The 71,745-nt window shown below is 32.4% G+C and overlaps 7 protein-coding genes across 9 annotated transcripts in view; 1 reads left to right on the top strand and 6 right to left on the bottom strand.

Annotated features, from left to right (window-relative positions):
* Positions 1-12,665: 12,665 nt before the first annotated feature.
* LOC124834380 (potassium transporter 3-like) lies at positions 12,666-23,887 on the bottom strand. The gene is made up of 9 exons (XM_088103216.1): positions 23,748-23,887; positions 22,804-23,047; positions 22,459-22,707; positions 22,283-22,333; positions 21,901-22,161; positions 21,768-21,820; positions 21,035-21,149; positions 19,688-19,942; positions 12,666-14,293 (listed from the first exon to the last, which is right to left on the bottom strand). The coding sequence occupies exons 1-9, from the start codon at positions 23,787-23,789 to the stop codon at positions 13,191-13,193; spliced, it is 2,373 nt and encodes a 790-aa protein (XP_087959342.1). The 5' UTR covers positions 23,790-23,887; the 3' UTR covers positions 12,666-13,190.
* Positions 23,888-26,389: 2,502 nt separating this feature from the next.
* Positions 26,390-27,290, bottom strand: LOC124834386 (dirigent protein-like). The gene has a single exon (XM_047309059.2). It carries the CDS (start codon positions 27,215-27,217, stop codon positions 26,648-26,650), a length of 570 nt encoding a protein of 189 aa, XP_047165015.1. The 5' UTR covers positions 27,218-27,290; the 3' UTR covers positions 26,390-26,647.
* Positions 27,291-36,534: 9,244 nt separating this feature from the next.
* On the bottom strand, positions 36,535-37,285 carry LOC124834390 (disease resistance response protein 206-like). The gene has a single exon (XM_047309062.2). It carries the CDS (start codon positions 37,198-37,200, stop codon positions 36,649-36,651), a length of 552 nt encoding a protein of 183 aa, XP_047165018.1. The 5' UTR covers positions 37,201-37,285; the 3' UTR covers positions 36,535-36,648.
* Positions 37,286-41,477: 4,192 nt separating this feature from the next.
* Positions 41,478-43,918, bottom strand: LOC124834394 (uncharacterized). 3 transcript variants are annotated; one of them, XM_088110864.1, is made up of 7 exons: positions 43,585-43,918; positions 43,301-43,473; positions 43,099-43,201; positions 42,652-42,768; positions 42,235-42,405; positions 41,920-42,043; positions 41,478-41,798 (listed from the first exon to the last, which is right to left on the bottom strand). In XM_088110864.1, the coding sequence occupies exons 1-7, from the start codon at positions 43,873-43,875 to the stop codon at positions 41,782-41,784; spliced, it is 996 nt and encodes a 331-aa protein (XP_087966990.1). In that variant the 5' UTR covers positions 43,876-43,918; the 3' UTR covers positions 41,478-41,781. The 3 variants fall into 3 exon arrangements, with proteins under 3 accessions (XP_087966990.1, XP_047165023.1, XP_047165024.1); XM_047309067.2 differs by having other exon boundaries at positions 41,478-41,848; positions 43,585-43,913; XM_047309068.2 differs by having other exon boundaries at positions 41,478-41,848; positions 43,301-43,470; positions 43,585-43,911.
* Positions 43,919-59,214: 15,296 nt separating this feature from the next.
* Positions 59,215-60,886, top strand: LOC124834382 (uncharacterized). Its single transcript, XM_047309054.2, has one exon. It carries the CDS (start codon positions 59,761-59,763, stop codon positions 60,646-60,648), a length of 888 nt encoding a protein of 295 aa, XP_047165010.1. The 5' UTR covers positions 59,215-59,760; the 3' UTR covers positions 60,649-60,886.
* A 1,066-nt stretch (positions 60,887-61,952) lies between these two features.
* LOC124834388 (6-phosphogluconate dehydrogenase, decarboxylating 3, chloroplastic) lies at positions 61,953-63,718 on the bottom strand. The gene has a single exon (XM_047309060.2). The coding sequence runs from the start codon at positions 63,598-63,600 to the stop codon at positions 62,113-62,115; it is 1,488 nt and encodes a 495-aa protein (XP_047165016.2). The 5' UTR covers positions 63,601-63,718; the 3' UTR covers positions 61,953-62,112.
* A 4,822-nt stretch (positions 63,719-68,540) lies between these two features.
* Positions 68,541-71,745, bottom strand: part of LOC124834384 (V-type proton ATPase subunit E-like) — a 5,760-nt gene continuing 2,555 nt past the window's right edge. Inside the window, exons 4-6 of the mRNA XM_047309055.2 lie at positions 70,988-71,184; positions 70,633-70,732; positions 68,541-68,900 (exon numbers count right to left, since the gene is read on the bottom strand). Coding sequence (XP_047165011.1) covers positions 68,865-68,900; positions 70,633-70,732; positions 70,988-71,184 — 333 coding nt within the window. The 3' untranslated portion in view covers positions 68,541-68,864. The remainder of the gene's footprint in view (positions 68,901-70,632; positions 70,733-70,987; positions 71,185-71,745) is intronic.

Genomic DNA, 71,745 nt, shown 5'->3' with positions numbered 1-71,745 from the left:
GTAGGTTTTGTTCTGTGTTTCGTTGCTTTCGTTGTGGTCCCCCCAGAAGTTTTGATTTATTTTATGGTTTGTCTGTGTTGTGTGCCCCATTGTCAGTGCATTTGCTTTGTTTCTGTTGCGACGTTATCGTTGTGGTCCCCCTTCACAGTGTGTGGTACTGTGTTGTGGCATTTGCTTTATTTAATGTCATAAATGTGGTTTTGTTTTGTTTGAGTTGTTTATGGTCTGTACAGTAGTATGTTTATGCTTTGTTTTTTGCTTAGATATCATTTGGGTTAGGGTTAAGCATAGATTAACTAACTGTGACCAATTTTATATTAGATAATATGGCCAACTCACACATTGAAGTCGTGTTTCACCATGGGGGGAAATTTGAGAATAATGGGACATTTGGATATCACTATGGTGAAACCACAACTATAAAAATAGACCCTGATCGATGGAGTTATTTTGAAATATTAAGCATTGTAAAGGAGATGGGTTATAGGAATGTAAAGGACTTATGGTATTCATTGGGTCGTGGTCCTGTATTAGAAGATTGTTTGGAACCTTTATTAGATGACAAGGGTGCTTGTCATCTGATCAATATTGCTATGTTGAATGGTGAAGCTCACCTCTATGTTATACATAGGGTGTGTGAACCTGAGTATCTTCTGCAGTTGGAATGCATATTTGAACCCCAAATTGATAGACATAGTGATGAAGGAGAACCTGAGGCAGTGGGTGAAGCAGAGGTTCAGAAAATAGCACCTGAGGTAGAGGATGTTGGTGTGGAGGATGCAGTGGAGGATGTTGGTGTGGAGGCACAGGTTGAGGTAGAGGATGTTGGTGTGGAGGCAGAGGTTGAAGTAGAGGGAAATGGTGTGAATGTAGACGTCCAGTCTGATGTGGAGGGGCAGGCAGAAGTAGAGGGTGAGGTAGAGGGTGAGGTAGAGGGTAATGGAGTAGAAACTGATGAGTATGATGTTAGCAGTTGGAATGGGTCCGAAGAGGATGTATTTGAAGGTACTAATGAAGTTCAATTTGGTGGACCTAGGGGTTTATCTGACAGTGATTGGGAATCCGACAGTTTGAAGAGTGTTGTGGAAAGTGATAACACAGATGATGACAGGGATGACCATGGGGATTTTGGTGTTTTTTCAATGCCCAAAACTATGGAACAATATAAATGGGAAGTGGGCACGTACTTCAGTGACAAAAAAGAATTTACAGAAGCTATAAGAACCTATGGAGTAGAGAATGGTAGAAAATTAAAGGTTTATAAAAATGACAAAAGAAGAGTGCGTGTCAGATGTTGTGGGACAAAAGGGAAATGTCCTTGGAATGCATATTGTGCATATAAGGCAGCTGAAAATACATGGCAGCTAAGGAAAATAGTAGACAACCACACTTGCAGTAGAGAATTTAACATCCGTCTAATGACTTCAAAATGGTTGAGTGGGAGGTTAGAGAAGACTATGAAAGACAATCCAAATATTAATCTGTATAACCTCCATAACAAAGTTTCTAAGAAGTGGAACATTGGTGTTTCACGGTCCACAACCTGTAGGGCAAAATCAATGGCATCCAAACAAATAGAAGGTGATTTTAAAGAACAATATAGAAGAGTGTATGACTATGCCAATGAGTTGCTTCGGTCAAATCCTGGTTCAACTGTGAAAGTTCATGTTGAGGTCAGTGAGGACACTCGAATTTTCAAGAGACTATATGTGTGTTTGAAGGCCTGTAAGGACAACTTCGTGTCATGTAGGAAGATTATAGGTTTGGATGGTTGTTTCTTAAAAGGAAAATTTGGAGGTGAGTTGTTAACTGCAGTAGCAAGAGATGGGAATGACCAAATGTGTCCTTTGGCATATGCTGTTGTGGAAGTGGAGAATAAGGACACTTGGAGTTGGTTTCTACATTTTCTCATTGATGATCTTGGTGGTGTGGAGATTTCTTCAACCATCACATTTATGTCAGATCAACAAAAAGTTAGTAACTTATTACCATTGCCATCTTTTTTTATGTTTTAAACCTTCATGTGTTTTATATTAACTTGTATAGCTTCATGTGAATAGGGACTTTTACCAGCCTTACAAGAACTTCTCCCTGGTGTGGAGCAAAGGTTTTGTGTGAGGCACATCTATGCTAATTTCAGGAAGAGGTTTCCTGGCCAGATTCTAAAACGTCTACTATGGAAGGCAGCAGCATCAACACACCCTCAAACATGGGAAGCAGTGATGAGAGAAATTAAAGGGGTGAATCCAGACGCCTTTAAATACTTATTAGCCATCCCACCAAGGTATGCCAATCCACATGACTTTAAAATTCATTGCTCCTATTAATTGTTGTTTGTTTTCATAGCTGATATTTTGCACTTGTTATTTGTGTAAGTATATTTTGGTCACGGTCAAGGTTTACAAGTAATGCTGTTTGTGACACCTTAGTGAATAACATGTCTGAAGCATTTAATAGTGTAATTTTACATGCAAGAGGTAAGCCCATCATCACAATGATGGAAGACATTCGTCTGTACCTCATGAAGAGATGGGCAACAAATAGAAACAAAATATCCACATATGAAGGTAGTATTTGTCCAAAGATTAAAAAAGATTTGACAAGGAACTGCACCTGACAAAATACTGGATACCTAGGTATGTTGATTTCACTGATTTCTCTGATTTCTCTTTTAAACACTGATGTCATTGATTTCACTGCACATTACCATTTCACTGATTTCTCTTTTAAACACTGATTTCTCTTTTAAAAATTTGCAGTTGGTCTGGAGAGAAAATTTTTGAGGTCAGACACATTTCAATGATGAGTGACAAGTATGTCGTTGACATTGATAAACTGGAATGCAGTTGCAGAAAGTGGACTTTAACAGCTATCCCATGCTGTCATGCACTAGCTGCCATGACATTTATCAACATCAATGGAGAAGACTATGTGCCACATTGGTTTACAAAGTCAACCTACCAAGACACATACATTCCAATCATCTACCCTGTCAATGGTCCTCAGCTATGGGAAACAACTTCTCAGCCTGATGTGTTGCCTCCAACTAAAAGAGTCTTGCCTGGTAGACCAAAGAAGAAGAGAAGGCTAGAGGCTTGGGAGCTAAAGAAGGATGACACACAACTGAAGCAAAATGGAACTCGTAAGAGATGTTCCATATGTAGACAGGTTGGTCATAAAAGAAATACTTGTCCACAAGCTCCTCCAGCAAACCAAACTGAATATCAATCAAGTGAGAAACCTGCAACCCAAGCTCAACAAAGTCAGCCAATTACTGGACCAAGTCAACTTACTCAGGCATCTACAACACAAGTTTAAAACTGATTTAGGAATTTTGTAATCACAGACATGTATGTTTAAAACTGACAGTATGTTTAGCTTAAGTGATGGGTATTTTGTAATCACAGACATGTATTTTGTAATGACAGACATCTACTTGGTTTCATTATGATGTAATTATGACAGCTTTTGTTTTCATTATGATGTAATTATGCATGCTGTTTGGACCTTTGCTGTTACGACCTGGCGAGTGTATGAGAGAAGAAGATATAGGAGGGATAGGGAAGGGAACCGTACGGTGGAGGACGAGCGTCCTGAGCGAGAAGGGAACCATACGGTAGCGGACGACCGTTCTGACCAAGTACAGATAAGGAGGAGCGAGGACGAACGTCCTAAGCAAGTGGGAGCCGAGCGAGCGGGGCAACGAGGGGCGAGGACGAGCGTCATCAGCGAGCGGAGCGAGGACGAGCGTCCCCAGCGAGCGGGGCAACGATGGGAAAGGACGAGCGTCATGAGCGAGCGGAGCATGGACGAGCGTCCTGAGCAAGTGGAGGCAACAAGGGGCGAGGACGACCGTCCTGAGCGAGTAGGAGCAGCAGGACCGAACGAGCGGAGCGAGGACGACCGTCCTCAACAAATGGAAGCGACAACGATCACAGCTTTTTGGATTCAATTTATATTTATATTTTGTTCACAGATTTTGGCATATCAATTTCTTCTTCAATTATATTACAAACACTAAAAGTGTGTTGTACCTGTTACATAACTCTTTTTTTGGATTACAGAAGTACTATTACAAACACTGAAAGTGTACTTCTTCTTGTCTAAAAACGAACTTTTTATACACATTTATCTTTTTGGATTACAGAAGCCACTTCCTCATTTTATTGTAAATTCAAACTATCTAACAGAACCTTCAATTCAAACCATAATTTCAGAACCTTGAATTCAAATTTCACCTTAATTTGATAACATCATATTACAATTTGTCCAAAGTGCTCTTACATAAACTATCTAACAGAACACATCATGGACTTTTAAACAAAATACATACAACAATGATATTAATCAATCCCAGAAAACATATCATTGTTATTAACATCTTCTCCCTTTTTTGACATTCCCTAACACATTTCTCTAGACTATTAATCTTCCTCCTTTGCCTTGCAATAGTACCAACAGTATCATCTACGCAATCTTCACTAAGCCATTTAAAGAAATTGCATCCTTGAAGTTCTTCATTTCTTGTCCGCTTGTAGTTAGGGCAGCCCCAGAATTGTTTCCCCTCGTTCTTAATTGTTTTTGCCACTCTCAACACAGCAGCCTCCCCACAGTGGCATATTTGGCTTCCAACCAATCCTCTGGATGAACCACCGCGACAGCTCCCCATGAGCAAGACGAACAACCGTGATTCGAAGACATTGCGAACCCCAAACAGCGAACCCGAAAGAACGAACCCCAAACAGAGACAACCACTGACAACGAAGAAGAAGTCGCCAACCGCGAACCACCACTGCTCCGGAAGCGACAACGATCACTGCCTGCCTCTGTCTTCTTTCTCGGACATGCCCTAGTCTCGAACAAATGAGCCCCAAATCCTTTATCCCCAATTTTTAATAGGCATAATACCCAATTTGAAAATGGGGAACCCTAACACCACGTAAGCACTATGTCAATTGCGTATTGACACCTCACTAAAGACAACTGCCACATCATCAGTCCACTAACTCCGTTTCCTTCTATTTAACGGAAGGGACTCATTAGAGTCAATTAATTACAAGTAAGGATCCATTAAACTCACTTTTCTATAAAGGGACTAACTTGAGATTTCCGAACCAAAGTAGGGACAAAATTGGGTATTATGCCATATATATATATATATATATATATATATATATATATATATATATATATATAATAATCATAAAACACGCTACTATTTATTTTTATCCTCTTAAAGACAAGATAGTAAGATATAAGTTTTTTCTAAATAAACTATTTTAAAACATTGATTTAAGTAGTTTATTAAAACAGGCTAAAAAACTATCTTACTAAATAAATGAAATAATTTCATGAAAAATAATCTGTAATTTAAATAAAATATTTAAAAAATAGTTAAAGTGTAAGACACGCATCCTAAATTTCAATTTCAAACCCACAGTTGGATACTATCAATAATGCAGTTATGGTGCAGAGGATCAAATTTGAACGATCAATTATTTGTTTGTGTATGTAATGGATTCAATTCATTTATTCTTAAATTAAAGTTACTTTAGTACTACTGTACGTGAGTGGGCGCTGATAAATAAAAAAATATTTTCAAAATAATCTGATTTACATTTTGACTTTTTTTATTCAAAGAAAATAGCAATAAAATTTAGCTTTGATTTATTATTATTAAAGGTACCGAAATTATTTTAATTCAAAATTAATTTAAAACATATAATTTTTTTTCATGTAAAAACCAACATATAAATTTCTAGCTAAAATTACAATAGTTATCTTTTTAAAATGATTTGTGGTACACCAGCAATCAATTATTAAGTCATTACATAAAAATTCAATATATTATTATAAAGAAAATAATCAAATAATAATCAATTTTAAAAATTAAAATAATTAATTATTTGATTAAGTCAGATATTATTTTATAGACAAAAAGTTATTAATATCTAAAATAGTGTGTATTATGATTAAAAAATATATTTAATTTATAAATTTAAATTTAAATTGATTTCTAATATTATTTATCAAGATCTTAGCAATGGGTTACTATTGATTCTAAATTAGTGTATATTTTTAAATTAAGGACTAATTTAAACACTAAATTATTCATAGTTAAAATTTTTCTAATTAGCATTAGAGACTCTACTTTATAAATCACAAATCAATTATAACCTTTTTCATAATAAAAATATATCAATATTTTAATTTATAAATTAGAATCTAATTAATATATATAGAAACTAATCATTTTTAGTCTCTAAAATACGTTATTATTTAATGATTTAGTGTATATTTCATGTAAAAGTGTAAATGTAATTCAAAATAATATAAATTGATCTTTTTGTTTTCTATGAAAAATATAAAGAAACTACTTAATCATTCTTTACTATTGTTTTTTCCTTCTTATTATTTTAATACATAATCAAAGACAAATAGATCTGATCTAATATAAAATATTTATAATTTAACTGATTTTTTTTATAAACTAACACTAATTGATTGTTGATATTATCTTAAACGGTCTAATTTGAATATGGAATATATATAATATTTTTAACGAAAGGGATATGTGGGTATGGGATGAACTCGAAAGCACTTAATTCGTATTTGGAGTGTTGAATGATAACGAGATGAGATATTTTTACAGAGCTAAATCTGATTGGGAGAGCTTCTATTTCTGGAAATACGTGTTTGAGTAGCTGCCTTCTATTCTAAACACAATTAATTGATATTTTCTCTAGACGTGATATTAATTTAGGATAATGATAATTTAATAATATTTTTTTTATAACATTTTAATAATATTTATGTGTCGTTTTTTATTGATTCATGTTGATGTTTATGATTATTATATTGATTCTGAAGTAATTTTGGATCAATCACAGAATCACACATACTTCATATACCAACATGGTTTAATTGCTTCCTTTGTCCCCAGTTTGGTTGAATTGTGTCAAATTCATCCTCATTTTTAAAAAAGTTTCATTGTCGTCCTCACGTGGTATAAAAGTGTCAATTGAATCCAAACATAGAAAAAATTTGTGTCAAAGTAGTCATTTTTCCTATATCTCTGTGTCTTCCTTTCATATGTCACTTCTCTGGAGCTATGAAAAGCCTTAAATTGGATAAGGTAAAATGAATATCTGTACTTGATTGTATGAAAGGAAGACATAGATATATAGGAAAAATGACTACTTTGACACAAATTTTTTCTATGTTTGGATTCAATTGACACTTTTACACCGCGTGAGGACGACAATGAAACTTTTACACCACGTGAGGATGACAATGAAACTTTTTTAAAAATGAGGATGAATTTGACACAATTCAACCAAATTGGGGACAAAGGAAGCAATTAAACCTACCAACATCAATCTATCATCTCCGTCATTTCCATCCACGCCGAAGGAAGAAAAACATCACTTTCTTCTTTGGAGAGAAAATTGTTCCGAAAAATACAAATAAAGATATGAAATTAACACCACTTTCTACTTTATATTAAAATTAATAAATTAATACATATGATATTATATATTTTCATCATTATTCAATATAAAAATTTAGAAACTAAATTTAAAATTAATTTATTTTATAAAATTATATTTTAAGAAAAAAATGTATTTTTAATTTATATTATATTTATTTTATTTGGAGGTGCAGTATAATCTTTTAATGATTTTCAATAAAAAAATATTTTTATTCTTTTAACGGAGAAGTATTTCTATTTTTATTACGTTAAATAATTTTATATGATTTAAAAAAGTGAGGTTGAAGTTTAAGAAAACTTCAATAATTTTTCTATTTAATTTTTTTTAAAGATAGAATGGTCATGAAATTTGACATTTCAAAGTATATAATATCTGAAAAGTCATAAATAAAAAAGATGAAATGATTTTTGAAAAGGTTTTTTAAAATAAGCAGAGAGATGAAAATTTAAAAAAGAAAAGAACAGAGACTGTATATTGTCTAGATGCAGATATGGTTGATGTGAGTTGGGTGGACGAAGAAGAGCGAAGAGTGTGAAAGAAAGGAAGGGTTAAGGTTGGCGAGGCGCGGCGTGGCGAAACGTGATTGTGGAGAAACCTGCATAAGTCAACTCGACGTTATGTTTCTCGGTCTTTTTAGGTAAAACGGTAGCGGCTCGTCTCGTCACTGCTCCTCCCGTGGACCCCACACCAAATCTATATTAATTATCAAACTTGTCTTTTCTTAATAACCTTACTTAATTCCACTCCATTTTTTAATAATACTTTTCTTTCTAATATTATTACTTTCTTTTTTTAAAAACAATTCTGCCATTTTAGCCAAGTATGATGTTTTTCCTTCACCATAGAAACGTTCGTGTTTTTCTTTATTCAAACTTCAAAATTCGTTTGAGAAATAAATTTTAATAAATACTATTTCTACAGCTTTTACGATCGGATAAGGATCAGAATAATAAATGCATAAATAAGAATATAAATGCGAACAGCTATTTTTTTTTTGTTTTTTAATTTAAAACGCGAAATCGAGGAATTGTTATTTTTTTAAAGAAGGTAGTAGCCACGAGCAAGCAGAAGAAGACAACGCAAAATGGATCTGAAATGCCCTTACGAATCCAAACGGGATCACTTCGCAGTGCGCCTCTTCGTCATTCATAAAAATTAGTTATTCCCCTTTAATAATAATAAATAGTTTTAAGAAAAAAATGTTTTCCAATATATATTTTTTGCGTGTGAGAAGAAACAATACTTTTATCCATTTTCTTGAATTTATTTATTCATTCTGTTACCGTAAATAATTTAATAGAATAAATGAACGTCACTTGGTTTTTGACTTGTATTAGGTACAGCGTTGAGTCGATGAAACGGAACACTTTTTGGAGAAAACGGGGAGAGGTGAAGCGCACGCTCTGGAGTGGAAGGTGCGAGTGACGCGCAGGAGCAAGACAGGAATTTGCATCGTAAAATATGTGGGTGTGGTGTGGATTTCTAAACCCCGTTTGTTGTATTTAGGAGAATAGGCACGGAAAGAGGAAAAGAGCAATGGTTGTGGATAGCTTTTAGCTTTGCGTGAGTGCGTCCTTTTTATTCTCTTGTCCTCTGCTGCGTGCGTTCACTACAAAATTATACAAATATTTTATTATTTTTTAAACCAAATTAAATTAAAAAATATATTAAAATAAGGGAATTAAATTTCGTGAAAAATATATTCATACTTAAAATGTCCATATGTTTTAATCCAAATACGATTAAACTTAATTTCTGGATAAAAAATGTTTAGTAAAAGTAATAGATTAATTTGCTAAAATTTTTGGAGACCACTTTATAGTTGGGTTTATGCAATCTTGTAGATCATCCATAAAACAATAACCATAAAAACAAAAAAAGTTAAGAGGAATCTATTCCCTTATCTTGTACATCTCCCAGCCGTTGGGTCTTCACACGTAATCCCATGACGATGGATTTGGACCGTTGGATGGGATCTGTACTGTAACACGGCCCCACCCGCACTCATCGCATCCACCGCCCACCCTTTTGGCCAAAACCGGCGAAAGCCGATTCTGGTTTGCTAACTAACTATCACACTGGGTGCCCGCATTGCAAGAGGAAAGTTTTGCACCGTTGGATCTGCACAATGGAGATTACGTTTTGACAATCAACGGTTCGCGATTCTAAGCGCGAAATTAAGAAGGGAAAGTCAATTTGGTTTCATTCAGACACAGTACTAAATGCAAAAAAAAATATTCTTATTTAATTATTAAAAAAAATTGTTTACGAACATCAATGAAAAAGATGAGATTGTTTTTTTTTTTAGGTTTTGAAAGAATATACCTTTTAATATTCGGATCCCAGAATGCACGTGCGATGTTTGAGGGTGAGTCATGGATGGGGTGACTGATCTCTCGCACACGCACACGCACACACCAAGTCATGAGTCACCAACACAAAACAGCATTTTCCGAAGATGATAATATTAATATAATGTGTCGTTCTTGTTTTTCAAGAAAAAATAGCGAAATAGGAAAAAGAAAAAGGAGCATGTGGATCTGGACTCTGGACTTTGAAGCATGTGTGCTTCTTTGTCCCACCAGATCTTCCTTCTATATCTTATTCTCACTACTTCCACTTGCACACTATCAACTTTTTCAAAAGACAAAAAAATTAAATAAATTTGTACAATTAGTACCTTAAAATTCATCTTAGAGGTGAAATTATCTGAAAATGTTTATTATTTTGATGGATGAGTTTGAGAAAATGAATAGAAGTTGGAGAGTGAGAGTGACGTCTGTCCATCCCCAATTCTCCACAAACTTTATGATTCTTCTTCTTCTTCCAATTCAAAGACCTTAGCAATGGTTAAGGTAACGCCACGTCTCACATCTTTTTCATAACACTAAAATCTTTCCTCCAACCAAAGCATATTCTACCTTCATTCTTTCTTACCATTTTCCTCAAATACCACTGCTCCGCATATACACTCAAATTGTTCGTACTTTTTTACTAGAACAATTACTATACACGTTGAGCTACATTACAATAGTTGAAATTTAGTAAAATCATACAACTATCTGAATTTGATTTTTGTTACTTTAAATAAGGTTAAGAATAGAGAGGAGGAATAAAAGAGAGTGTGTGTAGTTGGCGATGGGTGCATAAGGCATATTCGTAAAGATGTATTGAAATGTAGTTTCTCCATGCTTCACCCATAGTGCACTATCTACGGAATATAAAAAACTGTGGTGAGAAGAGCATCGACATATAACATATTCTTATGCTTGTAATAATGTTACCGTCCCAACAATCTACTCTTCACTCATCTCTGCTATTGTCTGGTTGGAAGAACAGAACATGTTCTTTTCCAATAATGGTTCCTTTAAAGGAACCTCCACCATGTCGCTGCTGTTTATAGCAATCATTCACATTTTATACTACATTTCTTCTTTTCTGCGCCTTCCAAAAATTCCTGCCCAGTTTCTCACTGGGCCTTCTGTGGGCCAATCTTCAAGATATTTTGCCCAATTTCTTTTGGTCCAGGAGTTGGCACACTGCTTGCAAAACTTCACTCAAATGAGTTTCCAATTTCTGATTTCGATTATTTAATCCAAAAATTTTAGACGCCAAATTATTGGTTTGAATAGAAGAATTCAGTTTAACTGTATTTAGAATTTATTTTTTAAATATGTATTTTAAAAAATAAAGTTTAAATTTTATAACAATAAACATTGGTCAATTTTTAAATGTTTATAATTTAAAAATATAAATATTGACACTTTTCTTTATCTATATACAATAACAGTGGTACGAAGACTTTTTTTAATTTGTACTTCTTTTATAAAGTTTGAAATGCTATAATTTTAGTTAATGAAAATTCTTATAGAGTATTGAAATTTTAAGTATCCTCCTAGTTTTTTTATCCAACAATTGTATTTCTCCCTAAAAAATAGTTAACTCTCTAAAAGAAATTAATTAACTTCTTATAATTTCTCGTTTAATGAACTCAATTTATCTCATTTAAACACGTTAGTAAAACTTGTAAACTCAATTTCTTAAAAAGACTTATAATATGAGACCAGCTTTCCCATCTTCTCTGCATGTGTTGTTTCTAAAGGGTTTGTGTGTTCGTTTTAAGAGAAAAACACAGCTCAATCTATGAAATTTACTATTACAGACTAAATAAATATGTAAAGTAAATCGTTAAAAAATAATAGGGACAATTCAATTGTTTACAAAATCTTATTGAAACAATTAAAATGTTTGGCACAATTAAGCAACATTGAAATGTGAATCCAGTGCAGAATATTAACTAACACCCAGAGAATGTAAGCCATTAAAAATATTATGTTTAAAACCCAAATGTTTTTAACAAAGTTTCCGCGAGGTCAAACCTTATTAAGAAATTTTAATTATAACAAATTGTCAAGAAATAAATTCTAAATATTATATAAACTTATATAGTAATAAGTTCTAAAAATCGTTTGAAGACAAATATTATCATGACAGATATCAAGTTCAAGGGACTAATTACGAAGTACCAGCTTCCGGATTTTTTTTTTGTTAAAATAAATATTTTGAAAGCGTTGAGTTCAAATTAACAGAAAATATAATTTATGTTATAGGAAATTGAAAGGCGGAGACTTTAATAACGAGGACTCCTAGAGTTTTTATTCTCCTAATCCTAATTTTATAGGAGCCATAATTCAACGCTCAATTACCCTTATTTTCTTTTTGGATTTTCTTTCAATGATTTTTCAAGAAAAAAACCTAAAATTAGTTCTCATTTGATCATGTAAATGTATTAACTCAGCAGAGGATGCTTAGCTAAATTGACTAACCTAATTGAAAACTCGAAACTAAAGGAAGATCATACAATACAATAATCCGAGACCCAATTATTCTATGATTCTACCGAGTAATTACGGTACAATCGTCATTAATTGATTGATTAAAAACATGTCGAGAAATATGAATTCCAAAAACAAGAAAATAGGATGCGTTAAAAGGCTACAAAATAATTCTAGATAAGGATATAGTTACCCACGACAAGAGAAAACTAAAGCAGTATAGAAATACATTAAGAAATTAGGTAAATGAAATTTATTTTTTCAAAAATTCTAGAGGAAATAAGATATAATTGATCAGTCAAAGTAAAAAGCAGCAAAGCAAAACCAACCAGAAAGATGAGCTCAGTAGCAAAATTTGATAAATAAATCAAAGAACCAAAATCAAGCTCGTCATTGGACGACATGCTGGGGCAAGTGACATGTTATCAGTTAAGGTATGGCTCCGTTCTAAATACAATTCATTTCCCTGTTTTCCCTAAGAAGATCGAAAAAAAAAAAACAGAACAAACTTTTGTACAAGTACAAAAGGGCGGCAGCAGTAGAAGTTACATGCGAAGTTATGTTCCAGAAATCTACAGCGAAACTCACAAGACAGACGTGATTCCAAAGGGCAATTTGGCTATAAGACAACAAACAGGTATAGGACCCTGCACAAAACTTCTTTGTCAACCAATTCAATACTTTAGATACCTCACCAGGCCCATACAAAATCAAAAGATGTTGGCAATTTGATGCCGGTATTTCTTCAAACACACAAAGAGGAAATTCTTGAGTGAAACCCATTCAAGTGGAATCTCCCAAAGTAGTGTATTCTTGCTTGCATAAATTACATCCCCAGTCAAAACATTGTCACCGATTCATGCTACACATGGTAATTCATTCCAACCTTAATCAGAGAAATCTGAGGAATGTTTAGACCCACTGCAGGAGACCGACAATTTTTCCGCAGAAAAGAGTAGAGGTTGATAGCAAACTTCTTTATAAATGATGAGTTCCACTTGGCCTTTACGTGAGAATGACCTATTACATACGCTGCTCCAATGCGCTTGGCTTCTACAAGTTCCATGAGTTCTTCCTTGACACGTGGGTCTTTATATATTACATTTTGCAACTCAAATCGAATTCGCCGTCCAGTGTTGAGTTCAGGTGACTCCTGCTCGTACATTGCCTGCAGCCTCTTCAATGTCGGGGATTTACTGCTAGTGACAGTCAAAGCTCCAGGAAGATTAATATTGTTGCGTTCCTCAAAAGCAGGAGATTCGGACATAAGCAATCGTGTCCCAAATTTCCCTGATGTCCTAACCACTGCCATCCGTCCATCCACTGAACCCTCTGCATTTCCAGAGGCACCTTCTGCTTCCAATTGAATGAATTCAGCTATGCTCATCACTAGGTCATTTTCAAAATCATTTTCGTGGCTATACACATCTTTATAGCCATTTCGAACAATACAACGGTACATTCGGAAAGATTTGGGACCAATTCGGCCAATGAGGTAACGTTCTTCATGCGGCACACAAGGCACCGGTACAGTCTTCACACAAACAAAAACAACCACTTGGTAGAATGCTGGCAGATTTGTCAAGAAATGAGAAAAACTGGCAGGGACTCCAGTAGCCAATTCAGTGTAAATAAGGCCCATTCCAGGAACTCTAACAATCCCAAGACTAGGACCTAATCCAAGGATGGACCTCATCGAAATTTTGTCATGCATGTCAAGTAGATACTTTTTCCTAGAACCATAATGCCACACGTACATAACAAACATGAAGACCGCCGAAAGCACAAGTGGAATCCAGCCACCTCTGGGGATTTTCGTGCAATAGGATGACAGGAAAATAATCTCTATCGAACCAAAGAACAGAGCAAATGCCAGAGCAATTATAGGACTTTGATGCCATACAAGGATGATGACTAGTGATGTCAAACATGTGGTCACAAACACCAGAATTAGATATGCAATTCCTGTAAGCAAAAATTATGTTATTAAGAATCATGAGTTGAAAAACAGCGGTGAATGACAAAATTACACAGGACACCAACGTGTTTTCATTCACGATGATTGAACCATCTATAACACGTAATAAGTAATGTAAAACAAGTTTATTCACGGGTAGCACCAGCATAACTTTAACTCTAGGATCGAATATTGTGTTGCGAGATCATCAACAAAGCCTAACCTATTGGGAAGCTCTTATTTTAGCCAACTCTTTTAATCATACATAAAATTATTGAATGCAAATAAATGAAAGTAAAATTTCTGTACCAAGACTATAATTTTTTTTTCTTATTGTACTAAAAACAAAATATGTCAATACTTATTGTATTGAACCAACTATTTACCCAATACTTTGTTACTTTTATTGAGAATATCCATGATGTACTTGGGTATACTTAATGAAAGGTAGTTCAGAGTTTTGCTCACTTCTGTGGCTTTCTTTAATGACATCAAGAATCAGTTTGGGAAAACTATTAAATATTTTAGAAGTGATAAAGCCAAAAGAAAATTCATTAAACTACCATCCTTATCTTCACATAGCATTCTACATCAATCCCAAAGTCCTCACACACCTCAACAATATCAAATACCTAAAAGAAAATGTAGACACTTGGTGGAAACTACATGCATCCTAATTTTTAATGCTAATGTTCTTGTACACCATTGGAGTGATGTGATTCTCACTACATGATTTCTGATAAGTAGAATGTCCTCTTCTTCTCTTGTCAATCAAATCCCACACTCCCCTTTTCCAAATGAGAGCGGCTATTCCATATTCCCCCTTGGTTCTTTGGGTGTATATGTTCTATTCATTATGCTTCCCCAAACATGGATATGTTGATTGCTAGAGCAACTAACTGTGTTTTCTTAGGATATTCTTGTCTTAAAAAGGCTATAAATTCTATCTCGAAAGTCAAGAAAGTATTCCATGTTCATTGATGTTACCTTTTTTGAAGATACTCATTTCTTCTCTCCCTCGACAAAAGAACTTGTCTCCCTACAACAAGTGTTAATTGTCCCTTATTTTCAATTTGTTATATACTCCAAAAGAAAATCAGCCTCATTCACCAACAAATTGTCCTCCTGCAGTTGTTCCGTCCCCTCTTAGTATACCTAACAACAAATACAAATAATTTATACTACATCGTTTGCAGAGTGACCTGATTCATGTCCTTCACCAATAGACAACCCTACCACAAAGCCTACTAATGATGATGTTGGTTGGCCTATTGCCTTCATGAAAGGTATTTAGTTATCTGGAAACTCTCATCCTACTTATAATTTTTTCTTTTATCATCATCTATATGCTTCCTATGTCTCCTTTGTTTCACTTGAGAATTAAACTGTAAAATAATTCTAGAGGGCTTGATTGATCCCTCTCACAATCTTCTATTTATAAGAATAAATTGATACAAAAGTACATGATAAATAGGGTAACCCTAGACACAATATAATCATGATAAACAAGGTAATCTTAGACACAATATAATCATGATAAATAGGGTAACCCTTAAAACAATATAATGATGATAAAATAGGATAAATATCCTAACACTCCCCCTCAATCTGGAGCATATAAATTGTATGTACCAAGCTTGGAACAAATAAACTCAATCCGAGGACCCCTTAATGACTTGGTCAATACATCTGCGAGTTGATCGTTTGGCCCAATAAACTCAGTACATATTTCATTAGTCAACAACTTTTCACGAACAAAATGACAATCAATTTCTATATGTTTAGTCCTCTCGTGAAACACTGGATTTGATGCAATGTGGAGAGCAGCTTGATTGTCGCAATACATCTTCATAGTATGGATGTCACAAAATTTAACCTCTTGAAGGAATTGTTTCACCCATATAAGTTCACATGTTAGTAATGCCATTGCCCTATACTCGGCTTCCGCGGTTGATCTAGCTACTACATTCTGTTTCTTACTTTTCCATGAAATAATGTTTCCTCCAGAAAAACACAATATCCTGTAGTATACCGTCTATCAATAGGTGAACCTGCCCAATCTGCATCACAATACCCAGAGACCTGAATGCTTCCTTTATCTTCATATAACAATCCTTGCCCGGGAGCCTTCTTTACATACCTTAGAATGCAAATGAGAGCATTCCAATGGTCAACACATGGAGCCTGCATGAACTGACTAACCACTCCAACTGCAAAGGATAGATCTGGCCACACGAGGAAGAGGAGGAGGACGAGGAGGTCGGGGACGTCCTCAATGCACATACTGTAAAAGGATGGGTCATACTCAAGAGAATTGCTACTCCTTATATGGTTTTCCTTCCAAAACCGCCAATATTTCGAAGACTGAAACTTCCACTTCGAAGACGGAAACTTCCACTTCTATGTTTTTTGAGGATGAATATCAAGAGTATTTAAGGTTAAAGTCTAACAGCTTGGCACAACAATCTCAATCTCCCAGTACATCAACAACCTGCGTTTCTCAATCTATGGAAGGTCAAAATTCATGGGTAATTGACTCAGGTGCTTCTGATCACATTTCTGGTAATACCTCTTTGTTCTCATCTATTTCCTTTCGAGAAAAACCTCATTTCATAACCCTTGCAAATGGATCTAAAACTTCCTCCAAAGGAGTCGGCCATGTTTCTTTGTCTCCCTCCCTCAATCTCAACTAAGTCCTTTTTGTCCCTAATTGTCCTTTTAATTTAATTTCCCTAAGCCAGTTGAGCAAAATGTTAAATTGTTCAATAACCTTTGATCATAAATCTTTTGTTATACAGGAGCGTGGTTCGGGGGGACAGATTGGAGAAGGATATGAAGCTGGCGGATTATACCATTTTGGATCTCGTCCAAGGGTGTCCTGTGTTGCTGCTCCTAATCCTAAAGTGCTACAAGATCGACTTGGCCATCCTCATTTGTCCAAATTAAAAAAGATGTGTCCTGAACTTAGTGGTCTCCAAACCTTAGAATGTGAGTCATGTCAATTAGGAAAACATGTTAGATCTTCCTTTCCTAAAAGGTCTCAATCAATTTGTAATTCTAGTTTTTCCATCATCCATTCTGATATATGGGAACCTAGTCGTATCTCCTAATTTGGTTTTAGATATTTTGTTACCTTTATTGATGAATATTCAAGATGTATTTGGGTTTATCTTATGAAAAATCGTTCTGAATTGTTAGCTATCTTTACATCTTTTTTGAATGAAATCAAGAATCAATTTGGTCAAGTAATCAAAATATTAAGAAGTGATAATGCAAAAGAGTATTTCTCATCCTCCTTTTTTGCCATCTTGAGTTCCCATGGTATCTTACATCAGTCTACTTGTCCTCATACACTGCAGCAAAATGGTATAGCAGAACGCAAAAATAGACACTCGGTTGAAACTGCTCGTACCCTTTTGCTTGGTGCCCATATTCCTGTCCATCATTGGGGGATGCCATCTTAACTACATGTTATCTTATTAATAGGATGCCCTCCTCCTCTCTTGATAATAAAGTCTCTTTCTCCATTTTGTTTCCTAATGTTCCTCTCTTTCATACATCTCCCCGAGTGTTTGGCTGTGTATGTTTTGTTCATGACATGTCTCCAGGTCTAGACAAACTCTCCGCTCGCGCTCTCAAATGTGTCTTCTTAGGCTATTCTCGACTTCAAAAAGAATATCGGTGTTACTCTCCTGAAACTCAGAAGTATTACATGTCGGCCAATGTCACATTCTTTGAACAAACTCCTTACTTCTCTCCATCTGTTCAGGATGTTTCTATCCTCCAGCAGGTCCTTCCTATTCCAATGGCTGAGTCAAATAACTCCACTGTCTCTGTCATTCCAAGTCTTGATCACAATCCTTCTACACCCGTTTCTCCACATACTGAGATCATCCCACACAGGGTCCCAATGGATAGTTCACCTTCCCAAGACAATGGTGAATCTCCTACTTCAGATTCTTCTCCCTCGTCACCTCCTCCCACGCCTCCTGGTGAAAATGATTCAGCATGGCCTATTGCCCTCAAAAGGTACTCGTTCCACTCAAAACCCTCATCCCATTTATAATTTTCTAAGCTATCATCGATTGTCGCCCTCCTATTTTTCTCTTTTATCCTCAGTGTCCTCTATTGTTATACCCAAAATGTGAAAGAAGCACTTGATCATCCTGGATGGCGACAAGCTATGATTGCAGAAATGCAGGCTCTTGACCACAGTAATACTTGGGAGCTGGTGCCTCTTCCCCCAGGCAAAAAGGCGGTTGGTTGTCGATGGGTGTATGCAGTTAAAGTCGGCCCTGATGGTGAAATTGATCGGCTCAAAGCTCGGCTTGGAGCAAGAAACAAAACGTTTTGCAGAAGTAGAATATCGAGCTATGCCTTTAGCAACATTTGAACTTGAATGGACAAACATTTTCAAGAGTTCAAATTTTGTGAAAATCCAACAAATGAAGTTATATTGTGATAATCATGCAATTGTGCACATTGCATCTAATCTTGTGTTTCGGTAGATACTACGATGTTGATTAGATAGTTCACCCTACAGACAGTTTCTCTATAATTGCATATGGTGTATCCATTATTGAAAATCTTATTTCTTGAAGCAAGAAACAAAATGTTGCTTGTAGAAGTAGAATACCAAGCTATGCCTTTAGCAACGTTTGAACTTGGATGGACCAAACAACTTCAAGAGTTATAATCCAACAAATGAAGTTAAATTGTCATAATCATGCAACTGTGCACATTGCATCTAATCTTGTGTTTCAGGAAAGAACTAAATATATCGAGATTGAGTGTTACTTTATCAATTCCAATGATCAACTTTCAAATATTTTGAATAAATCATTTGAGAGGACCTCTAATTCAGCTTACTTGCTCTAAACTTGATGCATATAATTTATATGCTATAAAGAGAGGGGAGTGTTGAGTAATGATGGTCTTTTATTGTACCTAGTATGTTTACATGCCTCTCTTTATCTTTGATTTCTTAAGAGTTGTATTTTCAATTACTCAGATTTACATATATAAATACACATTTTTCAGATACACACACACACATCAGTGGAATGTCATGATACACACTGATTTTCAAGTCTAAAATCTTCAACTAACATCAAATAGTATTGACATAAATAGCATATTAGATAAAAGAAATATATAGGAACTAACAAACTATTATTAACTAGATCATACATACTATAAATAACATTATTTTTAGACAAGCTATGATGGGAATTGAGGGTTAGTGGCAGTTGTGTTAGAATGTTAAATAGAAGCTTTCATGTTGACAACTTAGGACAGAAGGTTAGAACACATTATTAAATCTGCGTAATAGGGGAATCGTTTGTTCCATTATCTAATAGTGATTTAATCTAACAATACAATTCTCCAATCCACCAACTTACCATAAGCATATCCTATACGGTTCTTGTCTTCTAAACCAAATGTCACAGCCAAGCTGATTATCATAAGAATCCAGTTTATCTCTGGTATATATGTCTGGCCAGGGATCCACCTTCTGGAATGTACTGCCTTAACCCGAGGGAAACATTCAAATGCATGACATTGTTGGACTACAGAGAATGTTGAAGCAATGACAGCCTGACTTGCAACTATTACTGCCAAAGCAGACACCACAAATACTGGCCAAAAGAGAACATCTACAAAAATGAAAAAAAATATATGAAATACACGTTAGAGATTTGAAAACATGTACAGCAGTCTCATAAAAATCACATGGCAAGGCATTATTACCAACTCGACTATTTTGCTTTATTTACCATTAATGTAAGCTTCCTGCATAAATGATCCCATTTTGTTCTCTTTTTTCTTTATTTTCTCAAGTAACAAAAAAACTTAGGCTTCAATGAGAACAAGCTACATTAAAAAACACAGAAAAACATCCACCCCAAATAGAATTCTCTAAAGTTAAAGTCATTATTAGAGATATCACATTTACTTCAAATATGACTAAATTTTAATATATATAAATAGATGCAAATTTCACCTTACAAGATAGAGTTACACCTAAATCCACTTTCTAAAATAGCATCAAAGCCAACAATAGTAAGGCTTATTAGGTTTATCACTTCACCTAATGAACCAACACAAATATCTAGTCTCACGTTCAAGATGTTAAGTCTTCAACGAGAGGAAGGTATGTGGGAAATCTTATGTCAATTAAATACAGTCAAATTATAGCATATAAGTAGATATAAATCCTAATGCAAGTTGCTTTTGTAGGGTTAAGCTAAAGTCTAAATCTACTTTGTGAGAGTTATCACTCAAATTATATTGCAAGTTGATACATTACAGTCAAATTATAGCATATAAGTAGATACAAATCTTATATTCCAAGTTGATTTTGTAGGGTTAAGCTAAAGTCTAAATCTACTTTGTGAGAGTTATCACTCAGATATTCCACGTAAATCGGCCAAGAACCAGGTCAAATGGTAGTGCTGTTATAAGTTCATATGGACAACTAATGACAGGGAACAAAAAGATAATACTTCAAATTTCACATATTACAAAGAAAGAAATTAGAACATACTTGATCATTCTAAGAACCCCAGTTTATCACCAGTTCAATGTACTACTGCTAGGAACGTTCAGAAACATTTGAAACAATGTAAGTGGCCAAGTCACTCATTTTTCAGTTGTCTAAAGGCAAATAACTTCAATCCACAATCTTCTAGAATTCCAAGAGAAGGCCGATTTGGGATATTCTATTCTTAGTATTTACATTAACTGACCTGGAATAGAAGCATAAAAGCTTATAGGTACTGCAGATAGATTCTTGGAAAGGAAGGCCGCCTGCCCCATGTATTGAAGAACTAGACATGGGTAAATGATACAACAAAATGTAACCTGCACAGTAACAATGATACAATAAGAGTTACAAAAGTCATTTTCAAAGAAGTTGCCATTCTGTTTTAAATGAGGAATCAATAGACTACAGATGAAGGAAAATTATGTGAATTGCATTCCCCAACAGATAAATCAACTCAAATTTTGATTTCACACATCCCACTTTAGTCAAACTTGTTAACAAATCAAGAATCACTTTCTAGATGTCATGGACCTACAGTTCAACAAAACCAGTACTCCTTCACTTGTTATGCATGTCCATCATTTTAAACAAAGGTTTGCCTTTTACGATACTAATTCATACATGCAATACACATTACATTGTATTATTCCTTCTTTGTAGTAGCTTTCTAGCTGATATATAGTTCTTCCATAGCAAAATATCATCAACTGTCTCATAGAACAGGCACAAACACCAAGTTAAAGTCTAAAAAGTATATTACACCTTATTACACATGCTATTACTGACTAAAGGAAATCATCACCACCCTTGCAAAACATTTAGTAAAGTAACATTAATCATTCTTAGGTATCTATTCGAGGGGTCAGTTATGAAGAAAACATTGCAAAATAACCATGAAGTCAAAAGCCAACATAGTACTTAATGGCCACACATACCCTTACAGGTGTTTGTCTGTAGTAACCAAGGTCTGCAAACATAGCTTCAGTCCCTGTAGATGACAAGAAATACGTAACGAATTTGGCAAGAATAAGGCTTAAGCAGAACTTTAATTTTGAAAGAGATGCAGACCTGTAACGCATAGAAATACTCCTCCAAGGTTAGTCCAACCATCTTTTCCTGTAAGCATAAAGAACTTGTATACATAATATGGAGAAAGAGCCTGATATACTCTTGGGTTCCACTTGATGATATTGTAAATGCCAATCATGAAAATAGTTACTAGCCATAGGATGATTACAGGAGGAAACACGAATGCAACCTTGTAGGAGCCCCGATGTTGCATGACAAAGAGTCCAATCAGTAGAACACAAGAAATACAAGACACCATACCTGTGAAATGATAAATACATAAGTTTAGATTGAAAATTTGCATAATATTTTTTAATGAAGGAATACGGGACCAGTGTCATATAACAAGCATGTCAATTGAGATTAGATCTTTTCCACTTACTTTTATTTGTAATCTTTGCTTCAATTTTCAAGCCTTCAACGGATGAAAGAACTACAAAAGAATTCTTATCAGCAGAGGTACAAATAGAGCTAATACAACAATAAAACATCAATCAGCTAAGGTTTCTCACCAGACACAATCACATATTTGTGAGAGAGAAAAAATTGTATCCTTACCAGAAATGGCAGGCATGAGTGCACCAACACAAATTGCCATGCAAGCACCTAGTAAAACAAAAATAAGCAAAGCCATCTTTGTATTCTTGTGTTTCTCAATGAATCTTTTCAAAGGCGAGGATGGTGTACTTCCATTTGAGGAGCCAGGCTTCCGATACGTAGAAAGCTCCTCATCGGATGCTTGATGATTAGGAAGCAAACATAATTTTGCACTTCTGCAAAGCTGTGAATACAAAGCAACAACTCCACCTGTTAAAGTTGAATGTATTAGTATTACCACAATAATTATAGTAATGAGTTAAAAAGGAGATAGTCTGACAGAATAATAAAATCAATAGCTCTTACCTTCGCCATTATCATCTGCACTTAACATAATAAGTGCATACTTCAACAAAGAAATAATCGAAAGAGTCCAAAAGATGAGAGAAAATGCGCCAAATATTGCATCCTCATTCAGGACATGTTTCAGTCTTCCGGAAAATATACTTTGATAGACATATAGAGGGGATAAGCTCAAGTCACCAAACAAAAAGCCTAAACTTTGGTATGCCAAAAATAAAAGTTGTCTATATTGAAATTTCCGTTCTACCTGTTCGCAGAGAAAAAAAAAACATGTCATACACATATACAAGGTCTTTAAGTTCAATAGATCATATAAATGTGCAATGCTTTTTTCCCTATTTCATCTTGTTCTACACTATCATGCAACTAGTGCAATTTGCTCATTTTCCATTAGATAATAAAAGACAAAAGAGGTGCAAAAGAACACAAGTATTGAATAAAAAGCATCTAGTTATAGCGGTTTATGTTCTGAAACAGTTTCATTTTCGTTTTCTAAGCTTCGACCAACTTAGCAAATAATGACCACACTCTCCACACAACAACTTGCATTTCCTTCTCGATTTCTGATGCTGCAAAATATATTAAATGATGCAGGTGATTGCCACGATGCCTTCTAAATTCCAAAACTACACAACAAAACCCTGTCTCATTTCCAGGCTTGTGATCCACAATTACATTGACGATCGAGTTTGAAATAACGGATCTCACTTTCACTTCGCATTCTCCTTTTACAGTTAAAAATTGGACAAAACCAATGCTTATTCAAAAATTGCTACATCACACATTCATACGTTAGGATTGAATCGATACTAAGGAAATCGAATCAGAAAAGTCGGAAAGAAGAGCAGAAAGTTCCAGAAGTATTACAAAGTATATTTATAGTTTATAGATATACTTTTACGGTTAACTTAGGGTTTGAACTGAGTGAAGAAAAAGGGAAAACGTACCACGGCAGATGCACCTCGTTCTCTAATCGAATCTGAACTCATAGTAAAGGCAGAAGAAAACAGAGCAAGAGTTTTTTTGGTTTTGTGAGAGAGGGTTGTCTTGTCGTTGAAATTCTACTTTAACTGTATATTGGGTTAGGACCGCGAAATTGCCTCGCATGGAGACCATGTTTCATTATTTTATTATTTCCAAGGTAAACTCATTTTCCCATTGCAAAAAGGCGTGGTAATCGTAAAAGTGTCTGGTAATATTTCAAATCAATCAAACTTTCCACTTTCTCTTATTCTATTTCTTCCAAAATAATTTTTTTTTTAAAGAAATTTTAACGTCAATAATTATATTTTGACAATTTTTTAATATCATTTATATATATCATAATTGGTTCAAAATTATTCTACAATCAATAATAATAATTATAAATATTAACATAGATCAATCATATAATGACACATAGATAATGTTAAAATATTATTAAAAAAATATTATCAAAGTATCATTATCTTTTTATTTAGATGTTATAATGATTTACATGGTAATAAGGAGAATTACTAACAAAACATCAAAACTTACTAAACATTAATATTTTTTCCATTTGTTTCCTAATCTTTTAATATTTTGTTCTTTTATAAAAAGTAATATGAAGCTTTAATAATTATGATTGAAAAAAAAAATTTAACGACTTTAATCTTTGTCATACAAAAATTATAAGTTATTATTGCACATGTTAATTTACGTATTGGTTTAAAAAAGACAAATATCTAATATTTTTTAACAAATAAATTCTTCAAAAATTAAGTTAGTTATGTTTATTTTTAATTTGACACTGTCTATTATGTTTCAATTTTATATTCATTTATCAATCTCATATTGTCCTAAATATATATAATATAAAAAAAAACTAAAAGCAATGTGGTATCATAAATATATATTGTTCATTAATATGGTAGACTTCCACTTAATTGAAAATGATAAATGATGATGCAAGTTAAATATAATCTTAAGGGTAACAATGAGTTTTAGTTGTCCACCAAAATAGCTAATCACATATAATTGTAGACTTACGAGGCTACCTATACATCTAAAAATATGAAAAAAAGTTAGTCTGGAGCCTCCTAATGGTCATACTTTAATCTTGTTCAAAGACCGAAGAAGTTATTCATCACATCAGCCAAGAAGTTGAGTGTTTTAGACACAGATCGAATAAGGTTATAGCTTGGTTTGTTTTTATTTTTCATTAAAAAGTCACGACAACCAAACATACAAATCAAATGTGGTTTGCTTTAGTTCTATGTTAATTTATATATATATATAACTCCATAACGTTATTTTTAACTTCATTTTTTCTCAATCTTTTTGTCACTTTTATTCCACCTTGAATTTGATTTTTATTAACTCTTGCATTAATTTTGTAAATTTTGAGCATACGAGGAGGAAGGCTAATTTTCAAAGTCGTATTGAAATCAAAATAAGCAAGTTGTTTCTAAAAATTTATAATATATAGCAATACTTACTTAGGATCATAAAAAGCACATTTATTATATTTTTTGTCACTATTCTTCCCATAAAAATGAACTTGGTGAGATTTTAGTAATGAAACAAAATTAAAACCATAACAAAAAGAAAATAAATTTAAGGAAAATAAAAAGATAAATTTATAGAATTAAGATTTATACAATCTTTGTCATAGTTGTTTAAATATTTATATATTTAAGCTTCCAATGCTTAATAAATTTAATTAATCAAGTCAATTGCTCAAACTATATTAACAAGAAAAGTACAAACTATATTAACAAGAAAAGTACGAACCAAATCAAAATACTATTGAAGATAATTTTTATGTAATTATCAAATTAAGATTCAATCAATTTTAATTTGATTTGAAAATTATAAACGCAAATTAATTAATGTCATAAAATGTAAATTCAAAATTAGGGAAAACAAAGAATCATTTCTAAAACTGAAAAAACTAAACAAACAATAAATTATTCTAGTTTGTTTGATTAGAGGTGCCTCTAATAAAATGTCAACATAAATCTAAATATGAACTCTATAATAAGATCCATAAGCTTAAAAAATAAATTATGAAAAATCAAATTTGTACAACTTTCTATATTAATTTCAATAAATTTGTCTCAATTTTCAAAAGTTGTAAAAAATAATACAAGACTTTAAATCCTGTAAAACATATATTCCTTTTTTAAGTCACGAAAATGATTTAATCTAACTAAAGACAACCAAAAATAATATACACAGTATAACTAATACAATAAGCAAAAATCAAATTGAATAAAAATATATAGAGGGAATCTAATTTATTGCAATTAAAGGAAAATATTTAAAAAAATGAAAATAAAACACATAATAATTTTTTTTTCAATATATAATTAAAATAGGTATAAATGTGTGTATAAAATAGTGTAACGTTGTAAATTTTAAGAATATGTAGAGGAAGATCTTATCATCATCCATCACAAAAATGTGAAGGCAATTTAAGTTCACATCAACAACTAAATGAGTCTTTTTTTATTTAAACGTTATTAGAGTACTAGCTAGAGTTTATTTTTCAAGTACAAAATTACAATTATTAGATAGTTTTAGGTGTTAATATATATCATGATTCTAATAAGTACTCCTGTAACGATCAAATTTTTACAAATAAATGCAAGAAAAATCAATAGAAATGATCTTCCATGAAAAATGTTGATGTTTTACATTATTTAATTAGTTGTGATAAGTAGGAAAAATGACGACGTCGACCTTAAGCCGTGGAGGCAGAACTCCCACGTCGTATCGTATCCCTCCAACACATCATCAAGAAAGGGAAAATGTTACACAAAATGACACAAAAACAAGAAACCATGAAAAGACATTCTCCACTAGGTTGTTCCAATCAGCTTAATCACCAACATTCGAACAAGTTGATATCCGCACGAAGCCTGAAATAAACTTCCCCTTCAAATGCATCCGTAGAGAGAGTGGCCACACCCCTAGTCATGAAGAAATCACCAGTTCCTCCGATCACCGAAATGTCTCTCGTCTTATTCATCAAAGGGTCTGCACCTGCGAAGTTGATGCTACCCTTATGCTGCGTGGAGTTGAACACAAAGGAGAAGCCAAGCCAAGCCGTGAAAATCTCCTTCTTATCGTAAATGTAGAACCCTTGGGCACGTCCTACGGGTGCTGAGTGCAGATTGTTGTCCAAGGTGATAGGGTCATCGAACACAACCACGTCGCCAAAATGGTTCTGCCCTGCAAGTATGGTCCTGTTTCCCCATGCGGGTGTTCCCACAATGGCTGAAGTTGCATTCTTGGAGTTATGACCATTGTAAATTATGTCGTGGAAATAGAACACCAACTTCTTGCACGGCTCGCGAACCCTTTTTCTTCTCCAATGGTTCGGAGAACCCGAGGATCCCACCGTCATCATTACCAAGAACAAGAGAGAAAAAACGAACCTCGTTATTTCCATTGTTATCGAGGCCTCGATTATGGAAATATTGGCTCACCAGCTTGAAATTTATAAGCACCGCTTACACTTTACCCATAAAGCAAAGTTACGTTTAATTAAATATATGTGTTAAGACTTTCAACTTTAACTTTGGACAACCTAGTTATTTGAAGCAATGCTGTAGAAGGTTAGCAACTTCTTATTATTATAATGCCTTTTATGTTTAGGTGAAACTTTTAAGCTGATTGAATAACTCTGTTTATACTATTTTGGTGTGAGATTTCTCTGAAGACTGATCTTCATGACCTATTTTTTGTCTATCTAGCTTAGGGTTGGCTTTGAAGGAATCGTTATTACGAGGCAAGAAGAAAATAACACTGAATATAAGTGCTTAGTTTTTGGTTGCTTTGTGCCTACGGCATGCGATATCATTAGATGCACAAAAAGGGGTCAAGAGTGACTAATAAAAGTACTAAACGTGTTTTTGGTGCAACAAGAACTGGACCAGCTTCTGGTTGGTGCCGCGTCTAGCCACCAAGCAAACATCTCATCTCCAACTCCAAAACTCAGATTAATTTTTTAGTTTTAATAAATGAAATGGGTTGTTCTACTGTCTTGTGAATTATCAAATGTTTAAGGATTTGTGGTGCCAGGCATTCTAAGTCTTGGAAAATAAAGCTTTCTTTTACATCCAAGACACAAGAATTTATCTTGACGTTGGAGTTTAAATATAACTATGAAGTGTGACATTATGTAAGTTAATAAACGTATAAAGTATTATGCAAGTTTAATTTGCTGATTAAAATATACCAACTAATATTTAATGCTCTAAAAGTTCAAATTAGAAAGAAGAGATTAAGTGGATGTTAGGACTTTCTAAGTCGGAGTGGTTACTCCTACTTCCTGTATATATAATTATAAATTTTAAGTGGACATAGATCGGTGTTAGAATCATTACATGTGGAGTTGTTGTGCCATATTTGCTCCATCACAGTGATAGGCTATTATTAAAAGATTGAAGATAAATTATTTTCTGCTCACTCCACCAATACAAAGAAGACTTTTTAAATATATTACTTTAAGTTTTTTACGTTTGTTATCACTAAGACATAACTATGGAAAATGTAAATATACGTCTATTAAAATCTGACATAAATTTTTAAATTTATGTTTGTTTGCCTAATAGCACACGGAAATTTATGTACGTTAAAAATGTAATAAACATAAATTTATGTTCATTGTTAGGTTAATATACATAAATTTTACTTTTTTTTCTCAAGTCACTGGTGCAAAATATATTTTTTATAGTGATTTTTTATATATTTTAAAATTCATTAAATATAAAAGGTGATACGGTGATAATATTGTAAATAAAATAAATTTTTTATACCTATTTTATAAAAAATAAGTTTAAAAAATAAGAAATAAAATTTTTATACCATTTATACTCAAAATAAGTATAAAAAAAAACTTTTATGCCGATTAAACTTATAATAGGTATAAAAGTAAAGGTACGAATATAATGCTGAAAAACTTTTTCTACACCGGTTAGACAATATAACCGGTGTAAAAAATTTCATATTCTACCTAAATCATTTTCTCTTCTGCATCTTTCTCTCTAGGATCCCTTTCTCTCTACTGTAGCAAGTGTGGCGATGCTCATTATTTGAGATGCATCAAGTTGTGTTCGTGTTTGCTGCTCGAGTGGGTTGTGGTGGCTCTCACAGTGGAAATGGAAGTAGTTCTAGGAAGGTGTAGCAGACGCCGTGAAGAGGTTTACATAGTCGATCTCCTTCGACAAGCAGCTCTACAAGCAAGACATAAAAAGGAAGCATAGTGCATGCGTCGATGCTACCTCACTAGGTCAGTCACGAAATCTTTCACTCTTCTAATTCAACGTTCAGCGAAACACTCACTGTTCTTTGTTTAGGGTTTGATAAGCGCGAGCGACAAAGACTCTATTATCGAAGGTTTTGGAGGAAATAGAGAGGCGCATTAAGAATGGAGAGTTCAATTGGAGAGCTGACAGAGAGGACTTGCACATGAACATCGGTGAGCCTGCGAAGAAGCTCCACACCGCTCGGAGTAGGAACGATGAGGTTTTTACTGACTTTCGCCTTTGGTGCCACGATGCCATCGACGGGATCTTCGTGAGCATGAAGCAGCTTCAGGATATGTAATTGAAGGTTTCTTTGTAAGTAATTGAAATACTGCAATTAAATAAACATGAGTGTAATAGTAACTTCTGTTATTCATAAGCAGATATGATGACCTTTTGCAGTAGTTTTAAACATTTTTTAGTCGACATTTTTCTAGCATCTGTAGCACTTGGCACTTCGAAAACCACAACACTATGAAATTGCAATTTCAAGCATGTCATTGACGTTGTGTTCGGATGAAAGAAATTTCCTGTTTACACGAATTAGGGAAGATGGATTTACGAAAAGATCGTGTTCGCTTGTGCTGATATGCAACGATAGAAAAGCAATGGTTTGCACAAATTTCACTCTTCAGACCATCTCTCCATTTCGAAAGGATTTGCACTGATTTATGAGTAAATGTGCAGTCCTGCATAATATAAAAAAGATAATATTAACGTTTGAAAGTGTATTAGATTCTTAAGTGCAGTGTTGGATTCCACTGAAGCGCTTTTTGTGTCAAATATAAGGCATAACTACTTATTTTAAAATTATATTAAGAAAAAATGACTTTATTTAATTAAATAAACTATATTATTTTAAAGTATAGGTTTTCTATTTAAACTTTTATCATAAAAATAAAAGTATATTTTAATTTTTTAATCTTAAAATTATAGTAAGCTAAAATATGGTATTGTTTAAATAATTATTAATTTTTTTACATTTTAAAAATTAATTTTATTAATTATTTTTAATTTTTTACTTTTTATAAAAAAAATTTACAATTAAATATAACATTAACAAATATCATTTAATATTACTTTAATAACTAGGGACATTTTGTTAATCTTTAATTTTTCTATCAATTAAACAAATTTTTTAAATTTGTCCTATCAATCAAATCCTACACTAATTCTCACAAACTTTACTCTCAAATCTACTCTTAATTACCCACAAATCCACTCAAAAAAAAAACAACAAAAATATTATCCTCAAATCTATTCAAATACATTCAAATCATCTCTTCCAAATCACCTCAAAACAACAAAGCCTGAATGAAATATAATAGGTGTAGCTTCAATGTAGTTATTGACACGAAGCATGTTAATTACTTTTGAATGCTAGTTCTCTTTTTTATGGTTAAGCTGATCTTCCCATGGGTCAAAATTTTAGGATGAGGTTAAATAAACCAAAAGTTATTATTTAAACTAGAATGATGAAATTGATGTGTGTATACATTTTTGACAGCTAATTGTACCTCCTGTATTAAATTCCTTTGTCGATCAAGATAGCAGAGTTCGTTATTATGCTTGTGAAGCATTATACAACATAGCAAAGGTGGGGATCAATTTTGTTTACCTATATAAACCGTCAATACTCTAATGTACAATTCTCCAATGTCATCACGTTTTGATGCTAGATTGTGAGAGGAGATTTTATTATATTCTTCAACCAGATCTTTGATGCCTTATGCAAGCTTTCTGCAGACTCAGATGCCAATGTACAAAGTGTTGCACATCTCTTAGATCGACTTGTGAAGGTATAATAAACTTCTACTGAACTTGAACAATCCTTTGGCAGATTTACTCGAGTGCACATATAATATGTTTTCTGAATATGTATTATTGATCTAATAATGATTTGAATTACTGTTCCTTTTGATCAACTAATGATTAAATGCTACTTTATTCAAACAGGATATTGTGACTGAAAGTGATCAGTTCAAATGCACATCTTACTTCTGTGCTGTATGTTTTTCTTCACGACTGTATCCTGTTGTGTTTTACTTCAGTTCAGGATATTGCAATGTTTTAGCTTTTTTAACAAGTTTTTATTGTAATCAAACTTTTGTTTAGTGTTGGCATCTTGTCAAAGTTATTATGAATTGTTGTTCATTATTATTTTCCTTAAACTGTGCTTTCTTGTTTTAACAGATAAATGAGTTTGTTAAACTTGGTGGAGATCAGCTTATTCCATATTATGCTGACATTCTTGGAGCCATTTTGCCGTGCACATCTGATAAAGAAGAGAAGATTAGAGTGGTAGGCTTACTGGAGTTTTCACTCTTTCCCTATCTTTACCATTTTTTTGGTAATTTACCTTTTTTATTCTCTATTTTGTATGATGTTTAATTTTGGTGTTGCCTGCATTGGAAAGCAAGGATTTAGAACTCTTTTGTGGCTTATGAATAAGGTTGCTCGTGAAACCAATGAAAAGTTACGTGCAATCAAGGCTGATCCAGCTGACGCATTTGATGTAGGAGTAATCTGTCCATTGCTAGGAGGTGTAGTTTTTTCTTAAAATTGTTGCTTTTCAATTATGATTGAGGACCTGTTTAGTTTAGCCGACTCTATTTTGTTCTGTTTATTTCGGAGAATGATTTTGCAAATGATTTAACTGGTTTAGGAAACTATCTAGTGAATGGGAGGCTACTCGAATTGAAGCCTTTAAATAATGTGTGACTTGAATTCCTTAATCTTTTTAACCATTTTTTTATGATTATTTTCTTAAAATTTGTAGCCATTTAAGTCACTGTTTAAAAAGTTCAGTAAATTCTTTTTCTTTCTGTGATTAATTTTCTATCGTCAAATTATCATAAATTGAAAATTTTCAAATTCAAAGTTCACAGTTCTTTTTTTTTTTTTTTTCAGATTGACATCCATATACTATATCAAGGAACAATATTGACATTCATATACTACATCAGAAAAGAAATTCCATTAGCATTTAGGTCTGATACAACTTTAGTGATGTTAGGTATCAATTTGTTTATATAGAAGTTCTATCTTGTTGAGGGATATTTTCTTTCTCAAACACTTGATTTTGTTGTAAAACACTTGATTTCTGAAATATTTTATGTGTAACTATGTTAAGTCACCATGTTAGGTAAATATATTTATGAACTTTGTTCGGTAAAATATTACATTTTGATGTGTTAATAGAAACAATATTGATTATTTGGTTTGTTATTGATTATTTAGACTGTATTATGTATGAGATTGAATTTTATGCAGGTCTGTATATGGATAATAGCACATACAAATCAAATATTAAAAAAAATGTCACTTTTTACACCAATTATAACATTACAAGGTATAAAAATGAGACTCTTTTATACCTGTTCTATAACCAGTAGGTATAAAAAGTGAATTTTTTTTCCTATTACCAAATGAGCCTTTTTATACCTGCTCTTAGAATATCAAGTGTAAATATCAGACTTTTATACATGTTACAAGCAGAATCAGTGTAAAAGTTTATTTTTTTTATGCCGGTTCTAGAACCAATGTAAAAATCAAAAACTTTCTATATGTAAAAGTTTATTTTTTTGCACTAGTGAGTATGCACCAAATTTAAAGAGAAATTCATCCTCTTTCATGTATGAAAAAATCAGACACAAATACATTAAACATGGGAAAACTACCTTAAATTTAAGGACATGTTAATTCATTTATCTATATTCAAAATTTATATTTTGGTGGATAAAAATGATTCAAAGAAGCATATACATTACCTCCACTTCTAAGATAATATCACAGGAAGATTAATACTACTGGCTGTTGATAAAATAAACTATATTATAGATGTTTATGAAAAAAAATGCTATATTATGTGTAGATGTGATTGAAAGCTCAACTTCATCTAATGATCTTGAATGGACGAAAGAACCATTAAAATGACACACAAGATAATGACATCATAATCTGTACAAATAGTACAAAGCTTTAACAAATGTGGATAAAAGTAATAGTGGTGAAAGATCCTTAGTAGGCTTACTGTCATGGAGTTCATTAATCTTAATTTGAACTCCTAAAATTGTTGAAAAAACTAAAAGCATATCACATATTCAAAGGAGAAACTCAATGCAAAAAAAATATTTAGAGAGAAAGATGCCTCCTGATGTACCACACATGAAAATGCTAAAAAACACTTTTTGATTACCAATGAAAATCCTAAACGCACCAACTTCTCAATGTTATCAAGGATGAATTTCTCTTAGGGGAAAAAGTGAAGAGAAATGCAATGCAAAAGGTTTTTTCAAAAATACATTTATGTCATAATAATGTCTGACGTTTATATGTCAAAGTAAATTTATGTCTGACGTGACCAAAACAAATGTCAATTTACATCTGGCCTATAAACGTTAGACATAAAAACTTCTTTTTTGCATATCACGCTTACGCTTACAAGTTAGACATAAATATCAACCATTTAATTATAAAAATGTTATTCCACATTTTTCACGTTTATTGCCTACATGTAAGACGTAACGTAAATTGAATGACGTGGAAGTTGTTTTTGTATTAATGTCACAAGTGTTTGAGTTTCCTATAAGTATGAAAATTGATGTTATATTTATTTATTATTGTTCTTAACGATCCAAGTAGTACTGAGTAGACAACTTCCTCAGCTCTTTTATTCCTTGCATTTTTCTTGGCTTGTAGACGTCTTAGTATTTGATATCAAGAAGTAGACATATGCAAAAGATACTTCAACACCCAAGTTAGCATTTACTAGGATGAAAAAATGGCTAGCATGACCCATTTTCGCTAGTTGTAGGCATACTACTACTGAATGTGGTTCTGACTCACACCCCAACAGTTGGATGTATTTATTGATATTCTGAAGAATGTTTTGTTCAGACTTGAGGTTACATGTTTTAGCTCTCATTTTTCTTAGTTTTTCTTTAGTACTTTTTTCTAATTGTTTGACATATTCTATATCTACAAAACTCACTCACATCTCCAATGTACTTTTCCTCTTTTCAAAATATTGATTACAGTTTTTTTTCTTTGTGTATTTGTGTTCAAACAGTGTATTATCAATTTTGGTGATTCAAATAACTTTTAAGTTCACATTCATTTTTAGTATTTTTATTTATTATTTTACATAAGAATGTTTTACTATCTCAATTTGTATTTCATAGTATAAATCCTTTATTTACTAGGTAATGTAAAAAACATATCTTCTTTATTCTCTTTTTTTCTCAATTTTTGTTTTATTTGAAAAACTTTTTGTTTTACTCATACAACATTCATCGTCTTTTCATAGTTCGACTAATTTAATATCTAAAAAGTTTTCTCATATCTTTAAGATATTTTCTATCTTATCATACTCTTAATTATATTTTTTCTGTGTAATTTCATTAATTGATGTATCAAAAATCATTTTCAGGGCATACATTCAATATTTTTTACTTCTTAATATTTTTTCTTATTTTTTTATTATGTAGAATATTACTTTCTTTAGTGTGTTTTGAAAAATAAAATTCGAAATAATGAAATGCAAGGATAAATTTAATAGGATACAGAAAGAAACTGCCTAAGAGCCGAACAGCTAAAAGATGTTGTGTCAAGCTATGCGGATTGGGCTGGCCCAACTGGTTGGCTCGGTAACAAGGGGACATTGCACTGTGTGATTTTTGGGTGTTGCTCCCTTCACCCCCACACATCTCTTCCTCCACCTCCCCTTTACTATTTTGCCCCTTTCTCCACCTTTCCTTTACTATTTTGCCCCTCAGTAAAATTTTATTTTTAAAATTATTGTTTTTTAATTTTATTCATTTATAACATATTTCACTGATAACCTACGTAGTTCCTTATATGAGTAAAATATTTTTCTGCAAAGCTTAGTGATCGTGAAAAGAATTATCAAGCAATCTTCCTCTTGTTCTCGGTGCAGTGCGTTTGTGGTGTAGTGTCCTTGTCGTGATTCCTCTCCAGGAACGTAGTCATAATCCTTCCAATAATCCTAAACCTAAACCCTTCCCATACTTCCAATAATCCTTTTAATATCCAAGCCTATAATCCTTGCATGAGCCGCAAAACGTAGTAAAATAAAAACCAAACGTAAAAGGAACACTGCCTCTGGACAGATGACATCCTTCAACGGATGTCAACATCCGTTTAAGGCGAAACGGATGTCAACATCCGTTTAAGGCGAAACGGATGTCGACATCCGTTTTGAGGATATACACTCATAGAGAACAACATTCCCTATGTTGGTCATGGAATCACTCTTCCTAATTATATCACCGAGCACGGTGTACATGTGTCCACTAGCCTGCTTGTCACCACTTCCCAACAATGCGAGAATTTTCAGCATCTTAATCTAAGCACTCAAACACAACGAGTAGCCAATTTAAGCAACAGGATCGAGTAAGTAACATGCAAAATCAAAAATAGTCTTAAATGGATAAGCTTCTCTATGAACCTGTCTTCCTAGTTTAGTTTAATCTAAAGTCAAAATTAATCATTTTAGTTTCTTATTTTCTCTCCCCGAGGGAGGAATTTATCCAAATATTAAATAGAATTTAACCTGAATGAAGGGTGCAGGCATTTGGTGATAATCATAAGTCTTGGGCATAATTGTCATTTTAGAAGGATATAATTGGCATTTTAGAAAATTGGGGAGGTGGAGGAAGAGACGTGTGGGGTAGAGGGAGCAACACCCGTGATTTTTCATAGCGGAAACCGCTTGTCAAGCGCTTGTAGAAGTTCAGTAGTTATATTTTAGAACTTGTTTATTCAATGATGCAGTTTCCATGTTCCATGTCTTATTCTTCATATTGGTTCTTACCTATTTTAGAACTTAATTACGTCTCTTAATTCTTGAATAAAATATTAATCTTAGTAAGAAAATCAAAATAAGCAACTTCTTAGTGAAATCAGCACTTACGAATGAAAAGAAAAAAATTATTAATTTGACATAGAAGCACATACATAACACACACCGCAATGGAAATAAATTCTACCTACAACTAAAAGAGAAAAAACAAAAAAATTAGGTCATATATATACTTTTTTAAAAGTCATTACAAAATCTTGAGCACGAATTTTAGTTTTTTTAGCCCTGTTTCAAGAGAAGTTGAACTTCATGCTTTTAAAGTGAAACAACGAGTGAAATAGTTTACCCTACCAAATACAGCATATGACTTTCCTTCAAAACTATTTGTTGTATTAAGTGGTAGCACATAAAATAGTCAACTCAAGTGTTTCCCCACATTACGTAAGAACACTTCAGACATACTGGTTTTATTCCACCAAGAATATCTCCAGCACTAGTCAATATAAAATCGGCGACTAATAGTACTCAATTTAATTAGGTCGAATTATTCGAAATAATTCTTTCACATAAATACTATTTTTTTTATAATGTATTTTATCATTAACCTTACTTATTTGATGGTCTAAAAATTCCGAATTGAAATCCAAACTGGTACATTGATAGAATAAAATAAAATCTCTGCGGAGAGAAAGGTACACATGCAATAACATTTGATGAAGTCGAACATAAAAGGAAACCTTTACGGGACTTTTAATATGACCAACAGTCGTAGAACTTGATATCAACACGAAGTCGGAAATAAACTTCGCCCTCAAATGCATCGGTCATAATGGTGGCGATTCCTCTGTGCATAAAGAAATCGCCGGTGCCACCAGTGACAGAGATATCTCTAGTCTTCTGCATGATGGGGTCAGCTCCGGCGAAAGTGATGGTTCCCTGATGGTCGGTGGTGTTAAGAACAAACGTAAATCCAAGCCAGGAAGTGTAAGTGTTTTTGGTGTCGTAGATGTAAAAGCCTTGAGCCCTTCCCACGGGTTTTGAGTGAAGGTTGTTGTCCAACGTGATGGGGTCATCGAAAACGGCTATGTTTCCAAAGTGGAACTGGGCGGCCAGTTTGGTCAAGTTACCACCTTCTGGAGCGGCCACTATTGCAGACGTTGCATTGGCTGCATTGTTTCCATTGTATATGATGTCGTGGAAGAAGAGGACCAAGCTTTTGCATGGTGTGTATGGCTTCCTCTTGGCTGAACACGAAGCAATAAGGAGCGTAAGGAAAATGACGAGGGAAACTTTCGCACTCATTAAGATGAGGGAGAGAAAAAACACAAGACTATTCTATAGCCAACAATACTCTTTGGGGACTTTGTGTGTGTGAGGTTCTTACACAGTTCTACTGTCCTTTTATAATCATTTTGCAATTTTATCATTATATAATGATTTTTAAGTCAGTTTTTGAATATTTCATTTATTTACAAATATGTATTGATATTAAACTTTTATTAATGTGACTCTTACTTCTTTGGTATCCATTGAACATGCTAAGGTGAAAACAACTTTTCATACGTACTTTGGAAAAGCACTTGGATCTTAAATTGTTCTTCTAATTTTAATTCTAATGATTATGAGACTGGTCTTTTATATATATTGACAAAAAAAAACTAAATATAGTCACTTTACGATTTAATAACTCTTACTATTGTGAGTAAGGTTTACTTACCATTACGAATTAATTAAGCTGCACGTATCTAAAAACTCTGTTTAGTTGCATCGACCAATTATTTATGCTACAAAAATTATTTTATTTATGTATTTATTATAGGTTAATAAAATAATATTTCAAGCTCAAATAGAAGAAAAATCAGTACCCTTATTTTCCTTTTATTCTGGTTCTGTTAGCTACACATTTATTGCATTCAATAGTGTATTATTATACAATAACCATGCTTAAAAGAAATAGATAATAAAAGAAGTAGGCTTATTCCACATCTTTATTTCACAATTCCCATTTGCATTCATCTGTAACTTCCGATGCTGATGGCTGAAAAGGACTACAGAAAGTTGCATCTGTGAATTCCACGAAGGACATTGAATTTTATATCTAAATATTCGTTTTTAGAAAGTGTTTTCGAAAAGTTAATATTCTAATAAATATTTCATTATTTATGTTTCTTAATAAAACATTCTTTTTAAATGAGAAAGAAATATAATATTCTTGAAAAAGTAATGAATTTTAACCACGTATATATATATATATATATATATATATATATTAGTGGAGAAACATGACAGACACTCTTTCTTATAAGAGACGTTATCCAAACAAATATAATACTCCATATATTTTTTGTATTTATCTGTCTCTCCATCATATTATTACATTTTTTTTTTCTCCTTCTCTCTCTTGATTATAAATTAATATTGTTGAATGATTTATTGTAAATTAACATTTCTATTTTAAGAATTATTACAATTTAAAAAATTACAACGAACATACATAATCAGTTCATAAGAATGCAATAAGAAAATATTTTATATATCAAATGTCACCAATTATGACTGTACTCATTAAATATTTATCCTAGTTTATACACTTTACTGTTTTTCTAAAACAATATTAGCAATATATTTTTCGAACTTAAAATTTCATAGAAATTATGTAAATCCAAGTTGCTAAGAACTTGAAAGAGTTATATATATATATATATATATTTTGCTGATGACTACACCATATCTTTCTACAATATTTTTACCACCTTAAAAGTAATATATTTGCCATGCTAAAAATTTAAAACATACTCATTATGTAAAAGAGTAGAAAAATTGATAAAAAAAATAAAAATATATTTATTTTAATCATGTCTAATAGTCTCACATTATTTAATAATTGAAATTTAAAACAGTTTAAATATATTTTTTTATAATTTTTTAACATAAAACTATGACAAAATTTCAAAATCTATACCAAACAATAAGTTAGTTAATGGAGGTAGGTGGTGTTAGGTAAATCTTGAATTTAGTGGGAAAATTAAGTCCTTGGAATAATGGTTGGTGAGTAGTACTGAGTGAGTGATTCCTATTAAGCAGTGCAAATTCCACATGCGGACAGGACCACGTAACTCTGGTAATTGGGTCCAGTTTTTAAATGAATTTTTGTCTAGATTCAACTTCATCTACCTCCGATGATATGACAAAGAATCGACAGACAGGGATATCTAAGTAGGTTACTTCTATTATTACACTTAATTAATAATGTTCCTAGAAATAGTTGTTTTTATATATCCTGGGATCTGCTACGGTTAATTTATTTTTTAATTTAATTAGTGATACGTATTTCGAAGGACATTTCATTTGGGATATAGCAAGAATCAAAATTAATCAAATATGAGAATAATTTATGAAAGGGGATTAGTATAATTTTCAACAAAAATTAACTTTTTATTTTCACGTGAGAGCTAAACTTATTCTGGAATTTCAAAATTAACACATAATTCTCTTATTAATTTTGAATTGAAACTTTAATTATTTTTTTTAACAGTATTTAAAAAATTTATATTTTTCAGTCATTTAAAAAAAATTATTAAGTAGTTGATATATTTTTTATTTTATTTTTTCATATATTTTTTATCAATTTTGAATTAATTTTCTGATAATTATTTTATATATTGATTATTTAATACTTTTATATATATTTTTTTAATTTTTCTGTTAATTGATTGGCATAGTTACTATTCTTTTGTTTTTCATTTTGCTTATGTTGTCTCCATAGGTTAACACAAGTAAAGTTGTGTAGTTAATATCACAAAAAAAACATGATATTATTAAATATTTATTTTTTAATATCAATATTAACAAATAAATTATAATTATGTAAATATAAAATATATTAAATAATAATTACATAATTATCAAATAATTTTGAAAAATAAAATAATTATAAAAAAATAGAAAAAATAACATATGTATATCCTAAAAATAACTTACGAAATTAATAAAAAAAAGGTTTTCTTTTTATCGGCAAATAAAAAAAGTTATGGCAAAATTTTGTAGAACCTAAAAAATTAATTTTTTTTTGGTAATTTAAAACATTTAAATGGGAATATGTATGTCTGTCAAAATTCAGACATAATTATCTATAATATCCATACCTAATTAATAAAAAAAAAAGTCTGTCAAAATTTAGGCAGGTTTGGAGAATACCTGTATCATACTCTGTTATTTTTTTTTTCGATTTAGGATAAAATAATTTAATTATAAAAATAAATTTAATGTGACAAATCAAGAGCATAGATCAATTGTGTTTTAAAAGCTCATACTACCTAATTTAAATCATAACTGGCCATCAAGTGAAACGTAAACATAAATGTGAAAAGTGTACTTTTATTCCAAATTTAAAAACATTATATATGCATGAGTTTTTTTATTGTATTATTTTCACCAAGTCGTTTTTCAGGGGAACATTTTCTATTTTCAATAAATTAAAGGAAGTCGTTGACCTACAACGTTGACATACTTGTCATAATATCAGTGATCTTGGTGACCAATAAAAAGTGATATATTGGTATTTAACAATAAATGATGGTTGAATTAATAAACTATAGCCTTGATCTTATGATGTAAACGCACCCTTTTATTCAGAATGTGGTTGGAACAGAAAAGTGGATGAAGATCTTTCATAGCATTTAATATTAATATTAATTTTATCATTATAATAATAATAATAATTATTGTGTTTATTATTAAGATGTAAAGAAGTTCCTCTAGGATTCATTACATAGTGGTATAAACTATAGATTATAAATTGTTATTACAAAAGAAAAGATTATTTTATATAAAAGTTTCAACTAGTTTTTTTTTTATAAATATAATACCGATATAAAGCATCTATTAACCATGTCAATTATTAGTATATATTGAAAAACTCAACTGACCAATCTTAATAAAGTTTCTCTTTTAACCACGACACAAATTTTCCATCCATATTCGTGGAAAGTCCGTTTTTCGCTCAAATTAAATGAATTTGATATTTTATCTATTTTTTTTATGTAGATTTCTAACCTTATTCTTTAGCATTTTGTCTCTTTCTTGAAAATGCATCTCTTTTCTTTTTCGTTTTTTTTTCTTTTCCCTCACCTTTACCTTCACCGATATATAAAAATTATATTCTAAATCGTGAAAGTGAAAAAATTTCCGAAATATAAATAATGTTTTTATTCTAGATTATATATTTAAAAACTAAAAATGAAAATAAAGTATAGTTAGAAGTTTAAAATGTGTGGGGGTACAGAACGAAATCATGAAGGCGCAGGAAGAAGCAGAATTCATGTCAACATGTTATAGGTCCAGTGGGTTGAGGCGTATTCGGTAGATGTTCTTTTTTACCAAAAAATAAAGGTAGAGGAAAGAAACACATTAAAAATATAACTATAACTACGTTATGTTAATAATTTTCTTAATAATTTTTTAAAAATAAATAATGTGTCACTATTTTATTAATCTATTTAAATTTATTTTCTTAAAAATATTTGAAACGTGATTAAAAAATTGTTAAAAAAACATTTTAAAAATATGCAATAAATATCTGAGAACACAATATTTTCCACAACTGCCCAAAGACGTTACCAAAGTTGTATAAGTTTTAGCTGTTAGGTATTGTTTGATTAAAAAATGTCACCGCCTAACCAACCAGTGACAATATGTTGATCAATTAGTATTCGACACGAAACATCCCAAAATGATTGTCTGGAAACTGATGGTTTAGAGTGATAACATTCAGTAAGAGGTTGTTTTGCAATTCCAAGAACTTTTTGGCTGCTTTAGAATCACGGTGACTTTTGAGGGGCGATAGAGAAAACATGTGAAACAGCTCCCTTTTTTGGATTCCCTTCAATAATTGATAATGTCTGTTCGTCGAGATCGATAAGGGCAGTACAAAGGGTGTGAAGTAATGGACCTGAGAATAGGTTGAAAGAAAAAGTGATCATGAACATGAATGGATTCAGATGTGAGATGTCTTTAATTTACCTGTCATGTAGATGGGATAGTGTTTGTCATCCATATCTCCCAGAAGTGACAGGAAATCTCCTTTCGACTTTTTTGTCAAAACAGATGCTCTTTTCTGCCTGCTCATTGAATTCTCATCGTGTACCTTTGAATGAAATCCAAATGATGTTTTATTTTGAGATATACACATGTTTCAATCATGCATTTTTTTATGTTATCTTCACATGCAATTTCCTCGATAGTTCAATTCTCTTATTGGTGAAGTGAATTGAGACACTTCCAAGCATGCAGAGGTCCGAATCAAACAAATGCAAAACAGGATTTTGTATCACTTGCCTGGTTAATAGGAAGGTGGAGGTACATGTTTGCATGGAAGAAAGGTTGTTCCCCCACCTCATAAATTGAAATCCGATTCCTGGACGCAGTTTCAACGTTAAAAATCCTGCGGGTCTTTGTTTCTATCAGGTTGTAAGAATGTCCCACAGAAACTTCTGACCGTTGGATCCTCTGATGAAATAATGACACAATAAAAAAACATCATACTACATATTATAAGACAATTTTACATTCAACGTAGGAGTACAGAGGTAAAATACTCATAAAAATATAAATTTTTATATTTAGAAAAAAAAAAGTAAAAAATAAGAAAGGATAGTATTAAATTAATATAAAAAATTCAGGTGTGTGAAAAAAATGTTTAGTGTTTTCTTATGAAATCAATAATATGGGAAGGAAAAGTATGCAAATTCTAACACTCAGTGCATCATCCATGCTTGCAGCTTCAAGAAGGTCTCGAGAAATGAAGTTGCGTCCAATTCCACCAGCCACAATTTCATCTTCAGCGGGGGGTACAGAATCCAGAGTAAATGCCTGCGAATCGTAAACCCAGTTTTCACTTGCATAACACTTTTTTTCATAGACATTGCTTCTTCGCATAAGACCATGCTTGAATTGATAGAAATAGATGAGATAAAATGAAATGAAATTCAATAAAATTAAGCGTTCGTTCAATTGTTTGGATATATGTAAGCGAAGGAATACAACAAATTACATATTTTAAATCGAGAAATTTACTATTAGCAGAAAAATAAAGAACATAATTTATTAGATAAAGTGATTTTACTCTAATATCAATAACAATGAATAAGATTTCTGTTCATTCAACTCATGCATAGATAGTTGGTGAATTAGGAATTTTACCAGTCCATGGCTGTTGAAGCCAAATGCACAGCTTGGAAGCTCCCCAGCATAAGTATAACCAACAAAGAATACTCCATCCGGCAAGATTCCTTTGATTAAGTAGCTGCACTTGCAATTCCACACAGAAAAAACACTCATAAAGCCGTTTTAATTATTCCAATTCTGAAGCCAAGACAAGACATTAATGAATCTCTAAGCTTACGTGTGCCCGACAAGAGCAACATTTGCATCCTCATTGTGCGCAGCAATAGCCATAGATTCACCGACAACAACAACATCGGAGCAATCATCCGAGGTATCCATAGTTGGCCCTTTTGCCCCTTCTTTTGGAATAAACGCCAGAATCTCTTTCCTGAAGTTGATAAGTAAAATCTGCTAAACCACACACACAACAAGACGCTAATTAAATATTTATGTTGTTACAAAAACTCAAAGTTATGTTGCAGCATTTGACTATTTGCGTATAATATATGGTTTTGCAATTACATCAAGAAGTGGCACACCGCTTCCTGCTGCAGTCCCCAAGAGTTCATCCCAATAGGATGGGAATTTGGTTTTGTTGGCATGAAAAAGTGCTTTGAGAAGTGATTCTGAATGAGGGGTGTGGCCAAGGGCAAAGGGTCGGAGATGATTTTGTAGAATGAGATCTGTGGCCACTCTACTCCTTATGAGTTTTGAGAATCTTTGGCCAATTAAGAGACCCATTTCGTAAGCATCTTTGCATGGTCCAACTTCGAACATCTCAAGCCTCTCCCTATCCACACTGCAGCTTCCCATTTTTGCTGTGAGTCCGTGACTACTATGTTAAGATCAGACATAAAGAAAACATTCACTTGGTTATGTCTCATCCTTATCCTTATTGCTTGAAAATATTAAAGAACAAAAAATAATTAAGAAAGGGTAATCAATAGTAGTAAATTAATTAGTAATGCCTACTCTCCTTCAAGTCTTTTTACAATTTTCATTAGATATTTGTAAATTAATTTGTAATACATAATAATTAAATATTTATAAATATATTTTATTATTACAATAAAATGAGTAATTAAAAATATTAAAATAAATAATGAACTGAAATATAAATAAAATAAATTTAATTTTTTTAAACTTTGATAATTTATTTTACGATATTTTGATTCTGAAATATAATCTTTTCATTCATTCACAGTCTAATCCCGAAAGAAAATGTAGGAAACAATTATCATACAAATGTATATCACACAATTACTGTAAAGTCAAAGTTAGTCTTGTTCGTTACTATTTTTTTTTTTTAGTTTTTCTTTACTATGTATCTGCTATATATATGTTTTCATGTAGCAATACATATTCAGCACATATTTTATATCTGATGTCATATTACAACATGGTATAGCAAGATCTGTGAAAACGTGTTCTGCATAAGCGACTAAGCCTGCGTGAGATTCTTCCTTTTTCTCCTCTATCTTGATTGCGTGGAACGTGCCTGAGTGAGTGTGTGGTTCTTCTTTTGAAGCGTCAATTCTTGATTAAATCAAGAACGTGTGTAGGGGTGTCAAGAATAGTAGAAGGAACCCAGGTTGATCACGAAAACAAGAAAGAGGTACAAAGGTGTAAAGGATGGCTGGAAACGGTAGCATTGTACAAGGAGCGTTATCAGTTTTCGATGGGAATCTATTTAACGATTGGAAAATCAAAAGGCTTGCCATCTTTGGTTTCCAAGATGCAGCTGATGTAGTCACGGATGGGCTTGAATATCCTGGACGAAAAACCACTGATGACGACAAGAAGAACTTCAAAATGCAGCAGAAGCTTGATAACAAAGCCATATTTCTTCTTTATTAATGTGTAGATTATAAGATTTTTAACAAAATCTCCAAGGCCTCCACTGCCAAGGAAGTATGGGACATTCTGCTCAAAACCTACGGTGAAGGTGAAGTTGCAAACCTTGAGGAGGCAATGAGTTCTTCAGCATTGAGGAGAATGGAGTTTATGCTGGCAAAGCAACATGAAGACAAAAAAGGTGATTATATGTCTGTGTGTTGATGATCTTTAGATCACTGGAAGTAATGAAGAACCAATAACTCGTTGCAAGTTTGAAATGCTGAGAGAGTTTGAAATGAGTGACCTCGGAAATTTGAGTTACTTTGAGTTTAAAATGAAACAGTTTGGAACGGTTATGCATCAGTCCAAATATGCACGGGACTTGTTGATAAAATTCAACATGCAGCTGAGTAATTCTGCAGGTACACTGAAGTTGGATTAAAGTTGGAGAAGGTAACTAATAAGAAAGAGTAGATCCTACCCTTTATGAAGATTCTTGGACGTCTAAGATATATACTTGTGTAATACAAGGCCAGATTTAAACTTCAATATGCGCTTGATTAGCAGTATCTGAAGTATCTGGATAGGCTCGTTACTGTAGGAATTAAAGGTCAGACAATCATGCAGAATAAAGCTTGTGGACAATAAGTCAGTCATAGATCTTCTAAGATCCAACATCTGATGGAAGAAGTAAACACACTCAAACAAGGTTTCACCTCATACGTGAGCAAGTCAGCAATAATAAGCTGGAGATAGAACACTGTAGACCGAAGGTGCAACTAGCTGATATACTGACAAAGGCTTTGAAATGTGAAAGAATTGGTAGTCTGAGAGAGTTAATTGGAGTTGCAAATGTTATCCAACTTTGACTTAAGGAGGAGTGTTATTGTAAAGCGAAAGTTATAGTTTTGTTAGTTCCTTTTTTTTTTTAGTTTTCCTCTACTCTGTATATGCTATGTATACATTTTCATGGAGCAATACAATATGAGGTAATTCCCTATATGTTCTTTATGTCTGTTGTGTCACATTACAACACATCAAACATGAAATATGGTTGAGAATTTTAATTCATTAACAGTCCCCACACCTCTCAACTTGATGAAAGAATACGAATTAACCAGCATATTCCTTAAAAAAGTAATTGTATTAAATATTTAAACTTTTTTATTATATATTTTTTATCACTTTAATATTTTTAAAAATTAAAATATATATGTTTATTAGTTTATTTTATAAACTTAATTTCTATAATATTAATAAAATTAATATTCATAAAAAATTCCGACTAAATATGTAATTACATAGAAAATGATATCATATCATAGAATTGATGATTTTTAAAAGATGAAACTGTAATATTTTAATAATAAAAGATTACAGTTATTCTCTATTAATTAAGTTTTATTTTAGAATATCTTTATAATTACTTTAAAAAAATCTATTGTGACTTCTCTCTAAAATTCTAACTTTCATTTTTCATCCTTTTGAAAATAAAAAATCACAGGATTCATCATAAGAAAGAACTGTATACATTTATTTGATCAAGGTGAAGAAGAGAGTAAGTTCATTTTTTTTAAGTTGTTTTGCTTTTTTGAGTTGCATATGGGTTATTCTTCAATCTATTTGACTCAAATGTATTCAAAGTGAATATCTCTTTATTTACTATCATAATAATATATTTAGATTTATTATTAGAGTTTTAATTTTATAGTTAAGTCATCTTATGAGAAATCGATCTCTAAAATTCAACTCTGAAATAAGAAGTTGTTATAACCCAAGGAAAACTAATATTAATTTTGTATAGTTTAATTAATATTGTCTAAATTGAGTGTATGGTAATCTTAGTTTGAAATTTTTTATTTGGGTTAATGTGTGTAATATGGCTGAATTGTAATTTGTGATTGAATTGTTGAATGGGTACACCTGAGTTGTATTGTAGAGTGAATATGAGGAGTGGTATCGTTGGCATCTAATGATGAGAAGTGGTATCGTTGGCATCTAATGAATCATTTTTATTGTATTGGTAGTGCTTTTGATTTGGATAAAGGATCAAAACGCTCTTCAAATCCAACAATACCCTATATTATGTAGATTTATGTGTTTTAGTTTATGCAAACTCGTTGGACAAGTCAAACTCACGTTGAGCGAGCTTTAGAAATAAAATCACAGCATCAAGACATTTCACTGAGCAAACTTGATTAAGTAAGTTTCCACGGCTTGAGCCACTAGGCGAGGGGAGTCATTGGTCACCAAACGACTCTGCTCTCGTTGGACACATTTATCTATATTTTTTCTCAAGTGTTTGACTTATTGAGCAAGTACTTTCACAGAGGTAGCTCTTTAAGCGAATAAGTGAGTTTGTCGAACAAGTCTGTTAATTGTTGTAATTGATTTAGGTTGAAATGTGGAAAATCTTTTAAGGAATTACTATATATAGATGTACGAATATAATGCTCCTATGGAAGAATGTTATATTAGTTATGTATTTAGTAAGATCTACGTTCTGAAGTTTATAACAAAATCAAAAGATAACACAAGTATAAGTAGGTCAAAATTACATCTAATCATAAAGTTGGACTTAAAAAGCTAAAAGCATAAAACTTGTCAAAAGCTCAATTGTAAACCCACACACAAACTTTAGTGTGTGCATATATTGCTTTATTAAATTAAATGTTATAATTTTAAGAAATTAATAAAATTAATAAATAGATTATAGTCAATAATTATATTAAATTATGTATTATATATTTTATTTAATAACATAATAATAAGTATGATATAAAAATATTGGTTTAAATGTAACAAAATTACAACATAATATATTATTTATAAAAATATATAATTTTATATGTATAATAAATTATGTTGTTTCTAAGATTTAATTAAAGTCTTGTAGTAGGACCAAACTCACCTTAACCCTAATCTTAATCCACTTAGAGAGGGTTTTTGGGTTATGACTTTTTTTTCCCTCACTTCAAGAAACCCCTTAAAAAAATGTATTTTTCAATAATGAATTAGGACTTAACCATGAATCATAAATAAAATTGATACATTTATTGAAATACATGGTATCAATTTTATCTAAACATAAATTTTATCTCCTTGATGCTTAGAGGTGCCAGGAAAAAAATGTTAAGTGCAAAATTTTGCGAATCAATAAACATTTTGGACAAATAAACCAAAACTCGTACTAATTTAAATGGAAATCTTATGTTAGGTGAAAAAAAATTTAAGAATAAAAAAATATTTTAGAAAAATAAACCAAAATAAAAATAAATACTAATTTAAATGGAAATCTTAAAGAATTTAAGAACATTTGATATAAATATACTAAAATGTGTAATATTACAATTTCCAACTTGTAATCATCGTTGCTGAAATACAAATATCTTATCTTGTATGGAACACAATCTCTACATTTGTTGCTAGTAAGAGGTACCCAAACAAAATAAAGTTAAACTAGAAACTCAGAAACTAAAACATAACAACGTATGAAACAATTAGAAATATAGTAGCATGGTAATTAAGTACCAGTAAAACAATTTTAAAATTCAAATAGCTCCCGGAAACATTTCAAAGTTTGTCAACCCAAAATCGTAATATTGCATTGTGAAATAAAAACGTATTACCATTGCATATGTACGAAACAATTAGAAATATAATGATAGGAAAATTAATTATAATTAAAATAATTTAAGAACTCATATAGCTCCCAAAAGCATTTCAAAGTTTGTCAATTAAAAACCATAATACTACATTGTCAAATGAAAACACCTTACCATTACACCAATCACTGCTCAAACATTGTTACAAAATACGTTACCACATCTTTTAAGTTCCTAATTTCTAAAGCTTAGAGTGGAACAAAATCTCACCTCTTACAGTAGCCTAGAAAAACAAATTTAAATGAAAAACTTAAAGAATCCATAAAATCTATAAACATATTACAATATCCAACTGGGTTGCCGAAATACAAACATCTCATCATATCCTATATTCAGATATGTCATACTTTAAATTAACTATATAATTAATTATAACAGTCCACGTTACAAAACCGGTTTTAATTGTGTTTTGAGATTACATTACTATTATTAATTTGGATGGACATCCAATTTTGAATTCAGGAGCTAAAGGATATTTAATTAGTTGGAATAGTCAGAAGTCTAATAGATCGTGCTTAACATATTTAATTGCTTTGAAGTAGTATTGTCTGTATTATAATAATCGAGATCAAACACAGTCCACGAATGTTTGTTATTTTCTTATTTTTGTCATTGCGGAGGAAGACTCGAACAAAAGAACCTTAGCTACCTGACATTTCTAGCAATTGAAAATCCGTGATGATGCACTCAGTGCCACTTACTTTTTTGCTTCAAATTAAGTATTAATGGTTGCACATGGATGCTTTGTGTTCATGAAAGCATCTTATTAATTGATATGCAAGAAGAGGCCATGTGTTAGAAAGTGGACCTCCATCACTCATTTCTCATACTAAATCAAATAAATTTCGAATATAAAACAAAACATGATAAATGATCCATAATGATATAATAAAAGATAAAAAAATAAATTCCGATTAAAAATATATATTAAATTAATCTTGAAATTTCTAACACCTTTTCCTGTAACTAAATCCTAAGTTATTAGATGCCATAAGGTGTATTTTACATAAATCTGTTTCGCACTAGCAAAGAAAAGAAAACAGTGATAATGTTATTATTGTCACATCAACTAGATAAGCTTCTAGCTTGTGGAAATACAATACATCTTTGTGTGGCCATTTTTTGTGCGTATTCCCTTCATAGGTCTTATATTTTAAGGATGGGAAGAGCAATTAGAACCCTTGCTTTGACTAGCTACTATTTTAGGAGAGACAACCAGATTCGCAAGCAAGGTCAGATGAAAATTCTTTATTTCAATATCTGACTTAAATTCGTACTGGGGAAGGCTTTAATGATTATTGCAAACTATGCCCTTCACTAGGTCTTTAACATTTCCAAAGGGGTTGGAAACATCTAGGTCCCAGAGAATAAAGGGACATTAAGCTTTAGGCCAAATCAAACATATTTGGATTTTAACACAAGGCAATATCCATTGTCAAGTCTCAAGTACCATATACAAAGCTTATACTTACACATTAATTAATTAGTTATTCACTAGCCCTTTTTAGGTGATTGGCACATGGAAAATTCATATATTTTATGAGTCAATTGCTCTTAATGACAAACAACTTTAGCCATCGTGTTGGCTAAAGATGGGGCAATCATCAATATAAACAAGACACGTAAATAGGGCTGTTAGATTCTATACAATTCGGCAAGAAACTACCCCAGGATTGTAAAAAACCAATTCCAATACTAGCTGCAATTGCGTCGTTTCATGCTAGGGATTACCATTCTCCAGTTACTCATTTAACCTACTCACTGCACCAGAAAAGTTTTAAGTATACCCTTTACTTTAGAATCATTACCATAACTCAAATCATTCACTAATGGCCTTATGTGTTCGTAAACCTATTCAAATTAACTGTTATATTACCAGAGACAAATATATTTAAAGAAAAATATATGATCTCAACTTATTTATGAAGAACTGTTTGCGAAGATTACGTCGAATTCATAAAACCAACTAATAATCACTGTTTGAAGAAGATTTATGAATTAATTTTTTCCAGACAAACTACAATTTCGAAACTCTCTACAAAGAATAATTTTCTCTTTACAAAGATTATTTTACATAGTCATGTACGGACATTTATTAAAAATTGCTAAACAGATTATGTATGTTACATCGTTATGTATGAACATTGAATAAAAACACTCACAAGACTACTTGTTTCATTATTGACTATCTTAACAATCTTGCCTGAGTAGCAGATTGCATTATCGTCTTGATTTGAATACTAATAGTTAAAAGACAGACTTAAATCTAAATTAACAAAAGATATTATGACAATACCAAAAAATAACATTCCGCTGTTAACATTAGACCTAACATCAAACTTTAATGACAAATGCAGTAAAAAGTTGTTTCAGGTATGAACAACAAAAGATCCTTGATCCAGTTAAATGTCCCTTGTTTTTCCTTAAAGAAGAAAAATACCCTCCATCTTTAATTACAAAATTTATTTATCACATAAATAACTGTAAAAAATAAAGACAAGCTAAAAATTTATTTATCAATTTTAGATCTAATAAAATTATTATGCATTTCTAGTTGAGTGCTTTGCCCTTAACCACCTTATGATAGTTTTATCCATGTTACAATAAAAATTTAACCAAAACTTCAAAATATTTATATATGAAACAGATATTGTAGATCTAACAATCACAAAGAGTAAGACTCATGTCATTAACAAAATTGTTAATAACTTTCCTCCGATAAATATAAAGTTACTCACTAAATCAAAACATAAAAAAATGAGGAAGAAATGTACAAGGACACGTTAGTAATTAAACAGGCTGGTGGCAGACACCATGTCTAGGAACTTGTTGCTGAGAAAGAGCGCGACCCGAGATGAGGTGGACGTTGTACTTGGGTTGAGTATGGGCTCGAGCTAACATGTCTCTCATGCGTAGACTCCAGTTACTACTTGGAACTTGAATAGCTTTTGTTGGACAGAAGCAGTTTAACCTTCTATCAAAAACCCTTATCGCCATGCATTTCACCAGAAAAGAGCCTCAATCCGGCAACCTTAAATCTATCCCTAATTGGAAAGCTGTTATCCACAAACTTCTTGGCATCCATAAGCACAGACCACTTTAAAAGCAAATACTGTCAAAACCCTTGCATGTCAAACTTTTAATGTATGGAAAAACTGGTCAGTTAAGAAGAAGCGGGAAGCATTTGCTTATAAAATTATGACAACATGCTCATCACCTAAATCTTAGAGATGTTGAAGATATGACAGAAAGAAAAAATAGGAGCTGGATCTTACATAGAAAGGAAAAGGGAGCTCCCTTCAGTCCAAGTACAGGAAACTTAAGAATCAATTTGTCTCCCGCATCATTCACTCATTTGATGAGCATCTCCCAGAGTATTACTCAGCATTTGGATGAATGAGTCGGCAGCTAATTGAATCTTATTGCCACCTATGAGTGGACTGAAGAAAGCTCTCTTACCTACATTTGTTAAGGCCTCAGTTATTCGTCTCCATCTGCAGCTTAGCTTAGCTTAGTTAAGCAAACACACAGATCTGCGTGACTCTCACCATAGACACTGTGAAAACCTTGTATTGAACATAAACACATTATAAGAAACCAGTATTAACTTATGCTGGAATTGAAAAGGAAAGGAGAGGAAAACATCTTACTAAAGAATCATGTCATAGCCCAGATCTCAAACACTGAACACAAAGAGCAACACTATAACGAAAGCAAGCAGCTTGCAGAATCTAAGTGAAATGAAGGCCTTTTTATAAGCCGTAAGAGAGGAGGGTTCTGAAAGTTCTTGACGGTTAATATTCAATTTTTTATATATTATGAAATTAGATGTAAATTATAGATTGACTAATGAAAAAAAAAATAGCAGTTATAATTGAAAAAAGAAGAAGAGAGAGCTACATCTATTATTTATTTTACCTATTTTACTGGAAAGTTATTCATATTCTCCTTCCATATAACAGCAGCAATGTCAGTCATTTCCTGGATCATAGAAAGAAAAGTGACTACTTGAATCTGAGCGATTATGGAATAATTTGGGAAATAGAGAAATAGAATGGAAAGGTTTGAGGAGTATGGAAAATTCTAGATAGAGTATATTTTCAAATGAACAGAGTATGGGTGACTTCTTTGCATTAGATCTTAATGGAATAAAACATAGGTATCTTTGGGTGACTTTATTGTAATAATTTTAAACTAGAATTAGGATGTAAATATATGTAGTTAATATTTGTATAAGATACTGAATATAAATTATTTATTTAAGTAATAACTTTAACTGAAAATTACTAAATATATAACATTTTATATTTTTTTTCCTCTTAATTTTGTAACTTTTGGTTTAGCATACAAATTATATAGTTTATTTTAAAAAAGATGTAAATAGTTATTCATTAAATTAATAAAACATCTACTAGAGTGGTAAGGATTTGAATAATACATAAATAGTTCAAATTTTAATTTATTTTATATTTTAGATAAAATACAATTAAGAGAAGAAATATTACATTTTGAAATATAACTTTATTATTGAACAAATATAATGTTTATTTGAAATTGTTCGAATTACATAAATTCAATTTGTTAGATTATTAGTATGCACACTCTAACACCTAAATGTACATTTTATAAGAAAGATGGTGCATTTTATATATTTTTAATTGTATTCATAATGTAGTAATAGAAATATATGATTTGTAAGTTGAAAGTTTTAAAAAAAATTATATTTAAAATAAATAAATTCATTAGTTTAGATTCTGTTCTACCAAGGTAAAACAATAGTTTCAGAGGATGAAATATATTTCAATAATTGAATAATAAAATGATAGAAAAACATGTTTTACAGATCATAAAAAGTTATACATTCAAACACGAAACTTATTCAAATAAAAACATTTTTTAAACAAATGGAAGTTATAAAATTTATAAAGTATGTATTTAGAAAATTAATTTTAATCACAATGTATTTTAAGTTTAACCATTTTTTTTCTATCATTATTGTTCTCTAAGCCTAGGGTAAAGATTTACTTTATTCTTTCGTTTATATGTACACATACATACACAAACTTAGTAGTAGTATTCTAGTGTACATGATGAAGTGGTGTGTTTTTTAACAAGTAAAATATGTTACTACTAGTGTATTAGATATGTATGGTATTTTAGTAAATTAGTAAAGAGAAGGTAGGTTGGAGTGAGTGTATGAAGATCACATCATGTGAATGAGTGGCTACAGAAACAGGTCTTGTCAAAGGGAAAAAAAAAGCTGGGTACCAAATGTGGAAGAGATATGGGTGTCTCTTGCATTTATCTCTGTCCCATTACCATTTCATTTCAATTTGTCCAATCAAACCTTTTTCACATTTCCTCCTCACCTGTCCATCCATGCAACACCTATTCTACCCTTCAATTTCTCTATTTCGTGTATAGATCTAACCTACCAAGCATACCCCCAATTTAAGACTCTTTTCGGAACTCGTTAATGTCAGCGCTTCTGCCAACACCCAAAACAAAACAAAAACAATTTATGTTTATGTTTACATGCCCTTGCGTGATTCTCTCATTATCACATGTTACCACTGTTAGCTAATTAAATTGTGGTGTTTTTTGTAGGAGAAAGAAATGGCATAAAATAAATAGGCTCTTCCTACGCCAATTACAGATAACGAGACGGAATTATGGTGTCGAATTTGTTGATGGAAAGAAAAAGAAAAAGGTTAGATAAAACACAGCACAGCACAGCAGCACGTGATCAGGTGTAGAAACTATGGTGTAGTGGTGTAGAGGGTGAGAAAAGTATATTATTAGAAAGAGAAAGGAGAGACAGAGAAAGAGTTGATGAAGTACAGAGGCTAGATAGGTACTACTGTGCTACGAGGTCACTTCATCGGACAACGCCATATGATATGATGTGTGCAGTAACACTTCACCATTCAAACTTCAAAGCTTCCTGCTACAGCGCTGCATGAATAACTCTAACCAAGGAGGGCTAGTAAATGAATAACGATCAAAAATATCAATAAATATTTCTTAACAACATTATTAAATTAAGTAACCAATCAACCAAACTTTCAAAAACTTCATTTTTGGAGCCTTTTGAATTTTATTTTAAATCTACGGTTTATTTCCATATGACACTCACGGTGTTTTTAATCTAAGAGAGATGATTTCAGGAAAAGAAAATTAATAAATTTGAAAAAAATTTGAGTATAAATTATGTGTTGTTTTTTTTAAGTGATTTATAAGCAATTGAGAGTAGATTTAAAAGTAAAATTTAAAAATTTGTATAAGATTTGATAGATGTCATAGATTTAATGTTTCAAAATGAGTTAATTACAAGCCAATTTGATCCATCATTGGTTCGAATCGGATTGGATTTGAAAAAATGTCATTTTTTTAATACAGGTCAACTTTCAACCAGATTCACCTAGGTTAAACCCATGGTAAGTCCGGTTGGTTCACTAATCCACCTAATTTAATTTAATTATTTATTAATTTATGTTTTAATATTATTAGTTAATACTTTTTTTTTATTTTGTTGTAGATAAGGATAAAGAAAAATATGTTTCTAAAAGAGAAAAATATTATAGATTTATCTCTTCAACACTCTAATATTATAAATGTATAAGTGACACAAAAATGATCAATTTTAAAAATTTATTTGTTCACTTTTTGTGTTTGCTTTTGGATTACATTTGGATTGTTTACTACTTATTTTTTCTATTTTGAATTGCTTTTGGAGTTTAACATCATTTTAGAGAAAAAAAATTATATTTGAATTAAAAAAAATATTTGCAAAAAAAAAAGTTAGTCATTGAGCCAACATGTTTAACCCACTAACCAGTGGTGGGTCGGGCCGAGTTCAATTTTTTTTGCCTTGCTAATAATGAGTCAGGTTGGATTGACTCACTAAGTAACCAAATTGTGGTGCGCTCAGCCAGATTTCCCATTTTGGCAACACTATAGAAAATAAAGATTAACAAATTACTCTTAATAATGATAGTAATATAAAATGATATTTATGAATAATATATTATTTGGTAAAAACAATTTTACACAGTAAAATAAAAAAATAAATATTTATTTTTTTAGGATATTGCAAAGGGAATCCTCAAACACTAAACTTGAGATTAACGATAAATATTCTTTTTCAAAGAAGTTATCCGAGGGGCTAGAGCACTAAAGCATGAGGCTTAAGGCACAAAATTAAGAGGAAACCTCAAGCACCCACCATAGTTAAGATATGAAATGTAACTTTTACAGCTTAAGCAATAAGAAAAGCGGTTTAGAAAGATCTAGAATAAAACCTTTGCAGCTCAAGCGCCACAGTTGAACCTGAAGCAACCGAGGACAATTTATAAATATAGACCTCATGTCCTTATTTTAGGCATTGATTGAAGATCAAATGTGTAGTAGTATAGTAGAAATGGTTTGATGAGGCTTGAGAGAGTTGATTTTATTGTAAATCTTAAGTCTATATGTTGTTGGGATTGTACTGCAATATTCTAAGAGCATTTGGACTTTCTCGTGTCGAGGTTGAATATAATCAATTTTAAGTCTTGGTACTTCTAATTTTTGGATATATATCTATGCTTTTATTCAATTTATTAATAAATTAGTTTGTGTTTGTTGTTTGATGAACTTATCACTTGTTTTATTTCACTAAGTGGGAGCTGTTTCCAAGTGGTCCAAATAATTCTCCTCGTGCTTTTAGATAGTAGGAATATATTTAAGGCTCTAGCTAGTTATAGAGTCCATATCTTAAAGCAAGTGAATCATTTAATTAGTCACTGAGCAGTCATATTAAAGTTTGATGGTCTTAGACTCTAGATGTCGGAACGGACCTATAGTTACATTACGTTGTATATTGTCTTTTAAAACATGAGTATTCATAAAGTGCATAAATCTTTCTTACACTCTAATTTGATGGGTTGTTATATATTAGGAGAAAAACATATAATACTTTGTTTTGTCGTGTGTAGTGGGGTATTTTCTCTATATTACTCATTAAAGGACATGTATACTTTGACATTTTTCAATATTTGAATACTTGCTATATATTTCGAAAGAAGCATGTGGATTGAAATAATATGATCGATCGTCCAAGCATGAAGGAGACCTATCAGTCGTGATCAGAATCAACTAACCATTTAATTAATCTAAATAGGTTAATAATTAAGTTTAAATGAAATTGGATCGTTATTTGGTCGACCTAATCAAACTCTATGAAGAAAAGTATAAAAACACACGTATGTTTCTTAAAACTTTTGTTATGCATTTATTATAACATTAATTACTTAATCGATCAAATCTGAGTTGATTTTAACGTTGGAACACCTTTAGGTGTCGTAAATTAATTGAAGAAATTTTTTCTCTGCGTGAAAAGAAGATAGCATTTGAACAGGTGCCAATGTTCACCCTATACTCGAAATAAAATATTTATATAATACGAATTTTCTGACATTTTACTATTTCATTAATTTATACATTTTTTTATTAATATTTCTCGGCATCTTATAATTTTATGACATTCGGTTTTCTAATAATTTATTTTAATTTTTCATTTTTCATAACTGTTTGGTCTACGACCTATCCATTAACTTGGTAGGGCTGGAAAGAAAGGCGATTAATCGAATCGGTTTAGTTTGATTGATTCGAATTCAACATATAGTCACCTTTATTACGAGTAACACTTTTGATATGAACAATATTTTTTTAATGATCACAAGTACTTGATCAGTGTGTTTGAACTCAACATGATCATCATTATGGACAATAAAAATCCTCCTTCAAAAATACGAGAGCTAAATACGAAAAATTTAAACCTGAGATCAAAGTTTAAACTCTTCACAAAGTTTATATACTCTATTGTTACTCATTTTGTGTGTATAGGATTTTTGTAGACAAATAAGAACAAAAAATAAAATATTTTAATATCTTGAAATTAATTTATATAAAGTTAAAATTATTATTTTACAAATTAATTTATACTTAAAGTTGTAGTAAAACAAAATTTTCAAGTGTTTATGGGGAATTTGTCCAGGCTTGCTTGGCGAAACTCTCAAATCTTGGCCTTTATGTTAGGTCTGCAATCTAGTTCCTCCAATGTTACTGTTTCTTGGGCACATTTATTGGGCCTAAATGCCTCCTTAGACCTGAAGAAAGGCAGTTGCTCCATCCACCACCACCGAATGCTCCCTACACCACCTCATACCAATTTTGTCTTTCTCTAAAACGGATGTTAACATCCGTTTCACCTTCAACGATGTTGACATCCGTCCGTTCACATATTTTATATTTTAATTTATTGTTTTTATTTAAAAAAAAAAAATATCTTCAACGGATGTGGCGACATCCGTTAACGGATTGCCACATCCGTTTTAATATAATTCTTAAAACTATTTTGATTAATATTTAAATAATAATACATAAATTAAATTAATAATAACTATTTTATTAAATAAAATAAAATAAATTTATAATTAATTAAATAATAATTTTAAAAAAATTAAATAATATTTATATATTAATTTAAAATATAATAAAATAAAAAACTAAAAACTTTAAAAAGAAAAAAACTTTACGGACATCCGTATCCATTCTAATAAATTTTTAAAAATTATTTTAATTATTATTTAAAATAATAATACATAACTTAAATTATAATAATTATTTTATTAAATAAAATAAAATTAATTTTTAAATAATTAAGTAATAATTTTTAAAAAAATTAAATAATATTTATATATTAATTTAAAAACTTAAAAAAACTAAAAACTTAAAAAAAAACTAAACGGATGTGGGACATCCGTTGAAGAATTTTTTCTTCAATGGATGTCGACATCCGTTCAAGAGAAAAGGAGGAGGTGTAGGATATTTTAAAATATAAAGGATAGTTTTGGAATTTAAAAAAAATGTGATGGTACAGAGAGCGATGTGTGGTGGTGTAGGAAGTAACCCTGCTGAAGAAATCTCTGTGGCTTGACGGGCCTAAGTTTGGTTATTTTGGTTTCGACAATTCGGAATTGCTTCCTGCACCCCCATCATTCTATTTAAGGCCATTTCTTCACGTACCCCGTGATTTCAGTCTGCATTCTCCTTGAAGATAGTAAAATGACGGATTTGTCTTTATTTTATCCTTTTGATTTTCATCTTCTTCCTACACCTGCCGTATACCTCCTATTCCCGATTGGGTTTGATCCTACAAAGCTGTTAAAAGAATCTAGTAAAAAATTCTTTCGTTTTATTAGTCAAATTCTTTCGTTTTATTAAAAATTAATGACATTTTAATGAGAAGCATTATTGGTATTTTCGAATAATGATGTTTTAGTGAGGAGCATTATTGGTATCTTTGAAGATTTTGAAAATAAAAGATTAAACCTTTAGAAGTGCAGGTGAAAGGGTTTGTTTATTGTTCTCACTGTCCTATGTGTTTATTTTAGATTGACTGAAGTTTTTAAATTGTAAAATCTGAAATTTATTTTCAAAATTTTACATATCCTAATTATGTTTATTGAAAATACATGTGCAATTTAAAATGTATTTTTATATTTTATTTTTAAATATATATTTTAAAATACAGAAATAGTTATGTTCAAAAAATGTTTCCACATATTTCAAAACTGTAATTGAAAACTCTAAACCAGGAAACTACCACCAGGCACCACCGCTGAGCACACCACAACTTTTACAAACACTACAACACCAACAAATGTAAATGCCTAATGAATTTAATTTCAGGAGGGTAAATTTGAAATTTATAGAGCTGCAAGTTAAAATTTGGGGGTGGAGGAAGAAATGCCCTTGGTTTCCTAGTGGAATTATTCATCATTTGCATTTTCTAGATATGCCTCCCATTGAGGGGGAGAAATTGAGCAATCAACGCATGCTTTCTGGCATTGTAGTAACAAAGATTCTCAGAGGCACAAGCCCAAATAGACCGTTAGGTATAAGATAGAATCAGAATGCCCCTAGTCAATTTGCGACTTTTTGAGCCTTTCTTCCCTCTGGAGTCAGTAATTGGGACCCAAACCCGAGCATGCTTCTTCTTTGTGGAAAGTAAACATCATTGGACTTGGTGCTTGGTATATTTATAGATACAACGACCTCTATATTATACAAATGAAATCAACAAGACCTAAAACAGATCGCCACATTTCAATTCCTCCAATCTTGTCTTTATTGTTCTTTGTTTGAAGTGTTCATGGGATACAATATGAACTGGGATTTCATCTGGGTGCTGCCTCTCACGTTGTCCTGCTGCTCCTTGGTGCACAGCTTGGGCAACACTCCTGCAAGTGAATCATTGAATTCCTTGGTTCAAGATTTTGCTTTCAGATCACTGGTCAAGCACAGGCCTCAAACAGGTGCTCTGTATGATGCTCTTCTTCCAAGGAACCTGTCTGGTATGGATATTTCAATAGTACGTCTTAGAAGCAGAAGGCTCTGGAACAAAGGTGCCAACTTTAGCTACTTTCGGATCCCACCAAGAACCGTGTCCATTCCCCATGTCAAGAGGTTGGCTATTGTGTACCAAAACCTGGGCAACTGGTCAACCCTCTACTACAATTTGCCAGGTTACTCACTCATCTCTTCTGTTGTTGGTTTTCTGGTTTTCGATGCCTCAAATGTAACGGATACAAGTGAAAGAAACCTCACTCTCAACACAATGGGTCAGCCTATTTCTATTCAATTTCCTAACATCACACTTATGGGTAGGGGTCACATCAACTCAAGGGTGAGATGTGTAGCTTTCAATGCCAACGGTACATTTCAACTTACTCAGATGAGTGCCCCTGGAGTGTGTTACTCAAGAGACCAGGGTCACTTTTCGGTAGTACTCCCACTGGAGAAGAAGAGGGGAAGATGGTATCTGTGGGTGATTGGCTTTGTAGTTGGATTTTTTAGTTTGATTATAGTTGGCTATGCGGGGTTTTCTTCCATGAGACTTCTCAAGACCAAGAGGATTCAAGCAATGGAAAAACAAGCCAATGAGGATCAGGTTCTTCAAAGTAGATGGGTTGGCAATAGTAAAATGCCCTCAGCAGCAGTGACAAGAACTCAGCCAGTTCTTGAGTGCGGCGTTCTTTAGTTCACTGCTCTTCCCCTTGTAATCTTTTCCCAATCACCCTTGTCATTTAGCTAATACTCTTTGGTCAGTGAAAGTATAACAAGCTAGGTTCGTTCATTCTGTGAAATGAACAGAGCATGATTCTGAATACAAATGAAGGAATACTTTACAGATACATCAAGAATTTCTTTTAACTAGTACCATAAAATATTTTCTGCCCGGGGTTTCTCAATGGCACTAAGCAATTTGCATTTGTTAATTAGTCTCGTACAACTGTAAAGTGTAGCATTAAACTTAATAAACTAAAGAAATAAAAAAGTTACGTAAACTCCAAAAGAAACAATATCACAAAAGCATTACTCTGTCCTAACTCCACAAGGTTGCCCAAAGAAAAGCAATATAAAGCACGCTTTCATTTGACAAAAAGTAAAAATAAAAAACTTGGTCATCAAGGCACGACAAGAAGCACAAAACCTTACAGTGTACAAACATGCAAAGTTACAAAGCGAGAAAAAGTGAAAATCCTTCAGCAGATGCACCAAAATCACCTAAAACAATATAAACGGGAAACCAAAATACATTAAAGCTTTATTTGATGTTTATAACACAGTTGACTTGATACATGAATCTTCAACATAAGTCTCATCATATTTTATCAAGAAACTCATGAATTTATTCAAACATATTACAAGGATCGGGCGCCTATACCACGAACATCTCTTTATATAGACTAAAGTGCCAATTTCAATCAACCATCAATATCAAATGCAGAAATGGTTTGGTGATGAGGTCCCTCAACCAAGGTTTTGATCCAATATTCGCCTTAAATTTGAAATCGCAACAAAAAGTACTCTCGTTCCAAAATGGATCAATCATGTGAAAGAGAGACAGAAGGAGTATAATAGAAGTCTAGATACCCCTGGTTACAGAAAAATTAGATATATCACTTGCACGAGAAATTATGAATGCATAGAAATATCAATCATAATTTTCTTGATACTTCAACATTCTAAAACGCTTCTTGCTTTACAGGAGGCAACACAATTCTCATCATATTTTGTTAAGAAACTCTTGAATATGTTTCATATAATATATAAAATTCAAGGATCGAACTCTTCTTCTACAGTGTTACTTCAGAGAATCAAGCAAGCAGCATCACATGCACATACATAAAATAAATCATGAATGTTTTAGTAGATTACTTACTTTAGCCTTCCTCACTTTAGAGGAATCAAATCCAAAAGTGCAATTATAACTCTAATTTCAAACAAATATACACTTGACAAGAACATCAACAACTTGTACTCTACCAAAGGAAAAGCCAGTGGAAGTCAAATGACATGCCTTCGTTTTATTAAGCCAAAGCAGTTATAGCAAGAAAACAATAAATAGTTGCTCTGCCTACCAAAGATCCTCAAAGAGACAAACAATTACAACTCAAACGCTGCACTGCAGGACCAACAGCCAAACAACCAAAACTCATCATCAATTGAGAGCACCAACACCAGTCCCACTTTTGCGTGCAAGCTTTGTCCACTCGGTATGGAAAGCCCCAGGGCGATCAACCCTCTCATAGGTATGCGCCCCAAACAAGTCTCTCTGAGCCTGAACAAGGTTCGCCGGCAGCCTTGCCCTCCGATAGGTATCAAAGTAAGCAAGACTAGCACACATTCCCGGAGTACTAATCCCAGCCGAAACCGCCAACCCCACAACCCGCCTCCACGCAGCCTGCCTCTGCACCATTTCCCTAGCAAACTCCGGGTCAACTATCAAACTAGCCAAATTAGGGTTCCTCTGATAAGCCTTCTTGATCCTGTCCAAGAACACTGCCCTTATGATGCACCCTCCCTTCCAAATCCTAGCCAATTCCCCCAAATTCAAGTTCCACCCTTTCTGATTACTCTTGGCCCTCAATAAATTCATCCCCTGAGCATAGCTACAAATCTTTGAAGCATACAAAGCCTGTCTTACATCATCAATCAACCTCTTCTTATCCACCCCACTCACACCAGTCTTGCCCAATTCATCACTCATCCCCGCCTCCTTCAACACCTTCGCAGCACTCTCCCTCTCCTCCTTTAACCCACTCAAGTACCGGCAATCCAACGACGCCGCAATCGTGGGCGCAGCTATCGACAGCTCCGCTGCCTGCTGCACCGTCCATTTCCCCGTCCCCTTCATCCCTGTCTTATCCAAAATCTTATCCACCAAAAACCCTTCACCATCCTCATCCTTTACTTTAAAAATATCCGCAGTGATTTCAATCAAGAAACTCTCAAGCTCCCCTCTGTTCCACTCTGCAAAGATATCCGCAAGCTCAGAATTCGACAGGCCACCAACGTGCTTCAACACGTCGTAAGCCTCCGAGATGAGTTGCATGTCTCCGTATTCGATTCCGTTGTGGACCATCTTCACGAAGTTCCCAGAACCCCCCTCGCCGATGTAGGTGACGCAGGGGCCGTCCTCAACCTGCGCAGCAACTTTGTGAAGGATGTCCTGGACGTTGGTGTACGCAGTGTGGGAACCACCGGGCATGAGGGAGGGGCCGTTGCGCGCGCCGTCTTCGCCGCCGGAGACACCCATGCCGAGGTAGAGGAGGCCTTTATCGGCGACGTTGTTGATGCGGCGTTCGGTGTTCTCATACCACTCGTTCCCGCCGTCGATGATGCAGTCGCCGGGCTCGAGGTGGTCGGAGAGAGCGGCGATGGTTTGGTCGACGGGAGCGCCGGCCTTGACGAGGATGATGACGGATCTGGGGCGCTGGATGGAGAGGACGAAGTCACGTGGGGTGTACTGCCCCGTGAGCGGGAGGGAGCCCTCGTTGCGGGCCCGATCTACGGTCTCGTCGACTTTGGAGGCCGTACGGTTGTAGACGGAGATGGGGAAACCCTTCTCCGCTATGTTTAAGGCTAGGTTCTGGCCCATCACGGCCAGGCCCGCCAGGCCTATGCGTGACAGAGCTGCTGACTCCATTCGAAAGGAAGGGTTGGTGAGAGTGGTGATTTGAGATTTGTTAAGTGATATTGGAGTATCCAACTATGTCTGAGAAAGTGTCTTTGTAGTTATAAATCTGGTGGCCTATGCTTCTGTTAATTATTAATTTATTATTTAATAAATATAGATTATCTAATTAGTAAATCAGGTTTTTTAGGGTGTTTAATTAAGCAAGAGGAGGAATGAGCGTATTTTGCTTGGGTTGGTGAGATTGGCGGACTCGTCAAGGAAGTGAAAGGCCAGTGACTCAACCACCAACGAGGAGCTGCCTTAGACGACGTTGCTTCCAAGACGTATAGGAATTTCCTCCACGATCAAACGACTTCGTTTTGTTGCGCCAGTGAACCCTTATATTTTTTATATCTCATGGTCAAACCTCTTTGGTGGCTACCTTTTTCTTAAACTACTCTTATGTTGACGTGTGTGAATTCATATTTATGTAACTACTCCTGAGATTATTAACAATTGTAAAATAAAAAGTTGCGCTTTCAATATATCAAACACTTATTTATCCTAATTTTTAGAAGATTTAAAAAATAAATAAATAACTAAAATTTAAGACATTTTATGAGAGAATTTCTTATAAAAAAAATTGTCTAAACATATGTTAAATAAAGTCTTATATGTTCAAATTTTTAATATAACAATTCACTACTATTATCTTTTAAGAAGTTGAAACATGTTATTCTTATTACCATTTAAATGTCTCTACTCAAACAGTTAATGAAATAAAACTTTTGAACTTTGGATTGCATTAATAAAAGTTTTATGTTTATGAGTGTAAATTAAACGGAAATAAGACTTTAATATTTAAGTATGAAAATTATAAAGTAATACCACAAGGTTAAATGTAAGAGCGTATAAGTTGAAAATACTTCTTGGAAGATATCATTATATGATTTTTTAGTCATGTCCAGATATAAAATATAAATAATGATGATATAATTATCTTTTAATATTACATAAAAATAATGTATATTAGTATCTTAGCTATAAAATTGATTTAGTTGTTAGTAACTAATTTATAATTTTTATTAGTATTTCGAACGCAACCTTCCAAACTTAAAATTCATATAATTGTTAAACGAATCTTTCTTTTTCGTTATGATAAATAGAATTTTTATTGAGTTCAAATTTTAGTTATCATATATTCATTTGGTCTATTTGTTTGAGTTTCATCTTTTGTATAATTAACTATTGTTTTAATTCGATTTTGAAATCAAATCAATAAGTTGATCGGATAATCAACTTTGTTTACATCCGAATGTATTTCAACACAACAATTTGATTACGTAAGTCTTATTATATAGGTTTTTCTAGTTGTTACTATTATAGTTATATAATAATTAAAAGGAAATATTTTGATTAATATTATATTAAAGATGTTTTTGTATAGAATTGAGTTGTTCTACAATATTTAATATATCTTTGTTTTACTTTTCAAGATGTTCTTTTTTAATCCTTGAATGAGCAAGAGAAGATGAATACATGTAAATACTCTAACATTCAAATAAGTTAATGTGGTTAAGTTAATCCAATAATTTGAATAAATTTCAAGATATCTTTTACTTGAGAATTAATATCCTTTATATACTTCATTATTTTGGGTCCCTACTTGATTCGGTTGATCCTTTATATTAAACATGTATATTATTTTATGAAGGCTTAGATTCTTTAGTAAATGCAAATGAATGTTATATGAATTCATTACTACTTTGTTAGGTTGAATATGATGTCATTAATCTTGACCTTGTATGATCACTAGTCGCATGTAACCACCACTTTGGTCCTAGCCAAGAAGACATCAATCTTACATAATGCAACTTTGGTTTTGATCAAGATGACCTCAGTATTATACAATAGGTTCTTGTAAGACAAGTTGTTTAGTCCGACGACAAGTTGTTTGGTCCTTGCAAGACAACTCCAACTCCTTTCCAATTAGCATTTAAAGACTCATCAACAAAAATGACCTAAAAGTGATAATTGTTACATGCAAGTGCAACTAACTCATCGATAAAATCAATAGGACATTGTGCTTTGATTGACCCTCTACCTTCACACTAATTATGAAATTCAAACAATTTCATTGATGACCCTACCATTCGTCCTGCTAAATTTGGTCTCTACAAAATCTTATAAATAGGATAATCTAACCTAACAATGATTTCATGGCTTTGGAAGTTGTCAGAGCGATGTAGTGGAATGGTTAACGCGTTGAAGAAACCAAGAGGAAGTGAAATGATTTCTTATCTCAAATTGTTCTTTTAATAATTCTCTTAGGTAAATATAAAAATTCCTTAAAACAAATTAAAGAGCAAGGAAGAGAGAAAATTGCACAATAGGCTTTTAACTCAGCAACAACAATAACACTTAACCACATTCCTTGTGAAAGTTCTCGCTTTATGCTAACAACAACACTCAATCATACTTTCTGTGAAAGTTATCGCTCTATGCCAACACGTCAAGTTCTCAAAGCCAAAGCACAAGGGTTCAACAAACCCTAGAACACTTATCATCGCACACTGCACATAAGATTTTTCGAAATTCAGTTATTCCATATTTGTGAATAAGAGTCCCGATCTAATTTATAGAGATGTCACTCCAAAAATCTATTGTGAATTAATTAACGTGTGATAATCAATTATCCAATTATGATAATTGATTATCCATTTAATGAATGCACAACAATAAAAATGTTCATAATTTGCTAATCAATTATGACAAGTCATAATTTATTATAAATTGATAATCGATTGATTTAAAACAAATTTTAAAGCAACACATAGTATAAAAAATAAACCACACCCTATACATCAATCTACTAAATTATAAAAACTTTAATATAAAAACAAGTCTTTATGAAGATCCTCCTAAGCACTTGAGACTTGACTTTGAAACATCATCAAAATTTGTGCTCTTCATTTTTTTGGGCTATTGTTACTAGAGCAAGATCTGCCTTCTCTACCACTTGGTATTTTATCTCCATTTTTTTTGAAGTACTCTTCTAATGAAATATACACATTGTTCCTTATTGGTGCAAATCGAAACTTATGTTTTGTTGAACTTGATTATTCTAGGTTATACTCAGAAAAATAATTCCGATCATAACTTTTAATACAAACTCAAAGTGATTAAACTCTTTATTTAAATGGATGTAAATTTGGTACAAATTAAGACCTCTCAAACTCTATATAAATTAGTATGGGTGTTGTTCCCTCCTCCACCACCCTATACTTCCTCCACCTCCCCCACATTATTTTAAATACAATTATATCCTTAAGTTAAAAAGATTTTTACTTTTACCCTATTTTAAATAATTTGAAACCCTAATTTTACTTTCTTAGCACCCACCCACGAAACTCTCTTCTCCTTTTCCCATTTTCGTTTCACCTTCCCACCTCTCGCACTTCCATTCCTCTTTCTTTCCAGTTTTTTTTTGGTTTGAAAGCTTCTATTGTCGTCGTGGTGTAAAGGAGCGTCGCCGCCGTGATGTGGAGGAACATCAAGGAGCGTCCAGAGCCTCAACCAGCGTGAGGAAGCATACATCAATGGAGGTGACATCCTTCAACGGATGTCAACATCCGTTTTTCCTTAAACGGATGTCAACATCTGTTTTTCCTTAAACGGATGTCAACATCCGTTTTTCCTTAAACGGATGTCAACATCCGTTTTTCCTTAAACGGATGTCAACATCCGTTTTTCCTTAAACGGATGTCAACATCCGTTTTTCCGGATGTTGACATCCGTTGAAGGATGTCACCTCCGTTTAAAGGTTACGTTTTTTATTTTAGGGTTTTATTTCAAGGTTTATTTGAATACGAGGAAGCACGACACGCATTGCACCACTCCACGCACTGCACCACGAGAGCGATACTGCACCACGAGAGGGAGACTGCTTGATAATTCTTTCCACCACCACCAACCTTTGCAACTTGTAGTATCTCACGACGAACGAAAGAAAGAGAAGAAGAAATATAATGTTAAAATGAAAGAAAAGTATTTTACTCATGTACGGGACTAGAATAAGTTATTAGTGAAATATGTTGTGAATGGATAAAATTAAAAAATAATAACCCTAAAAATAAAATTTTACTGAGGCACAAAATAGTAAAAGGGAGGTGGAGGGAGAAAAGTGTGGTGGTGGAGGAGCAACACCCAATTAGTATACAAGTTTTAGTAAAATAAAAAACATTTTAACTCTTTAGTGATTGGTGTGCAACATTTAATAAGAAAATGAATAATTCATTTATATAAAGTGGTGTAGAAGAAATAATGATTAAACTTTTTATATAACATGATGTACACCATTTGGTATAATAAAGAGCGTTCAAACTTTTTGTGCAAACTAATTGATAAAAAATTAGTATAATCAAGAATGATTAAACTCGCAGAAAGCAAGATTTAGGGTAACTAAAAACACAAATACAAATAAATCAATCCAAAACTTTCAAAACTGAATAAATAGAAAGCCAATCAAACAATATATATATATATATATATATATATATATATATATATAATTCTTTTATTGGATTTCTCATATTTGATTTGGACCACCAACCGATCTAAATCAAATTTATACCCACACATAAATGTATATCATTTATAAATTTATTTTACTCCTCGGGTTTATATTTTCATAAAATTAATGCACAACCTGTACTAGTGTATGAAAAATACATTTAATTAAAGATCAATTTTAGTAACTATTTGTAATCACCAAGTCATGTAAATTTATTTATAAGGGTCTATATCAGAAATGTTATACTACTATTCAGACCTAATCCATGGCAAATAGGAATGAAATTACTCGTTGAACGCGGTCCAATTCTCATCCCCCCATTACATGTACCCGAAATTTCACTATCTCCACTCTTTTTTTGTTTTGTTTTTTACTTGCACTAGATACAAGAGAGCAGTTATATTTCTGTCACAATGTTGACAGTAATGTACTGGTGTTAAATATTTATATATATGGTACATTATTACCAGTAAGCTCAAAGCAGCAATGGGCCAGAGCAAACACTTATACTCACGGTGATAACAATCATCACTAAGAAAATTTTTGAACACCACATGCCCCCATGATAACCTATATGGGAGCAACTGAAATAACGATAAATGGTATTATTCAAAAGATAATACTTATAATTCAACGGCCCGAAAGCTATTCAGGTCCAAGACAAGCTTATGCTTCGGGATATAAACAATCTAGGGGTAACGAAACAATACAATCGAAAACCTCAAGCAACAACTTGTCCAAAGAGCTGCTTTCGGATCTGCAACAAGGAAAAAGAAGCTTCATAAGAATCTAATCGTTTGACACGATTTACCAGCTCATCATCTCAAAATAATTACACCCCTTCACCCTTTCCCAAGAAAAAACATAAAGAAGAATGTTGGCTATCATAACTTCAACATATCCAATGACTAACCAAATTTATCATCCTAAAGAATATGGAAAGCTGGAAAATAATGAATTGGATTAAAGGGTTTACAATGTATATGTGTTTGGGAGGAGAAAGGAAATGCGAGGAACAATTAATGAAAAGGATCTCCTGGACCAGTCTAGAAATTACAAAGACAGAAATAGACAAGGAAAGAAAGGAGGTATCGAATTTGGCACTAAATCAAAATAGTCATTTTTAGTTTGCTATATGCAATCAATAGAAACTGTATACTAGTAATATTGTGGAGTTAACTGAATAGCACTTCCCAAGACAAATACGTAAATTGGGGTGTGAAACATAATGCTACAACGAAGTTATTTGAGTGAGAGCAATCTTAATGGAATCTCCTTCCCCTTAACTTAATAATTAGTGCCAATTCTTAATTTTATGTCTAAGGTTATATTTGATATTATATATATGTGTGTGTTTGTGTTAATTATTCTAATCCAATATCTTACCCAATATCTTACCCAATGAATGAGTATTAATTTTTTTAGACAACTAATCACGAAATTTTCTAAGTATCCAATATTCTAATTATCTCCATTTTGGCTTTCCGTCTTACTTTCGGTCTCATTGTCCTTCTAACTTCATATATTTTAATATTAAATTGTTATTATGTTCCTTAAATTCATGTCAGTCTTTTGTTTCATATTCACTCAGATAAGTGAACATTTGAAGCGGTCAGGTGAGTCCATACATACAGGTCTTGGAAGTCTTGAAGAGGCTTACCAAATTTTGTATTAGATATTGATAGCCTTGACTTACTTTAGAATTGAAAATGCTGAATATACTAAAATTAGGTATAGAATTAATCTCCCTTGTGTAGAAAATACACATAGGATAATGTATTTATAATAATGAGAATATGGACTAAGCCCAAATACACATGAATATGTAAAGTTAACATAATTAACATAAGGACTATGTTTTCCTAATTAACATAAAACACAATATATCAGTAAAAAGAAATGAATGTCTTACTATAGTTATTAATTACTTACAGAATTTTTAGGATTTTTTAATAAATACATAATTACTTACAGAATATTATTGATAATATTATAATTGTTTGGTACTATTGAATGAAGTTAGTCAAATGTAAACATTGCTTACATCCTATTAATGATGTCATAGGTTACGTTAAATGAATTAAATTATCTATTGAAAATGATACAATTACTTGATTATTATGAAGTTTTTATAAACAATCATGCAGCTTAGAAATTTTGAAGAATAAACTGAGAATTGTTAAAGGTTAAATTAAACCAGGCCTCAAACATAAATGACGAGTTAAGCCCCAGAAATTCTGAACTAAGCCCTGATGCTTTTGATAGATACATTCGATTACTTGTCCTAGGTGGTGGCCACAAGAGCAAATGATTTGCCTGAAGTTTCCCTTATTTTTTGTATTTCAATGCTAAAGTTTCAATATCTAAAAAAAAACATTTTTCTACTTGAAAATAACATGGAAGTCAACTGCATCATCAACTCAGGGAAAATATCTAACAACGGGGATACATATCACAGAATAAGAATTACTATGCACAAAAAAGTTTACCTCAGGGAGCTTTTTACGAAACACTACATCAAGTCGTGCATCAAGAGTATTTTCACACACAATCTTTCCATCACGAGAAGCTAGCACCACGCCACCAGAACTGAATATCAACAAGAACAATCAAGTGTGCTACAACTGAAATTTAAATATCTAAGCAGATAACAGCTAATCCGATTTTCAGAAGCATCATTAATTGTTGTGGGTAAGAATTACTACGTACAGAATATTTAAAAGTGATACTTTTCTCATAAGACAATGTTAAATTATAATTAACCAAGAGGAAAAAAGTATAGCATAGGGTAAGAAAGTAAATCCCTGAACAATTAGTTAAGATTTAATTGTAACACAACTTTACCAGAAGATATCATGAACATTATGATGATTGGGTCCAGGAGGAAGATAGACTTGATTGTCAACAATGATCTCTGGGGGATCAACATTTGCTTTGTCAGCATACTCCTGTGCAGCAGAATCCAGCACATGCTCTACCAAGTGCAGATCCTCTTTCCGACATCTCAATAAGACAGAAGGTTCTTTCAGTCTTAGCAAACACTGCAACACACAGCCTTACATTATATTCCAAGTCCACAGACAAGCATAGAAGGTGATCTATAAACAGCAATCTAGCAGAATGTATCATTACAAAGGTTTAAAAAGATCATGTAGGGCAGGAATTGAACCCATGCCATCAAACGAACCACGGAGACCAAAGGTTCCCATTTCAGGAATCAGGAAATAGTTATGATTCAAAATGTACCCAAACATTACATATACTTATGCATAGAAGGTGTTACGTACCTGAGTACGAAACCTAACCAGAACAACCTCACACACACTCACAACACGTAAAGAACGAATGATAATGGACGAATGAATATCTTTTATTGATGGTAATATCTGAATAAACAAAAGTAAATAATAATTGGGAGCATAACATCCTTCAATTACTTGGGAGCATAACCTCCCTCGCAGGACGCATAGTCGCCTGTCAACCATACTCAATAATCAAAAGCATACATTTAACCCTAGACTTTCCCTTTATTTATACTAATTATTTCCTAAATAAAATATTTCTCTAGAATAAAATATTTTCCTAGAATAAAATCTTTCCCT

This window comes from Vigna umbellata, chromosome 1 (assembly GCF_029865625.1).
Source record: "Vigna umbellata cultivar VRB3 chromosome 1, Vumbellata_1.0, whole genome shotgun sequence".
Taxonomy (NCBI): Eukaryota; Viridiplantae; Streptophyta; class Magnoliopsida; order Fabales; family Fabaceae; genus Vigna; species Vigna umbellata.
The sequence above is the reverse complement of the archived record's forward strand: the minus strand, read 5'-3'. Positions and strand labels throughout refer to the sequence as shown.

What these genes read in the sequence shown, in the direction of transcription:
- LOC124834390 (XM_047309062.2), bottom strand. Translation starts at nt 37,200, where the DNA reads ATGAGTGCGAAAGTTTCCCTCGTCATTTTCCTTACGCTCCTTATTGCT.
- LOC124834380 (XM_088103216.1), bottom strand. Translation starts at nt 23,789, where the DNA reads ATGAGTTCAGATTCGATTAGAGAACGAGGTGCATCTGCCGTG. An exon ending in AGTATTTCTATGCGTTACAG is followed by an intron (nt 21,821 to 21,900) that starts GTCTGCATCTCT and finishes TGTCATCTACAG; the next exon opens with GGACTGAAGCTATGTTTGCA. An exon ending in ACAGACAAACACCTGTAAGG is followed by an intron (nt 21,150 to 21,767) that starts GTATGTGTGGCC and finishes GTTACTGTGCAG; the next exon opens with GTTACATTTTGTTGTATCAT.
- LOC124834386 (XM_047309059.2), bottom strand. Translation starts at nt 27,217, where the DNA reads ATGGAAATAACGAGGTTCGTTTTTTCTCTCTTGTTCTTGGTAATGATG.
- LOC124834394 (XM_047309067.2), bottom strand. Translation starts at nt 43,875, where the DNA reads ATGGGAAGCTGCAGTGTGGATAGGGAGAGGCTTGAGATGTTCGAAGTT. An exon ending in GTTGCTCTTGTCGGGCACAC is followed by an intron (nt 43,202 to 43,300) that starts GTAAGCTTAGAG and finishes TTGCAAGTGCAG; the next exon opens with CTACTTAATCAAAGGAATCT. An exon ending in GCATGGATGATGCACTGAGT is followed by an intron (nt 42,406 to 42,651) that starts GTTAGAATTTGC and finishes TTATTTCATCAG; the next exon opens with AGGATCCAACGGTCAGAAGT.
- LOC124834388 (XM_047309060.2), bottom strand. Translation starts at nt 63,600, where the DNA reads ATGGAGTCAGCAGCTCTGTCACGCATAGGCCTGGCGGGCCTGGCCGTG.
- LOC124834382 (XM_047309054.2), top strand. Translation starts at nt 59,761, where the DNA reads ATGGGATACAATATGAACTGGGATTTCATCTGGGTGCTGCCTCTCACG.